The sequence below is a fragment of the Buteo buteo genome, chromosome 33 (assembly GCF_964188355.1).
Source record: "Buteo buteo chromosome 33, bButBut1.hap1.1, whole genome shotgun sequence".
Taxonomy (NCBI): domain Eukaryota; kingdom Metazoa; phylum Chordata; class Aves; order Accipitriformes; family Accipitridae; genus Buteo; species Buteo buteo.
The window spans coordinates 1,037,952-1,099,291 of NC_134203.1; the positions used below are offsets into that span (position 1 = coordinate 1,037,952).

At 48.3% G+C, this 61,340-nt stretch overlaps 1 protein-coding gene across 1 annotated transcript; it reads right to left on the reverse strand.

Annotated features, from left to right (window-relative positions):
• Nucleotides 1–4,701: 4,701 nt before the first annotated feature.
• Nucleotides 4,702–27,984, reverse strand: LOC142026380 (E3 ubiquitin-protein ligase RBBP6-like). The gene is made up of 16 exons (XM_075019337.1): nt 27,819–27,984; nt 23,618–23,717; nt 21,610–21,648; nt 20,940–20,976; nt 16,088–16,132; nt 13,589–13,677; nt 13,373–13,469; nt 12,389–12,528; nt 10,833–11,002; nt 9,935–10,038; nt 9,294–9,485; nt 9,135–9,213; nt 8,970–9,027; nt 7,437–7,802; nt 7,003–7,104; nt 4,702–5,716 (listed from the first exon to the last, which is right to left on the reverse strand). Exons 1-16 carry the CDS (start codon nt 27,982–27,984, stop codon nt 4,702–4,704), a joined length of 2,799 nt encoding a protein of 932 aa, XP_074875438.1.
• Between the last annotated feature and the right edge of the window lie 33,356 nt (nt 27,985–61,340).

A 61,340-nucleotide genomic window follows, 5' to 3' on the forward strand; every position in this document is an offset into this window, starting at 1 on the left:
TCCAGCGTTGGGCCAGTCAGCCGAGGGCTCCAGTCCCGGTGGGCTTGCGCACGACGTGGGGCTTCAGTTTGTGTGCTCATCCTTGGCCCTCCTTCGGGCGGGCACTCGAACTCATTAGGTGTCCTGATCAGTCTGTGAGCTTTTGGGCTTGGGGGTCCTTTGGGGAATAACCTCCCCCTCCCTGCAGACGCGGTCTTTGGCCATGCAGGGTGAGCTGTGCTGCTCAGTGTACCGGAGCAGCACATCCGAACAGGGAGCTGTGCACCCTCCGGCACCCCCCTCCTGTTGCTGATGGGTGCTGATCCGCTGCTTTTGCCCTGGGGTTCCTTCTTGTGGGGAGTCTCAGTTGAGCAGAACTTGCCCCCCCGCAGTGTTTGAGACATTAACTCTTTCAGTCTCTCAGAGGCCCCCCTGGGCCCCTTTGAGGTTTTCCCCTTCTACACCTGCAGCACCATCGGTCGCCTCCTCTTCGGGGAGCTGGTAGGGGACCCAGGAGTCTGGGAGGGGACCCAAGCATGCATCACTTGTATATTCCAATCCTTTTATTATTATTATTATTATCGTCATTTTAGTATTGTTGTTACTGTCATTATTAGTCTCTTCCTTTCTGTCCTATTAAACTGTTCCTGTCTCAACCCATGAGTTTGACTTTTTTTCCCCCAATTCTCTTCTAGAGATGGGTGTTCTCTATGGGGTTGGGGAGGCTGTACGGGGTTTGGAGGGGCGGTCGTGGGGGTATTATGGGGCTGGGATGATATACATAGGTGGTGGTGGGGGGTGTTTTAGGGTCTATATGGCACCGGAGGGGGTAGTATATGGTCTATATGGGGCTGGGATGATCTATATAGGTGTTTTAGGGTCTATATGGTGCCGGAGGGGGTAGTATATGGTCTATATGGGGCTGGGATGATCTATATGGGTGTTTTAGGGTGTATATGGCGCCAGAGGGGGTAGTATATGGTCTATATGGGGCTGAGGAGTCCACAGGACTGCGGGAAGGGGCTGCCTGGGGCTGCCTGCTGCCTCTGTGCTGAGACATCTGGGGCTGCCTGCACCCCTGGACACCCTGGTCCACTACCCGGACACCTGGGGCTGCCTGCACGTCCAGATGAATGGGTCCTCCTGCTGCCTGCATCCCCGGACGCCTGGGTCCTCCCCTGGACGCCTGGGTTCATAGATGTTGACCTGGATTACGTTACTGTGGAGGAAAAAACGGTATCCATGAAACATCCATTTAAGAGAATGTTGAAAGTAGCTGCATGCTTTTGGGAATGACCGCATATAAAAACAAAACCATGAGTGGTTGATCTGAATGCTAGGTGCTTGAAGGTCCACATCCTTTACAGCCTCTCCCTTAGACCCTGCTTGGATCTGGACTCGTGTGAAATAAAAACATTGGAACAAATACTACTTTGAAAAAACAGCTGGCTTCAATAATTTGAAAGATCTAGTTCTGCATAAGGTTGATATTACAATTTGAATGTTACAAGGACACAGTCAACTGGAAAAAAAATGCAGGTCGTGCTTCCTGTAGTTAAATCACTTAATATGAAGAAGTTAGTAGAGGGGGAAACGTGCAGTGTGGACTGCCTCCAGCACATGATGGTCAAATTTGTAGTGACAAGAATCTTTTGTCTTGCTGAGGGATTATTAAAAGCTTGCTTGCTTTTAATGCTTCTGTGTGGGAAGCTGCATTTCAGCAAGCAAAAGCAACTTCCCTGACTCTTCAGTTGTGTGTCCCTTTAATGCTGCAAAATGTAAATAAGGATACTTGCATGCATCTTTCTCAATTAAATGTACAGTGGATGTCTTCTTCAAATAGGCTGGAGCTTAAAAATCACCTTAAAAATACTGGATCGTGTAATGTTGTCTCCTTATGCCTTCGGTCCACTTGGAAGACAACTGGATTGGTTACGCCAGTCTTTCTGTAAGCTACAAACAGAGCCTAAGGTTTTGAGTGCCCAAGAACGCTCTTGTCAAGTAGGTTAACACGCACACAAACACCATGTAATAGCGGTGTAAGGGCTCCCCAGAACATCTTCAGGACAACGGTATTTTCTATAAGCAGCTCTTTTCATGCAACCTCAGCTAGTGTTGTGCTGGAGGGGCACAAGGAGTTGGGAAGGGACACAGTCAGGGCAGCTGACGCAAACTGGCCAACGGGGTATTCCATACCCTATGATGTCATGCCTAGTATGTAAACTGCAGGGAGTGGTTGTGGGGGGGAATCACCGCTCGGGGACCAACTGGGCATCGGTTGGTGGGTGGTGAGCAATTGCATTGTGCATCACTTGTATATTCCAATCCTTTTATTATTACTATTTTCATTTTAGTATTGTTATTACTATCATTATTAGTTTCTTCCTTTCTGTCCTGTTAAACTGTTCTTATCTCAACCCACAAGTTTGACTTTTTTTCCCCCAATTCTCTCCCCCATCCCACTGTGTGGGGGGGAAGTGAGCGAGCGGCTGCGCGGTGCTGAGTTGCCGGCTGGGGTGAAGGAACGAAAAAGATGTGGGAGGGGCTGAGGGTAGAGGGTCTCTATGGAGATGGGTGTTCTATATGGGGTTGGGGGGGCTGTATGGGGTTGGAGGTTCGGTTGTGGGGGTTTTATGGGGCTGAGATGATCTACATGGGGGGGGGGGTGTTTTAGGGTCTATATGGCCGCGGGGGGTTATATGGTCCATATGGGCCTGGGGAGTCTATAGAACTGTAGGGAGGGCCTATAGGGATGGAAAGAGTGGCCTATAAGGTCTATATGACCTGGGGGGAGAGGAACTATGGGGTTTATATGGGGCTGAGGGGAGTTACAGGGCATCTGGGTCGGGGGGGCATCTACCCCTGGACACCCTGGTCCACTACCTGGACACCTGGGGCTGCCTGCATGTCCAGATGACTGGGTCCTCCTGTGACAGGGGGATCTATAGGGTCCAGAGGGATCTATATGGCCCAGGGCAGGGAATAACAGAGGGATCCAGGCAGTCCAGGGGATCTAGATGGTCCAGGCTTGGGAAAGGCAGGGATCCATAGGGTCCTGGGGGAGGGGGTGTGTGTGTATATAGCTTCCAGAAGAAATCTTTAGGGCTTGGAGGGGGAGTGGGTTCCATGGGGTCTGGGGGAATCTACAGGGGCTGGGTTCGGTGAAAGGAGGGAACTATAAGGTTGGGGGGGCAGAATCTACAGGGTCCAGGGGGGAAAGGGAGTGTTCTATAGGATCCAAAGAGAGTCTATAGGGTCTGGGGGTGTGTGTCAGGGAAGAGTATGGAGGGTCTGGGGGCGGTCTGTAAGGCTGGGCATCAGGGCAGGGTCTATAGGGCCAGGGGGGTTCTATAGGGCCAGGGAAGAGTCCATAGCGTCCGGGGGGGGGTGGCGGAGATCCATAGGGTGGGGTTAACCTCCACTCTCTGTGGGGCCGCGGGGTCTGTCGGGGCGATGGAGGCGGGGCGGGGGGCTTGGGGCGGGGCCTGGCGAGGCCACGCCCACTGCACGCAGGGGGCAGGGGGGAACCCGCATGTCCGGGTGGGGGGTCACGAGGGGGAACCAAAAGTCGGGGACCCCCCTGCGTCACACACACACACCCCGGCTCCCCCCTCCTGACCTCACAGCCCCGCTAGGGCATCAGACCCCCCAACGTGACGTCACACCCGAACCATTTTCTAGATTTCCTGTCATTGTTCAAAGAAGCTTAAAGCAGAAGCCTGCCTTTCTAGTGGGCTTTCTTCTTCTGCCAAACTCATCTGCTGAACCCCACGTTTATTGGAAGGGTTAGCTCTGTATCATGGCACCACCATATGAAAATACTCCTAATAAAGCTTCTATTTAAGGAACACAAACACCTTGGTGATCAGCATTCTTATGAGAGGAAATACAGATTACAGGGCATCCTAAAGTCTATGTGTAAATGTCTGCTGGCAAATGACAACAGCTTTCCAAACAAACTGGAACAAGGTTGAAATGTGGCAGCTTCTTATTGAACGTTAGTCTAAAATTGTCAGGACCAGCTGTGAAGAGTGGCTCTATGTTTGGGGCCACATCCTACCTTTTACAATAGAAAAACAAGGCCGCTTGGCACAGGAAAAAAACATACCTCTTGGCAGCACCTCCCCACATTGCATCAGTTCAAAAGATTTAAAGTCCTACCTGTCTTTTCCAAATGAAACCCCTTGATATGGTTATTTTTCGTACATGTTAGCTACCAGCAAGCTTCTACTGGTACCTTTTTTCTGTCACTAGTCTCTTCTCTGCTCATGTTCAGCTATCACTGGAAATCTCATCACGTTGGATAGTTTACTGAAAATGTATTATAACCAAAAAGTGACATAACAGGGCTGTAATGGATTCTGCAAAGCATTTTGCTGCTGCTATTTTATAACAGGTACCACCTTCTTCTGCCAGGCAATTAAAACAAAATTCAGCTGTGAAAATTTTTGCAGTATACCCCACCCAAACTAATCAACAATGGTTAAAAATAACATGCCCCAGCAAAACCTTTCATGATACATGGCCACAACTCACAATTCTCTACAAAATGTTCACTTTTATAAAGCTCTGATGTAAAAATCAAATAATCAAGCAGCAATATTTTAAGTGCAGCACAGGGTCTTCCATGTCACTATTTGCAACGCTTGAATTCATTTACATTTTATCAAAGTCTAATACAGATGACTTAGGAATTAAGTCATTTTTTTAATATCCGTCATTCTATGTAGTGACAGATTTCATGTTTTGCTTATCTTTATCTTTGCTTTCCTTCGATTTTTCCTTCTTGTGTTTGTGCTTTTGGCTCTTCTCCAATTCCGTTTCGCTTCCAATGTGTTTCTTATGCTTCCTGTGTTTCTTATGCTTCTTGTGCTTCTTATGCTTCTTGTGCTGCTGCTTCTCCTTTTTCTTTTTCTTGCTGTCTTGACTCTCTCCCGAGCTGGCACTGCTGCTGTGGCTTCGAGGCTGACTCTCAGAAGGGCTTTGACTACAGCTAACACTGGGACGGCTTTGACTTCTGCTTGCTTCAGGCTGGTCAACTGCAGCAGGTGCTGCTGTATCCTCTTTCACCTTATCAGCAGACTTTTCTTTGGGGTCTTTTGGACTTTTTCCTGCAGCTCCCTCATCTTTTGCAGATACATTACTCTCACTGTCATTTTCATTGTGGTCTTTCTTTGCCTTTTCCTCCTCGGCTGGTCTGGTTTCTGGGTGATCTTTTGTCACTTTTGGGTGAACTTTCTGTGGGGTACCAAGAACCTTCTCACCCTTTTGAGAGGAAGATGTTTCAATGCCGCCTGTCTTGGGAAGCTCCTCCTTCACTTTTTTCGCAGGAGGTTCCATTCCAGGACATCTTTCACGAAATGAAGGAAATCCTTCGTTCTCATCTCCTTTTCTTCTCTTCTGGTGTTTTTGATGTTTATTTCCTTTGCCATCTCCCTGTGGATATTCCACTTCCTTCTCTTTTGATTTGGTAGGATCTTTGACGACATGGCGTGCTCTTCCAGAAGATTTTCCAGGGTAATTTCCAGCTCTATTACCAGCTGACCTTGACCTAGAACAATAGTTACGACTCTTCCCTTCGCCTCTTCTTGGATACAGCCGCGATCGCGAGTAGGAATGCAAATGGGAACGACAAAATGATCGAGAGTGGGAGCGAGAGGGGGAGGAAGCTGATCTTGACTTGGAGTAGGTATAGAAACTTCTAGAGTAAGATGAAGCACTAGAAGGAGGCTTGGACCTTAAAAAAACCACAACACACACACACGAAGTTAATTCAAAACAGTCACTCTCCCCAGTTTTTTCCTTCCAGATTTGCTTTGGGGTTTTTGACTCTCCATACACTTATGTTCTTTCAGCTGCTGACATAATGCTACTGCCAACTGAAGAACTTAATAACATGTACAAGTTTCGGCTCACAAGACAGAACAGCTGTTGCTTTGTTAATGGAAAAACATACAGGAAGGCTAAGTCTGTTTCCACTCACTTCTACCACGCGAACTACCATAGCTATCGGCTGATTTAAGGTGGTGTATAGTGGCCTCTACTGCTATGTGAACGCACCCATTTTTTCACTACTCTGCAACGACATGCAGCGCAAATCATTTTTGTTGCAGTAAGATGCAAAAAGAGCAAGTCTTAATGGCTACAGTGCAGTATCAAACATCAGGAAAACACGATTTGGCCTGAAGACAGTAAAGCTCAATTTTAAAATGCCAGCTTAGTCTCTTTAACTTCACTACTTCTTTGGCAATTTGTACAGGATGCAAAATACTTGCACTGCAGTCTTACAATCAACACTTCTAGCCCAATGTCCTAGCAAAATCTTGCACATACCTCTAGCTCTAACCAAGGATAGTGACAGCGCTTCAAGAAAGAGTCGTATCTAAATGCTTCTAAACTCAGCCTCGAGTAATATGACTCAATGCCATTACTCTAGGAAGGATACTGACAGCATTACTAAGAGACAGCTATGCAGACTCCTGCCCAAGTGATTTGGGGGGATAGAAAACATCAGCTGCCCTGCGTTTTTTCTTCACAAGTTTCTCTTGTTTTTCATTTAACAATGTCAACAAAATTCTAGTGAAAGCCACCAGTCTGCAGTCCAGCTTAAAATCTCTCCGTGTACCTACAGGAGAGAGACAAAAGAGGAAGACAATTTCTCTCACATATCTCCTCCGATGTGCTTTGAGGTAATGGTTACAATCAGAACAGGGAGATGCAGAAAATCCGGCTACTACACCTATTCAGTTCCTAGCCTCCTCACGGCTCTCAGGAGGTGAAGGATGTCATTGCAGAGAAGCTTCAGGGAAAGAGACCCCTGTTCCTTAACAACTGCTGCCCCATTATCACCATCAGTCAACTGTAATCTCTGCCATATTTGAGCCAGTAACCTACCTATGAAACTCCTATCCCTGCTAATCCCTTGAATCATCCAATCCATCCAATGAGAGAGGGGTGCAGTGGAACTCCCCCTGATTCTTCCAGACAACCTGCTGCTCCATTACAGACATGTAAACCAGTTACCTGGAAAACGAATGCCTACGCTCCTCTGGAATCTTTTTACATTCCATCAATTCCTTAGCAAAATCACTGGTAAACTCATCAAGTTTGGACTTTTTCTTTTCCCTGTTAAAATAAGTTTGACCTTTATTACAAAAAGGCACCAAGAGACAAAACATGGCCAATATGAGAAAATATAGACTGCATGCAAATGCAACAGGGGAACATCCCATTTCAGCAAAAACAGTTCAGCGTTCCTACAAGTTTTAGGGAAAGTTTTAGAATTACATTTGTCTTGGTTTAGTTTTGCATGTTTACCATCTGCAACACAAAAGTATACTGGAAAAAACACTGTCATTTTTGCTTACGTCAGGTGCACTTGAGTGTAACTGCAGCTCATTATGTGATCAAAATACAAAAATGAAGAACAACGCAGCTTCACTGAGCCAAATACTTACTCCTCTTTAAGACTCCGTTGTTCTCTGTAAAACTCCTCCCTAGAGAAAGGAGATGCTTGAGTCCTCGGGATGGTAGGTGAAGGAGACATGGGTACTGCTCTTGGAACCCAAGCTGATGACGTGTTTGCGGGAGCTGGGGGATATCCTGGAGGGGGGACAGCGCACCCAGCAGATGGAGGCTGGCCAGGTGGAAACTGAGGAGGAAACGGTGGTGGTGGTACCCCCAGTGGAAGAGGAAGTGCGTGGCGTGCTGGAGGATACAAGGGAGCTGGAGGCACAGGCACAAAGACTGGTGTTGATTCTGGTAGTGCTGGGGCCTGAGTCCTTTGGGTACACTCGCTGTGCAGGCGTCCTCGATTTGGACCTCTAAAGAAACCCAAAACCATGTGTCACTGTTTGTTACACTCTGTCGGATTTTAAAGAGGAAAGCGAAGGAAGCGGGAGCATGGTGGGGAGCACTTCTTGTTCTCAACTTAAGCATTTTTCTCCCTGCTTTCCGTTCATGTGAGATTACACTCATTTCTTGATCCTCATACTTGCCTTCCACATCCTCACCCCCAACACTCCCCTCGGTCTTCTCTCCTGACACTCAGCTTTGCAGCTGCAAGTGGAGGCTGCCCACGCTTAACAGAGACTCCCATCTCCCACGTGCCATGTGCCCACCGCTCCTCTGCTACTCCTGGAGACACTTAATATTTCGCACTTCTAACCTTCAAAGTCCTGCACAAATATTAACTCATCTTCTCTCAAACTTCTTTTAACCTCTTCCACATACGCTTCCTGTGCTGTCGCCTCATGATGATGTACTTGGCCTGTTCTTGTCCCTGCATTGTTATTTTCTTGCTTACTGAATCTGAGATTTTAAATCATCTGTGGGGTGGATCCCCATTTTTGTTTGGATTTATCTTTGAGATTTTATAAACACAGTGCACCCTTACAGTCGATCTAACATCAAGCATATAAAAAAATGAAGGACTGACTTGGCACAGCAATAAGAGATAAAACAGACTCTTCTCTTTCCAACGGAGAGAAAGCAGCTTGGCTATCTGAGACGACTAAATTGAAGAAACTCAGAATTGTCCTAAAATAACAGCCTTGACTTTTCCAATGATTTGCTCAATCAGAATCAACTAAGTTGTTCAAAAAAGAATGCTGGAGGCTGGTTTCTATTGGGAAATCAATTTCTTCAGCCTTATACAGCCAGTGAGCAAAAGGGTGGCTTTCCACCTGATCCTTTAATTAGATTTGATTTTTAGATGCACTTATGGTTTCCTCAGAAAGCGTGCATTTTTCAGAGTCCTCTTTTCAATTATGCACTGGACTTCTATTGTAAATAATCTTACTGCGAGCACATACCCCTTTGTTAAAGCCAATTCAAATTAGGCCATTTAAAAATTAATGACCACTTGTATTCTACACAACTATCTGTGCACACTTACTTCATCATAAATCAGCTGTTGTAGAATTTATGTGTTACAGCCTCATTTAACAGGTTACCAGTATGAATACATTGAATTTCTGCAGAACACTTACAGTTCCCAGCCTGGTCTGCCACCTGCTGAGCAAATTGTACTGGCTCTCGCTGGATGACCTTTTGGAGTGGAGAGAGGAAAAAGCAAAAAATCCCATTCAGTGTATCTGAAGATCATTTTTTAACAGAAATTCTTTTTAGAAAAATTAAAAGTTACAGTTCCTTACCAGTGGTGCGTGTTGATTGTCCTTGGGGGCCCAGACGACTTGGTAATGCTGGTTGTCTTAGTACAGGGGTCTGACAGCCCTTGTGAATAAATGCAGACAGTTGGAAAACAAGCTCTACTAAAATACAAGAATCGCTGCAAATGTTGAAACAAAGCTTACCTTCTCTTCCAACAAACTGCTGACTGACAGAGACGAATATGTAGAATGTTCAGCAGCAGTCACCAGAGCAGCAGGAGGTGTAAGAGTCACGAGTGGGGGTGGTGGCAGTGGCAGCTGCTGCTGCTGGTGGTGCCACATCTGCTGACGGTGCCTTCTTCTGTAACCGGCTCCATTTTTGAAGTTGCTCACAGCCTAGAGGCAGAAAAACATTTACGCAAAGGTAATATGAAACTTCAGCAGATATACGAACAAAAGCCTCCACAGAGTAAAATTACTTGTGTAATTAGCTGTAAATGCTATCAATCCCCAAAGAAATCAACATGCCGATACATGAACACATCACATTAAACACTGATACTAGTGATTGGTAACTCGGAGTGTCTGTATTCAAAGTACTGCCCTGTTAACACAGAATTTGAAAGCGAGGCAATCACCTTAAACAAAAGCATGACCTGAATTTGCCAGATTGTCTCCAAGGAGTTGTAAGCTTCTGTGATAACAGATAATGCACTTGAAAGGTAAATTTAGCCTTATTCAAGTCAACCTTGCTTAAGCAGATGTAAACTAATATTTCCTTCCCTTTCAGCTTTTTACAAAGAGCCTATTCTTACAAGCACTTTACGTAAAAGTCATCAGGTTACCCGGCGTAGGCACTTGTTGGCCACTAAAGCATCAGGCGAAACACCTGTCTGATGACACTCTGGACATCTATGCTCCTCAGATTCCAGTAAGGCTGTTCTAATACCTGTGTACAATTAGAATAATCAAAATAGCATTTAGCCAAACTAAGGAAGTTTTGGGGGTTCTAATCAACTATAAAAACACCTATATGATCAACAGGTGAATATGGTCTTGAAGTGAGAGCATGAAGCTATAAAGGTTCAATAGCGTAAAAAATTTCTAGTATGCAGCAAATAACTCTAGAGTTTTGGTATGTCACTGTTGTAACATTTGAAGATGTAGAGTAGGCTGTGTCTTGATGTTTCAGCTAGTCTTTTTCCCACTATATAGTACAGTGAGAAGTCCCCACCCTCCAGGTTAACGAATAAAACTTGTCTCAGAAAAACAAATAGTAGGTTCAAAAAACCATTACTAGGTTCGCGCTCTGAAGGTTTTAACCAACTCTCCCGTGGAGGAAAATGTGGATTAAATGCTGCTAACTATCCGTTTGTTGCAGACCACCGAAAGTCACCAGAGTTGGCTATATAGTTTTGTATGAGAGAAAGGGCTGTGGGCAAACTAAATGCACTCAATATCCAATACTGCAATCACCTGCACAATCAGCCACTCCTCTCATACTCGTCCTTCCGCATGTAAATTTAACTAAAAAGCTATGTATTTTACTATTTATTTATTTATTTAACTATTAAAGCTCTGTGGCTTTTTTCCCCCTTTATACGAGAAGAGCCCTTTCCTATTCAGGGTATACTTAAGTATAAAATAGAACTGGTAACAAAATAATTTCGCTATCTCCTCTTTCTGCTTTCAGAAGAGCAGATGTGCTGTTTTGAATTAACAAACATGGGAGTTCACACTTACATTCATCACAATAACTGTTTCCACAGCAGGGAATAATAGCCGCATCAGTCATTATCTCCTTACAAATGAGACATAAAATCTCCTCTGGAATAGGATCATCTGAGGAGGAAGAGGATGGCTCCTCCGGTAAAAAGGGAGGCTTTTCCTTCTCTCTTCTAGCATAAGCTTCCCTGGAGGAGGGGAAAGGGGAAGGAAAAAGAAACAAATTAAAGATGGGTAAAGGAGAACTTTTCCAAGCTTTGGATCTTATCAAAGGAAGACAGGAGATGGAATTCTTCTCACTCCACATTAGCCTCCTAAAACATAGGCATTTAGTTGAACCTACTTTTCTATAGCCACCACACTAGAATAGGGAGGGGGGAACAATTTTCCCACCGCAGACCTCTCCCATTCAGTGGATCAACAACGAAATTAGCTCAGATGAGCTTGTGGGTCGAGATAAGGACAGGAGAGATCACTCACCAATTACCGTCACGGGCAAAACAGACTCAGCTTGGGGAAAATTAACTCAATATATTACAAATCAACCAGAGTAGGGTAATGAGAAATAAACCCAAATCTCAGAACACCTTCCCTCCACCCCTCCCTTCTTCCCAGGCACAGCTTTACTCCCAAATGCTCTACCTACCCTCCCCCCCCAGCGGCGCAGGGGGACAGGGAATGGGGGTTACGGTCAGTTCATCACACCTTGTCTCTGCCGCTCCTTCCTCCTCAGGGGGAAGACTCCTCACTCTTCCCCTACTCCAGTGCAGGGTCCCTCCCACGGGAGACAGTTCTCCATGAACTTCTCCAGCGTGGGTCCTTCCCATGGGCTGCAGTTCTTCACGAACTGCTCCAGCATGGGTCCCTTCCATGGGCTGCAGTCCTTCAGGAGCACACTGCTCCAGCGTGGGTACCCCACGGGGTCACAAGTCCTGCCAGAAAACCTGCTCCGTGGGCTCCTCTCCACAGATCTGCATGTCCTGCCAGGAGCCTGCTCCAGAGCGGGGTTCCCACGGGGTCACAGCCTCCTTTGGGAACACACCTGCTCTGGCGTGGGGTCCTCCACGGGCTGCAGGTGGACATCTGCTTTACTGTGGACCTCCGCTCCACCGTGGACCTCCATGGACTGCAGGGGGACAGCCTGCCTCACCGTGGTCTTCCCCACAGGCTGCAGGGGAATCTCTGCTCCGGCGCCTGGAGCATCTCCTCCCCCTCCTGCTTCACTGACCTTGGTGTCTGCAGGGTTGTTTCTCTTACATGTTCTCACTCCTCTTTCCGGCTGCCGTTTTCCCTCTGTCCCAACTTTTTTTCCCTTCTTAAAAATGTTATCACAGAGGCGTCACCACTATTGCGGATTGGCTCGGCCTTGGCTGGCGGCGGGTCCGTCTTAGAGCTGGCTGGTATTGGCTCTCTTGAACACAGGGGAAGCTTCCAGCAGCTTCTTACAGCAGCCACCCCTGTAACCTTCCCCCCCACCCCCGCTACCAAAAACTTGCCACACAAAGCCAATACAGACATTTACGCACGGTTTCTCTCGTTCACTTTTTGGTCGGTCCAATTAATTCCATACTTACACATTAACACGTGGTATTGCGTATTTTCCAGTTTTTGTCACCATGACACCCTTCCTTTTGGGATCTTTCACCTCCACCAAGAAACTCCTTGGAATTCCTGTGGTCTTTTTCATCCTGGGCACAGACCCAAAACTTTCGTCCTGTTGAGACAAGAAATGCAGACATACCGCATCTTAAGACCCACACTTAAAATGACATTTCAATGATGATTTTAAGCAGCAAGAGCCTTTAATCCTCTCCTTTTACCTAGCGTAAGGGTCGCTCGACTAAAATACTTCTTTTCCTAAATGAATACAGCCAGGATGTTCCAAAGGCTTGAGCAGTGTTTTGAATTCGGTCGACATTCTTTGGCTTACCCTCAGGTTCCTTAAGGGCGAAACAGCCCTTAGCTCACCATCCACTCAGAGAAGAGACACAAAGCCGCTCCTCCTCCTCCAAAGGGCAATGCAGAGGGAGAGCTTAATGCAGTGCTCTGAATCACTCACTGGGGAAACTTATGTTCACCACCTCTATATGAAGGCTAAATTCATACCTCATGCATGTACCTTCAGTGACTAACATTAAACGGCATGAAGACGCAACCAGAGGCTTGTCTGATTAAAACACACAAATGTTCAGTAGATGGGGTCAACAGAAACATCTTCTTTTTATACAAAATACTAAAAACTATGAACTGTCACTAAAAAGAGTTAAAACCAGAAAAATTTCCAATAACATTGAAATGTACAAAAACACGCATACAAGTTCACAGAGAAAGATCTATGGACACATTTCATGTCCATGACCTAGAAAAAAAGAAAATTTTACATTTCTAATTCCAGGTTTCCCTCAAATTCTGAAAGGCTTTGCAACATTGCCATATAAGCTCTGTATTTCACCCCAAGAGAAACAATTCTTCACGTGAGTATTCATGTACTTGTTACCTAACTGCCAGGGTAAAACAATTAAAAACTAGGTAACACCAGAAGTCCCCCACAATCTTACCCCATTTCTTGGGCAGTTCTTCATAGAGTGGCCAGGTTTTCTGCAACGATGGCAAGTATATGACGATGCAGGTGGACCCACGGGTTTCTTCATGTAACTGCAAGTTTTGGGGGAATAAAAGAACAAGGTATGCACATGTCTCGCTTGTTAAACCAAACACCTCTACAGTTTTTTCCATAATCTTCAAAGAACAGATCTGACATTATCAACACTTACTTGATTGGATCATATTCATGGCAGGACTGGATCATCATAGCTTTTATTTTATCCTCTTCGGAAGCACTGGCTTCAGCCAGATTGGCAGTCTGTTTAACAGGCAATTATTTGACACGCACATTAGAAACACGTTTAAGCCCACACAGCCAAAGACAACACCGCTCACCCAGTCCTGTAAAGAGCAGCACAACACTAGCTGAGGTTGCATGAAAAGAGCTGCTTATAGAAAATACCGTTGTCCTGAAGATGTTCTGGAGAGCCCTTACACCGTTATTACATGGTGTTTGTGTGCGTGTTAACCTACTTGACAAGAGCGTTCTTGGGCACTCAAAACCTTAGGCTCTGTTTGTACCTTACAGAAAGACTGGCGTAACCAATCCAATTGTCTTCCAAGTGGACCGAAGGCATAAGTAGACAACATTACACGATCCAGTATTTTTAAGGTGATTTTTAAGCTCCAGCCTATTTGAAGAAGACATCCACTGTACATTTAATTGAGAAAGATGCATGCAAGTATCCTTATTTACATTTTGCAGCATTAAAGGGACACACAACTTAAGAGTCAGGGAAGTTGTTTTTGCTTGCTGAAATGCAGCTTCCCACACAGAAGCATTAAAAGCAAGCAAGCTTTTAATAATCCCTCAGCAAGACAAAAGATTCTTGTCACTACAAATTTGACCATCATGTGCTGGAGGCAGTCCACACTGCATGCTTCTCCCTCTACTAACTTCTTCATATTAAGTGATTTAACTACAGGAAGCACAATCTGCATTTTTTTTTCCAGTTGACTGTGTCCTTTTAACATATAAATTGTAATATCAACCTTATGCAGAACTAGATCTTTCAAATTATTGAAGCCAGCTGTTTTTTCAAAGTAGTATTTGTTCCAATGTTTTTATTTCACACTAGTCCAGATCCAAGCAGGGTCTAAGGGAGAGGCTGTAAAGGATGTGGACCTTCAAGCACCTAGCATTCAGATCAACCACTCAGATCAACCACTCATGGTTCTGTTTTTATATGCATTCATTCACAAAAGCAACCAACTAGTTTCAACATTCTATTAAATGGATGTTTCATAGACACCATTTTTTTCTCCACAGTAACATAATCCAGAGCAACACCTATGAAATCATTTCCATTAACATTTACAGAAAGCTTTACAGATACTTGACTAATTTCTTTGAACCCAACAGTTTACAAAACACATCCAAAACCCACAACACATGACTAGGAATAGACCAAAATTCAAACATGGCATTTCATACGTAGTAATAATAAACCAGAAAACTCTTAATGCATCACCTCCATGCCAAGTCAGTCTGCACTAAAGACGTTAGAGTAAGTAACAGGTTTGAGCTGCTTTCCATTATGTTCCTGTATTTTTCTGAAATACTGAAATTTTCTCAAAAGCTTAAATGTGTACACCACAAGGACACTTCTTCATATTTTAAGAGTAAAATTTGGCATAAGTTTACAGTACCAAGGACATGTTTAGGGACAGCACTAATGGAGACCAAGTTCTTTTGGTGGCTACCTTCCAAACATTTTTTTTCCCCCCCCAGATGCACACAATTTAATTTCTTCAGTGAGAAAGGAAAGAAGTGACCAGTGTGAAGAGATTCCTCTTTCTTGGAAATGAACTCCAGCCTTCCTTTTCAGAAGAAAGAACTAGCTCCTCTGCATTAGGCCCTGCCCTCTCTAAGCTTTGTAACTTTAAAGACTAGTTCTTTCATTGGCTAGCACTACGCCTTTTCACAAAGTGCAGACAGTAGTGCTTTCCCAGAGGAAGGTACACATTGTTGAGCAAAAAATGCAAGCAGGTCCATAGCAAAACATGGCATTACAACAGTTCCAGAAGGTCACATCTGCTAATATGCCACACATACACATCGGTATATTCCTAGAAACAATCAGGTACACTTTCACACTTCACACAGTCTGCATTCCAACAAATTAGATTATGTTGTCTACTGTCTATATACTAGCATTTATGAAACTGTGCAGCATTAAAAGAATGGATCTGTAACTTTAATGGCTAGAAATTCAAAAACAGCCATGCAATTGTCCATGTTACAGAAACGATTCTCTTTTGGCTGTTGCACACTCCCCCCTCCAAATGCCCGTAACTTACAGCCCATTCAATTCTTCTGGAAAAACTGTTAGTTTCCAATGCAAAATCAATGAAACATATGAGAAATGGTAAACAGCTTCTGAAATGCTGCTTCTGTGTGTCTGGAAGATGAGTAATAGTGCAACATTACGTTGAGGCTGATAAGGTACTCCCCTTCTATCTTCCCAAAGTGGGAACTGCTCTTTACAGGCTAGTACCAAAATAGACACCCATTTTAAAGTTAAAATTAATACTTTAAATTAATAAAAATTAAATTAAATTTTGTTTCCATTACAACAGTTATCCAGCTATAGATCACAGTATAAGATTTTAAAAAACAAAGCAAACACTTCTTTTTTTTAAAGAATTTGAAAAAAATATATCTATACCTTAGCAAGGTGGGCCAGAGAAAGAGATGCAGGAGAGTCATCTGTCTGTTCACAAAAAATTAAACACATATTCAAGTTCTACAGTCAAAACATAGCAATAGTTAAGGTCTACTGTAGTCTGAAAGTCTGCACTATATCCTCTGAGTGTCGCTGACAGGGGCACTGCCAACCCCGTGTAATTTGTGTTTGCTCAAAACAAAGTCCAAACCTATGGCACCTTAAGAGTGCCTGTGTGGTTAATGAGAAGAAACGAAAATAACCAAACCCGCACGACATCAACTTACTGCTCCACAGTATCTCAGAGAGGGACCCTTGTCAAATGCTCACATCTGTCAATTTTCAGCTAAAAAGGATTTCAGTTTATTTGAGAAGGAAGCATCACTACAGGAAACTTATGTGCAGTGTAGCTTGTCAATTAATCCGTTAACATCTCATCACTTCTAAATGCACACAGTTATGCTTTTATGAAGACAGTAGCTGCCTGGCAAAATCAAGCACAGGTGTATCAGCCCTCAACCATGAACTCTGCCCCTCCTGTCGTCACTAAGTTTAAAAATGCCAAACTCACCATACCCCACAACACCCAAATAAAAACACCAAGCCAGAACATCAGCCATGAAAGTAAACCACCACTTTGTCTAGAAAAAAACAGGCTGCTCAAATTAGTGAAATAAAGGTGTTTACCATGACAGAGCGGCCTACAAAAACAGACAATACTGATGTCTTGTATTTTATTAGACCACAGGCCATACTATCCAGATTAGTTCGGGAGGTGTGAGAATTTAATATTATGCTTCTTACTAGCAGAGCAAAACCAATTTTTAATGATGATGAAAACATGGAGTCAGAGCACAGTCCTGTAATTTTTTTCTCCACTGCAACCACACTCCTCCCTCCCACCTACCTCCTGGAACACCCTGCAGGAGTGAAGCCCTCAGGCCACTAGTTTGCAATAGGCTGCAGCGTTTATGGAGAACTAATACTGAAATGCTGCTTTTCCACAAGTAAACAGGGTAACACTTAGCTTGTTCCTTTTCCAGAATATGGAATTATATTATGCCACAAGCAGCAGTTAAGCTTACACTAGCAAAACATGATCAGAAAGACACCTGAATCACTGCTTATTAGGACTTTGGTTGTTCAAAAATGTAGAATAAAGTGTCACAGCGTAAACTGAAGAGCTCTCCTCAAGACGTCCCTAAATGGATCGGAGCAGAGATTAAAATCCTTCCTTGGAAAAAAGCCCTTGTCCTTTATTACCTAACGTAGTGGAAGAATTCAAGGGAGCAGTTTTAGCAGACTCTGGGGACAAAATATTTACATGCAGAAGATGTTTCCTCACTCCAGTTAATCATGTCTTCTCTAGATGTTTAGGAAAGCGCAGACAACATTACTCCAACACTAAGTAAAAAAATCATGAAAACGTGCCTTTGGAAAGGAGCACCCAGACCTGGAACAAGAGACCTTCTTTCCACTGCAAATCTTACCAGAAGATTCAACTTTCCTTCCCTTCACAACATTTGGTACCCACTTCTGTCAAAACGGAAGTCTGATCAAGTATTTTGAAGCTTCATGCTCCACATGCCACTCTTCTTCACATGTGGAAAAACAGGCCTATGTTCTCTCATGGCAGGCACAACCATTATCACTTTGCGGGTTTTCAGAAGCAAACAAGGAATTAGGAAAGCTCTCTATTGGAGTCTGGCATTAAACAGTCTAGGACTGACCAGTAACTGAAACATAACAGTTAATATTAGTTCTTGTATTTTTTTAGGAAGCAGTTATTATATGGCCTGCAGGCAACAGTCTGATTTCTTAAAGGAGATGAAAGCACTCCCTTCTATGAACAGTTACCAAAAGCAGCAAATAGAAAATTAATGTACTATTTAGTACGTTTGCCCAACGGCCATCTTCCAATGATCCTACATTCTTGTGTCTTTGGTTTTTTTCCTTTAAATTTCTACTGAAGTATTTCCTGCCAGTCCCTCCCATCGGTCAAGTAGAAACAACACCTCCACGACACTTGTATACAACCCTAAGGTAATACTGCAGAAGAACTGGGGAAAAAAAACCCAAACCGAAAAAAAACCCAAAGTAACCAAATAAAGAAAACCCTCAAAAACCCCACAATCAACAGTCAATGTATTAACTCCCATTTCAAACAGAAGACTAAACAGAAATTCACATAAAGCAAGTGGGAAAGGGGACAGAAAATAGGAGGAAAAGGCTAATCTCACTGCTGGAGTGCTGCATTTAAATTACAGTGGTTTCCTAAAACCCAATAGCTTGGTTAAACTGAAAATTCAGCCAGGAAGGATCACAGCTGTGCTTGGCGGTGCTAAAACAATGCGCGTGACTCTGCATTTCTGCAGCCTCTGAGGACTAATACCAACTAGAGATCCTTGCAGTTACTGAAATAGGAATACGAAAACAAATAGGATTCACTTTCTTGATTTGGCAGTAGTAACGGTAGGACAGCAGCACAGATTTGGAAGTGTAGAATGACAGCTAACATAAGAGCAAGACAATTAAGAAATATTCAAAGTATAAGGTTTTGTGCATCCTTTAAAAAAAAAAAATCTGAACTGATTTTAACATTGCTGCTTTACTGTTCAACAATAATTGGCAAGCCTTCCCAGTGATTTATTCAGACCACACTAAGATCCAGGTTTGGCTTTGAAATACATGCAGAAAGACGTTTATTTAAAATAACAAAACAAAACAAAACCCCACACACTTTAGACCAAGACCTGAGTTAGCTTTAAGAATAAAGCTAACTGTGCCTCCAACACTAGAAGCACCTGAGGCTGCAGTGCTTTTACTCTGTGTGTGAGACAGAGAGAGAGAGAGAGAGAGAGGACTTGTAAAGAGAGATGCAAGGCTTCCACCCTCCCTATGGCTACCCACAACCCACATCAGGTACAGTCAGAGCAAACAAGAAGGGAACAGTTTTGCTTTGTCTTCCTTTTAATTAGTTCTAACTAACACAAGTCTTCCCTCCCACTCCAGGATTTTTCCTTTCTTAAAACAAAATATTTTTTTGAGACATCTATCTAAGCTTATGGTAACATGCTACTTAGAAACGTAATACAGAGACACCAGGGAACACACGAGGCTGAAAGAATGGTAACCTTATTGATGAAGATGTGATTTGTGTTTATACACAAGCTAGTAAACAAAGAGAAAAAGAACTCTTTCCAAGACATAAAACCCCATCTCAGTTAGATCAAATACTATAAAGGTGGTTTACATAAATGCCTTCCATTAACTGCTAGGGTCACTGGGCTCACAATGAGAGCCTTTCATGTCCAAAAAGGAAGTTGAACCAATCAGTGATAGAATTATGGATGTCAGGTTTAGGCTTAGTGTTTTTACACCAACATACAAGAAGTTTTCCACTTTAAGTTCATTGTATACCATTCCACGAGAATCAGAGGCTGTATTCTTGACAGAACACAACCCCAGAGCTCATCAATTTCTAGATTAAGTTACCCAAACAGCTGATCAAGGGATCAGATCCAATGATCCAGGGTTAGTGCAAAGCCTCACACCATTCTAGTGAAGAAAAAGCAGTTATACTTGAAGATGAAAAATAAAAACCAACAAATAGGAATTTTTACATTATAAGGGCTATTTTGAAAAGCACAGTTACACCTAGCCTTCGACCCAAGTCGCAAATCCAGATCTAGACCATTACCAGTCAGGTATTTCCTTGTGTGACTTCTCTCTAGTTTAGCAGCCGAATGACAGTGTTTTCTAACCCGAAGAAAAATGCTGCCCCTTTTCCAAATGGAAATTCAGAGTGGGGGTATACTAAAGAAAGGCTTAACCTTTGGGAAATCAAAGCAGCATCCAACCCCGAAGCCACCCAGGTCCAAAAAAGTACTGCAGGCAGAAGTTCAGACAAATGACAGGGATTTTACCCACAAATACACCAGGCTCTAACCTTGTGCCAAAATCTCTACACTGGGTCTTAGATATTTTCATTTGCAGACAAACTATTAAACTAAACTGCTTCATCAGATAGAGTGGAAAGATCAAATGCAGAACTTCCAAATACCACTTCGCGGAGCAACCATATTTAAATTCATGGCAATCTCTTAAAGACATACATGTACTCAGAGGGGCCCAAATAATATCACTTCAATTATACACTTTTAGGAACAAATACCCAAGCATTTAAGGACATGAAACGGAAACATTTAGCTGCACATGACTGTCCTCAAAATGTATGGGATATGTTGGTTTGGCTATTTGTTTGAACCCCCAGGTCACAACTAAGAAACAGTACCAAGTTTAACCACGGTGGTTTCTCAGTGAGTTTTGATAACATTTTCAAAATCCATTGGGCAAAAAGAGTATTTTAAAAAAAAAAGCTAAGTGATATAATGTGGAAATAGCAGAAAATTCACTCCAAACAATTTGGATTGCAAGAAACAAAAAGCACAAAACAACCTACAAACAAAACAATGTACAAACATACGCTTTACTAGCTATACACAGATGTAGAACATGGCACCATGTTCAGTTGTGCAAACCTCGCACCTACATGATCCAAAAGCGATCATACATTACCTGTACAACACAAAGTCATCCAGGAAATAGTCTAGCATATTCAATGTGAAATGCAATGCATCACTAGGCACCAAAACCAATATTTACATTAGAACTGTGCAAGTGATGGCATTACCCAGTTTTTCCTATGCTGAATCAAAGACATTGTCTTTACAACATACACCAGGTTTTACTGGAATATATAATTAGTTAATGTTTGGAAAATTAATACAAGGCTACATGGTTTAGAATTAAGAGCAGTGTGTAGAAAAAAGTGTGAGATTGTGTTTTTACATACTGCTTTTGATGTTCCACGCACTGGCTCAGTTTGACTCCTGGAAGAAGAAATAAAGGTGATTAGAATTTCAAGTAAAGCACTTGGACCCAGCATAAAGCAGTGACAACAGGTTATAAAACCTGAACATCAAAACATCATGTTCTGATAGTCTAGGGAATGGGGAAATTTATTCATATACCTAAACTGTTCTCTCTCGGCACATTCAGCGCAACTAAAAAACCCAACAAACAGACCCAAATCCCGTTTCTACTTTGTCACAAATTAAGATGTACAGTTATAGAACACAACAGTGCAAGAGGAAGCCCTCAGGTATTTTGTCTCTGCTGCGTCAGTATCAAAAAGATGAAGTCTGTATCACAGCTTGGTGTTCTTAAATAATCAACTCTCAAAATACAAAGGCAACTTTAACCAATCCGTATATATCTAGTATTACAAATGGGTACCAGATACAGTACTTTAATTTCCAAGAAAGAACACTGACGTTCTAGACACTTTGAAGTGCAAGTTTACTTCAGAGAAAACAGTCAGTCATCTGACAAAGAGATAACAAAAATGGCAGCAGCATAGGCTTTAGAACAGAGTTTCTTTGTGAAAGCCCAAGCACTGTATTCAGATAGCTCCTACATTTAGCATATGCAAGATTGACTAAAAATAGTAGTAGAAATGTCACCTGAAAGCAGTTTCTGGGGTTTGGTGTGATTTAGGAGCCCTGTGACGAAAAAGAAAAGGTCTTACTTGCCAGAACTTGCTTTAAGATAATCTTGAAAAGGCTACAATCTTTTTGGCAATAGTCATTACATTTGAAAACTTGCTGAGATTCCACACACTTATTGATCTGTATCTGCATGCCACTCATCAGGAATCAGACGTGCAGCCCTTGATCTAGTTAACAAACAATTCATACGTCATCCAAAGCGTCGCATGAGCAGAGACAATTCAATGGCTGCTGTGGAATTTACGTACAACTAGAAAGGCTCATGCTTCCTGCCACTGCTAGAATACCACCAGGCTCGCAAGTACAGCCACGTACCTCCTGAAGATGAGGAAGTACAGGGAAATACTTTAGATTACCACGCAATGCTTTCTTCATCCATTTACCTTGAAGAACATACAACAAGGTGAGTAACGCATTTTTGAAGGCCTCTCCACCGTTATAGCATACATTCCTCGTTCCCAAACATTAACCACTCTACCAGTTGTTTCTGCAATGTTTCCAGCTGAAGGAATAGAAAGCTCATCTGCCTGGTTCATTTTCAACACTACAACAGCAGCGCCATTCTTTCCGTATCCCCACATACAGGTCTTTGCTTGATCTTTGATGCTAGCAGCATCTCTCCTCTCATTTCAGGGCAGGATTATGATACCAGGAGAGAGCGCCAGCCAACCAGAAACGGAGGATGTGTTGACAAGGCGGCACTAAGCACACATATTTAAGTTAAACATGGCCAAAACAAGGCCATGGTTACAAGCACAACACTGTGCCGTCCTGAATTCCTAGGTAGTGCCTGAAAGCACTGCAGCAACTGCTGAAGTAATATGCCCAAAGTTTACAGGCAGACTCACAGCAATTCAGGGTTTTTTGCTCGCAAATGCTTCACAGGTACCAGGATGCTGCTGTGCTGTTTTTTCGAGACACACAGTAACTCACCAGTCTACTTTATTGCCTGAGAACCAACATGAGAAAGACATGGCAAAACCACAAGCTAATAATACCTACTAATTGTGGGGGAGAGGCGTCTCTTTAAGAAGGCTGGAAAACATGAATGTTCAAACAATGCTAATGTAGCTGAATACCTACATGACAGCAATAATCCTGTAGTCAGCATTGCATTTGCATAGCTGTAAGTTTAACCAACACATCCGATTCTCTGTCCTCCAGAAATCTGAGGAATATAGATTGAAAACCTGGAGCACTGATAGCAACTTAGGGTAAAAACAGACTTAGAGAACTAGTAACGCCTGGTAACGTGCTGAACTGCTTACTGAGTTTCAAGTTTGGAAGGGGTTAACTATTCCTTTGTTGTACTCGCTCAAAAGGTGATACACTTTAGGAGAGTGTTCTTTTTCTCTGGCCTGAAATGGACATTGTCTTTAGGAAACTAACAGGAATCACTTATGAATGGAACTTCTGGTTTGCATGGTTTGCCAGCTGGCAACCCTTGGTCTTTCCTCTGTGTCTAGTATGCAAAACACCCAGATTTACCAGGGGGTAAGAATACCTGCCATATCCCACCCTGCACCCCCCAAATGCAAGAAATAGTCAAACACTGACAATCAGACTCTTCTGAGGTGGGAAGAAATTAGAAGTTTACACAACAATGCCTATCTGTCTTTACTATAAAAGCAATCAAATCAAACACATAAAATAAGGAATCTCTCCACGTAGAGGAAATGGGATCTACAACTTGGCTCTCAGAAGAATCAACCCCAAGAACAAACCCAATGGAATCATCTTAAAAGCTACCATTGTTGCAGTTTCAACCCCATCTCCCAGCAGGCCAAAACACGAACGTCTGCTTTGGGACAGATATATTAAAATCTAGCCCATGACAACAAAAATTAACAGCAGCTTTAACAAGAAAGATACAATCTGAATGCCTCTTGTAAACTAATATCAATTTAAAAAGTTAATGCACTGAAACCCCTAACCAAGAATACAATGCTTTACGGATACTTACGTAACACGGGGTTTGCTGGTGACTTTAACTCCTCCAGCAGGGATTCTTCTAACAATTACCGATGAGTTCCTAGGAATCAGGGCATTACCATCTGTGTATTCTGAAAACAACATCAATACAGAAAAAGAATCTGCCACTTTACGAGAACCTATATCAATACATAATTACACAACATTTCAGAGAATCCCTTTACGGATGGAAAAGCAAAGTTTGATATGGAACGTTGCACTTTTATCGTCCCAACACACTGAAAGTACATTTCAAGAAACCTTCAGGTTTGATAATCAAACACAAGCAGCACAATCTTTTTCATGGTTTTACAATGGTTGGAATGCCAACAGCAAAATGGTCTCAAAGGTCACTGAAGCGGAGTCTGCTAATGCGTGAGGTTCTTTCCTGATCTAGCTTAAGTTGCTTTTGCTTCTGTTAGGCTACAAAACCAACAGAGCTTTGGAGAAAAACCAACCACAGCAAAGTCTCACCTGCATAAACCAGATTCTGAAGTCTGACTAGCTTGCCCTGCAACAAAAGAGGCCCTCAGCTAAAGCATGACAACTCTGCGCCATTGCTTTCCTAGCTGTTAACTATATCAATTCCCCTGTGCTGCTAGTGGTCAAGACTGACAGAACACAGAAGAGCGCCTGCCATCTCTGTCTATTCCTTGGAGCTTAATCCATCAACAACACCGCTTCTCAGCTGCTCGGCGCTTTACGTGTAAATGGAAACAAAACTGGCAATGCTAGTATTTGGATCAGAGAAATCTGGGGGGGGGTTGAGCTTGCTTTCACAAGTAGGGCACAATTGGCTCCAACTAAAGTGCTATCTCCCCTCTGAAGCTTATCATCTAGTTTGAATTAACCCAAGGGATGTGAATTGGATGTCAATAGTTGTGGATGCCCCGTCCCTGGGCTTTTGAGCAACCTGGTCTAGTGGAAGGTGTCCCTGCCCATGGCAGGGGGGTTGGAACTGGATGATCTTTCAGGTCCCTTCCAACCCAAACCATTCCATGATTCCAGGATTCTATGAATTCTTGCGATTCATTTTGCAGAGCTGAGACACTCAAACAAAATTCCTTACGACGACAGCCATGAAAAGCCTTTTGAAAAGAGAGTGGGCCTGAAGCTACCCATGCTTTGCCTGGGCTTACACCATGTTAGTCTTTGAAGAGGAGGAAAGCCTTCTGACCTTCTACATAACGCCCAAACAATCAAAAAACCAAACTACCTGAGACACTTGGACTGAGTAAGCTTAAAATGCAAAGATCTCTCCATGAGAATGGTTTTTATATTGTCCTTACACAAGCTGGATATGACTAAATATTTTAAATCACTATCAGCAGCCATTCCCTGTAATCTGCCTACAGTTTTAAATATTAAAAGCTCTTACCTTTGCAGACCGAATCAGAACAATGGTCTGAAAACCAAAGATGCTGTATATCTAGTCAAGCTCTGTCAGGGTGGTTTTGCTCAGTGATCACACACAAAACAGGAATATTTCACAATTTATGCTTCATTTTTCAGTATATTATTCCTACAGGCAGGAACCTCTCTTACCCCAAAACTCACCTACCAGAAGACATTATTTCCACAATGAAATGAACATTTTACTTCTATTTCCAAATGACAGAATGCTTCTTCAGAAAACTGAGAAATCATTTAGCTGAAACTAATTCCTGATCTTCCCCCCTAGGGAACCGAACAGCAAGCTTCCTCTGGACTTCCGAGGAGGTTCAAATTGTAGGAGAAAGGACTACTAATGACGAAAACAGAAGCTTTTACAGAAGACATATATCCTGAAAGCAACCCCTAGAGCTCTTCTCAAAGAAGAAACTCTAACCCTTCCACAGCCACCTGTCAAGAAAGGCCTGCACTGGGACTTTTTGATGGAGAAGGAGCTGAAGCAGTACTGGGGCCCAGGCAGGCAACTGGGACATCATGGCAGCTGCAGATCTAGAAGCCCAAACCAGCTGTTTCGACCTGCTGAATGGAGTCATACAGAGCGTTCTTTCTGGTCCCGATCACAAACCGCTGGACTGACATTTCAGAGATAGAGGACAAGCAACAGCGGCTCCACAAAAAGGCAGGAGTTTGCTACGCCTGTGCTCAACTGAGGATTGTTCTAGTTCTGCAGCAGCTTTACAAGTGGCAGCACCTCGCCTAGGAAGAGACTGTATATATGAGGACAGCAACCAATGCATTTATTCACAAATGATGCAAGCCTGCAGAGGTCACTTCGAACATGCCCAACAGCTGTGTGATCCAAAAAGAGGAAGAAGTCCTCTTCTAGTACTTGGTGACAATTCACTGACCATTAGAAGAGAAGCATTGACACCTGCCTTCTGAATAGACTTATCCTTGAATGTGTGTGTGTATATATATACATCTGGTGACATATGCTTGTTTTCAATTCGCTTGTTAAGTGCACCATGAAGAGAGGTCCAGCCATCTAGTAACAGACTGATATAAAACTGAATTCACCTTAAAAGTCCATCAGCGCACATTTAAATGGATCAGCTGAAGAGTGACAATAGTGCGGTGAAGGAAAGGCTTTCTCTGTATAGGACACTTATCCCGGCACCTATTTGTATTTGGTACTGAAGTATCCCACCAGCTTGGTCACCGTCTCAGAGAATTTGTGGAAGAGTGTTTACATACAGCAGAGTCCATTGCTGAGTTAGTTCTGTGAAGGGGCCTGATACCAATTGGCTTTAAGACATTTATTTTTCCTTCGCCGCAATTAACTGAACTAATTTTGGTGATGAAATTTTATGAGAGGTGAAGCCAAACAATGTCGACTAAAAAGTCAACTTTTTTCTTTTTTTAAATAGGGAAGGACCAAATCTGGCGCGCTATTCCCGAAGTCCCTCTCAATTTGAATTTAACAGAAGCCAGCTTAGTCTAACAGCTCTCAGAATGAACTGGTGTCTCCCAGCAGGAACCTGTTCCCCATGGGCAGCAGCATCCCCTAGCAGAGACTCGGCAACTACCAGGACCTGCAAAGCAGCGTCACACTGCCTCACCTCGTGACTCCACATCTGCAAAGTGAGCAGTGACGTCATGCCCAACAAGGCTACTTTTCACACTTGTCCAAGCAGTGCTCCAACAGAAATGTTCAGCAAAGCTGGAGGTAACAACATTGTTGATTCCTATTCCCTGATAGCACAACACTTGTTTTTTGTTTTACTGGCAGGGATGGCCAGTAAGGGGCTACTGGGCTTTTGTCAATCTGACCTGTGATTAAAAATAAGGATCCCGTTAACTCAGAAAGCTTGCAAAAGCAAAGGAAGATTTGGATGTTATCTCCAAGTCAAGAGCAGAAGAGACCTAACAGTCTAAAAGACAAGAAACTTGGTATGCTTGAAAGACCCAAGGCAAAGAAGTATTTCATGGAGGCAGACAAGTTAAACAAGAGCTACTTTGACTGCTGCCTCATACGGACTCGGAAATCTTAAATCAGCTATTGCATTAGTATCCACGACCTTCCTCCTGCAAAAAAGTACAAGCAGCTCAGGTTATGCTCCGCTTCGCGCTGAATGCACAATTTAAAAATCCCATTTTTAAATTCACCTATACTTCTGAAAATCTGCTAGCTTTACTAATTTCTGTCATATGTATGCTATCAACAGGTTACTGAAAAAAGCTCCTACTTTATTTTACGGCCTGCTTTAACCCACCGTTTGGAGTCTGACAGCAGTGCAAAAGCACCTCTCTGAGCACTATGCAGAGAAGTATTTTCACCCAGATAAAGTACAGAAGCTCTTCAGAACAGAAGTCATCAGAAGGCAAGCCGATATGTGAAATGACAAAGAAAAGCCTTGACTAGCCTTAGATGCCTTGCCAACCAGCTGATATGCTGCTGGGGAAAGGATTTGCAGAGTAAGAGCTGACAAGGACTACTAACATGCCAGACTCTCTCTACCACAAAAGAGGGTAACTCCCGAGAACACGTTTTCCCCCTAGCGCTTAAAATTATGCTTTCTCACGAGGTGAGTTTTTAGCTCTCTTCTCATCAACGCCCCTTGCACACTTTGCGACAAACAAATCATCTGTGTAGCTGCACTGAAAGCACTGCCTTGAAACATCCTGATGAACAGACTGGACTATTACTGGATTTCCAGCTTCCACCCAAGCTGTCGCGGGGTCGTTTGTGACACCGCCAGCCGGGCAGTCCCCGAGGCCCCGTGCCTGTTGCCCCCACGCACCTTCGTTGGTCTGGGCGTTGGTGATCAGCAGGTCGCAGCTGGCCACCGTCAGCTTCTCACGGGCCATGATCTGGAGCTTGAGGTCAGGCAGAGAGATGTAGAGGCCGTCGAAGGTGACCATATCATAGTTCAGCTTGGAGAAGAACTTGTAGTGGACACACGACATGGTCGGGGCCAGGCGATGCCTGCTCCACGACAGCGTCTACCGTGGCAGATGGAGGCGATGCTCGCCCGGCTCCTCCTCGCAGCCCAGGCGGGCAGGCGGACGATGGGGAGAGGCCCTGTGAGAGACCGAAAGAGTTAATGTCTCAAACATGGCGGTGGGGCAGGTTCTACGTAATGACGAACTCTGCTTAACAACGAACCCTGCACAGCAAGGAACCACAGGTGAAAAGAAGCCAATCGGCACAGATCAGCACAGACATCAGCAACAGGATGGGGAGGCCATGCCTGGGGGTGTGCAGCTCTGTGTTCTGATATGCTGATCTGATATGCTGAGCAGGGCAGCTCACCATGCATGGCCAAAGATCAAACAATGGTCAGGTCTGCAGGGAAGGAGGAGTTACTCCCCAAATGACCTCCAAGCCCAGCGATCCATTTCCCGAAGGTTCTGAAAGCACAAACCGCGCATGACACTTAACTAGCCTAATGAGTTTGAGTGCTCTCTCAGTCATCGCAGCTGCTGCTGCCACAGCCCCAGCACAGGACATCAGGCCTTGAATTACGAGGTCTAGTTCTGCTGAGTCACATTCTACAGCTTGCAGACGTTTCTGGGCCAACTGGCTATTCCTTTCTGCCCATGTAAATATAATACCAAAGGCTTGTTGTAGTCTGGCAGGGCTCATGAGGGAGCTTCCATGACTGCTTGCTTTAGCTCTTTCAATGCCTTCTGGGTTTCCAGAGTCAGGAAACCCTTTTGATTTCAGTGCTGTCCTCTATATCCAAGGGATAGTTATTTTTGCTATTTCCGTCTGTTTGTTCTTCCTGTTACTAGTGATTTGGAAGCCTAGGTTTTAATAGGGTAGCCTTGCTTATAAGCCTGTGGTGGAATATGGATTATACCTATTCATTCCATAATTTGGCCATAGCCACAGCCCACAGTACGGCAGCGGAGGCAAACGAGCCCGACTGTTGGGTATGCACTAAAAGCCCATCCTCTACCAGAAATCAGCTCTCCTGGGTATCTGTCCCACTGAATTCTCAGTGGTACGAGGACAGGCATCTACGTTATGAATTTTCACCAAAGAAAGTGAGCATACGGCCCTTCCGCCAGGAAGGGTTTGTCGCTAGCCTCAAAGGAGGTCCCTGGGTATGCCTGGAGAGCAAACCTATTGACAAGCTTACTGACTCTGCAGCAGCTGGGAACTGGAAATGCCAACAGAGCCTTGAAATGGATACAATGGACGGAGATGGACAATTCACATCTTCGGACCATACAGATGAAAAGGGGAGTCTTATGCCTGCAACATTCCACAGATCAGTTTCTGGGTCTAAAGGCAATTGGTCTTCCTCCACAGATTCTTCCAAGACCTTACTATATACCACATCCACTGAACATGGAAGGGAGTTTCTCCAGAAGCCTGTACATCAAACCTATTCTAATAAGCCACCACACTGTAGAGTTTTTTCCTGGATGGAGTTTCTCAGGCCCTGCAGACTCTTGAGACAATGTGGATATTTGCAGATAGATTAACCTGGTATTCTGCAGGAAGCTGTAATCAAACCAAGGATAATGATACAATTTTGGTTGCCACCACAGGCCTGTAGGATCCTGATTGCTCTGAGTCATCTACTCTGGGTCCAAACCTTACCGGTTTACCTGAACATCCAAATCCAGCACATGCAAACCCTTCTACAGGAAATCACTTACAGGATTCAGACTTATTTGGAGATTATACTACCCATTGACACAACTACCAGGGCGATACTAGAGAGGTGGAGAAAGGGCAGTTGAGGATTGACCCTCAACCTGAGCTGAAAAGTGTATTCCAAGTGCATTAATACCATCCACACAGGTTAGAACCTGTCTCTCTTCTGCCTCTGTAGCTCCTAGCTACTGCTCTCTATGGGAAGAAGTGTTACAGCCCACTGATAGAATGTGGCACAAAGTTCCACCTGCCTGCAACAGCTTTTATCCCAGGGTTAGGCGTTGCAGAACTAGAAAGAGCTGCTGCAAATGTGTCAAGACACTTAGAAAAAGCCATTAATGAAAGCGCAGAGAGTATTACAGCCCTACAAAAAGAAATCAAATTATTATCACAAATGTAAAGGGAACTAGGCCTTAAGCCTCACTGCTTCTAAGACTATTCATATCAGACATATAACTAATGATTAGAGCTTGGTTTAGATGTGATTAATAGAATGCAGGTGCTTATAAAACAATATGCATAAGCTGCTCACTTGTCCCTCGTGTAGCCCTCACCATAGCTGGCTTAAAACCCAGTCAAGCTGAATCAACAGAAAAAGAATCATACATCTTAGATCTCAGACATAAGAATAGATAAGTGATTAACTTTAGAGTAAGACGAATTAAGAGAACAACCTGAGTGATTCTCAGAAATTCAGAGGTGATCTTTGGTGTGTAAGAAGATAAGTGACTGTGGTGACTGGAGACCTTCTGCCTATGACCACTAACTTCAGAAGAACCGAGACGGGACAATAAGAATCGGTTGAGACAGGAAAACGTATTGGACTTCTGAAACCACTGGAGAATAGAGAAGTGAGAGTTTGTGCAAGAACACCAAGAACTTCTTCTGACAAAACATCAATTGCATATTGTTTTGTAAAATCGTATATATAGAAGGCGGTTTTGAGTTATCTTTCACCATTCACTGCGGTGGTGGCCCAACTCTGAGTTGTTAATAAAGCAAACCTAGAGAAACCCACGTTTGAAAATCCTTTAGCACAAATGGTAATACAGAATCAATCACCCCTAGACCACCTTGGAGAAGTACAGGACAGACTATGTGCATTATTGTGACGGATGCACTTGAACCCTCCTTAACCAAACCAGCAGCAATTTGGTACAGGCTCCAAAGGAGGTAAAGCCTGAGCCGCAGCCGGGCCAAGAACTCCTCTAGGAAACCCACAAAGGAGCAGAGCGGCACAGCGAGAGTTGTGGGTACAAGGACTCTTATGCATACCTCTCCCATTGTATGCAATTTGACTACGAGCCAACCACTTTACCCCATAACTATGACAGCCTAAGCGAGCCTTCTCTGAGCTCTCCCTGCTAGGCAGCATGGCTGCACGGCAGTAATCTCCAGCAACGAGATCTTTTAACAGCAACAGGTCGTTGGATGAGCCCAATTTGAGTTCTCCCTGGGCGGCAACTGACCTGCTCCACCAGGCAACTCTCCCCTTGAGCAGGGACGACTCTCAATGTTAAGAGGTATTAGTCGTTGACCTTAAATAAGTAAGTTTCAAGTAGAACAACTCACTTCTGAATTATAATGTTCTGGGATTTAGTACGCTGTTTACTTAGCATGAGTAACTGGATTTGCTGAAGCCTTAGGCCACAAGCTGTAAACTTGCACTGAGATTTACTGAACGGGTACCTACTTAGTAAAAACAGGAGCCTCCCGAGCCAGCCTAAATCAGATGATAAGGAGCCTTCAAGGCTACAACCCTCAACAGCCCCTGCAGCTCGGCAAGACAAGGGCCTGCCCGGAGAAAGTGAAGGAATCCAGTAAGGTGTCAGAAGATCTCCGACCACAACCACGACTGGACCAAAGGGCGTGTGAAAGGTGCATGAAGATCACATGAAGAGGGGGGTGAATAGTCTGTAAGGGTATAATTGCCCAGGGATTTCTTTGTTTGGATTTCTGTCTGGGGGCACCGAGCTCGAGCTGATCCTGCTGCTGTACCACTCTATTAAATTATGTACTTTTATAAGACTCCATGCCTGAGGGCCTGTTTCAGGAAACCAAGGGCTCAAACTGCAGAGCGAACTAACACCAGGTGCCCGAATGGATCGCTAAGTGATGAACAGCATGCTAAACTTGGAAATCTTAACTAAGTGATACAAGGACTGACTGTGCACACACAGTCTTTTAGCCATAAACTGATGACCAAGTCTGGGACTAAGTCTGGATCCAGCTGCGCCTCGACTCCCCACTGAGATGGAGTCTTGAAAGCAAGGGGGTCCACTCTGAACCTTGTGACTCCACAGGAGGGTCTCCCTTTGTGATACCTTTCCACACCTCCCATCTCTGTGTAAATCATTCCAAATCGATTCTAACACGATCTTCCTTTGTATGTTTCGCCCATGTAGTAAGTAACAGAGTGAACCTTGCCATCGAACTCTGTTAAGTCGCACTTTTACAAATTTTTTAAGTGATCTAAAACACTCATCTTGTGCTTTGCCTGGGAGAACCAGGGTAAAAGCAGTAGCCTCAAGCCTAACCTGGGACTTGGGCCCTGCATTGCTGCCGTCCCAGTACTTAAGAAAGGCAATTCACAATTGCACTTGTGACCAGTACCCCCATGCTCCTGACACCTGGTAGGACAGTTAGCAAAACGAATTGCATTTTATGAGGCAAACAGCCATGCTCTGTGACCAAGCTGGTCGCTTATCAGTCCCCTTTCCCCTCTGCATCAGGCCCCGGAGGTCCCGCACACCAGGCAGACTTCTTCCCCCGCTCCCTATCAGCCTCAAGGTTCCTGGGTGCCAGGCTGACTTTTTCGCTCCTTATGGGCCTCTAAGGTCCCAGGAACCTGGCCAGCCAGGTTGTGATGACCCTGGCACACAACTGGGAAGCGCAGCAGCACGCAGAGCACCTTCTGTAAAATCAGACAGAACTTTTTCCCTCTTCTCATCCGAGGGCTAATTGGTAGAGGAAATGAACATGACACCTTCCCCTCCCGTGGGGCAGAGGCTTTCTGCCTTGATACACATCAAACTGGATGGGAATGGTGGGAACCTCACGGAGCCACGTGGGTCTTCCACCTGCCCTAGATACCCCAAACTAACAGCACTTAAGTAACAACACTTTCATAATGGGCAGGTACCCACTGGATGCCCAGTGGAACGAGCTAATTTTCCTGCTCTCTCTAACCCACAAACCCTTTAAAACCCCCACTGTCAGCCTGTCATTTCTGTCACGCTGGCACCAGGAAAGGGCCTATGGAAACCCATTTCTAAATGGGGAATCGAATCCCTTGATCCATCACTGAGTCCCAGACACCCAACCAACCAGGCTGTGATGGCCCCATCGCAGAGAATTAACAGAAGGACAAACAGGAGGAGGAGGAGAAAAAGAAAGAAGACAAACAGGACGAACTGGTGGATGGCAGAAGGAGGAGGAGGAAGGGAATGAAGAGGACGAGGAACATAGAAAGAGAATGAGAACAAGGAGGAAGAAGAGAGAGAAAAGAGGGACGAGGAAGAAGAGGAGGAGGAGCAAGAGGAGGAGAAAGAAGAGGTGGAGGTGGAACACAAGGAACAGGTGGCACAGGACTAGAAACAGGAGGAAAAACAGGGAGAGAAGAAGGATGAGCAGGAGGAGGAACAGAACACAGGAACAAGATACAGAACAGGAGGAGGAGAACAAACATGAGAAAGAAGAGAAAAGAAGAGGAGGAAGAGGAGGTAGAGGGGCAAGAAGAGGAGAAAGAGGAAGAAAATGGAGAAGGAGAATGAAGAGGAATGGGAACAGGAGGAGGAGGAAGACACAGAGAAGGAAGAGGACATGCGGGATGAAGAGGAACAGAACAAAGAGGAGGCAGTGGAGGAGGTGGGGGAGAAAGAGGAGAAGAAGGAGGATGAGAAACAAGAAGAGGATGAGCAAGAAGTTGAACAAGAGAAGGATGACTAACAGGAGAAGAGGATTAGGGTGAAGTTGTGGAGGAGGAGTGGGAGGAAGGGGGAGGAAGACGACAACTAGAGCAACATCAAACAGGAGGACAGACAGAAGGAGGAGAAGAAGGGTAAAAGAATGACAATGAAGAAGAGTAGGAACAGGCGGTGGAGGAAGACAACCAGGCGGAGTAAGACGGGGAGAAGAGGAGGAAGCAGCGCGAGCCAAATGTTCCGAGGCACACGTACAGCAATGGACAATGAGAAATTACAAATAAATATACTTGGAAACAAGTCCCCATGGTCGCCTTTTTTTCCTTTTTCCCTTCCAGGTGACACTGGTCAAGACCCAGGCACCTGCAGCCAGTCGCTGTACACAGCTCCCCTAATGCTGGATATCTGATACACGTTTAATAAAACAACGCACCCCCAGAGATTTTGTCTGTTCACCTTGAGCTGCGGAGAAGGTGTCTATGTGGGTGAGGACAATCTGCTTTCTCCCTTTAATTTTTACGCCTCAGGAGAAACACTGCAAGATTCAGACTAGAGGACAGCAGGGAATTCAAAGGGTAAGCGACCAAGAAGGCTCCAACCACACATTTTCACCTGATTGCCTTAAAAAAACCCTGAGTTTGGATCCTGATTGCCCACTTTAGCCTGGAATAGTCCCATTCCTCATCTGAAAGCTACTGCATGCTGGCTGAGGACAGACACAATCCACACAGAGAGCAATGAGAGCTCATCCCTGCACTTCCCTCAGTCACATTTCCTTGGAAAACTTCTTTGCCGGGTTGTTTGAAAACCTGTAACTGCAAGAACCAGGAAGAAAACTTCCCTGACGGGTTGACTGGAACTTCCCAGCTGTGGTAAAACCACCCTCCCTCCGTACTTCCATTTCACAAGAGCCAGCAGCACAGCTTGCGTGGGGGGAAGGCACCAGGAAGACCTTGGGGCCGAGAGACGAGCACAAGCATCTGCCAAGGGAGCTGCGTCCAACCAGGAGCGCTCCCCATTGCTTCTCTGACAACAAAGCCCCGGTGAGTGCTCCCACCAGGAGGCAGAAACAACTTCCACTTCTGCAAACCTCTGTTGATGAAAGACTGCCAACAGAGATGGGGCTGTCCAGGAGCACGAGAACCACATGAAGGCCAGAAGACAACAAAGGCACCTGGTCTGACCGCCCCCCTCCAAAGCGTGGCAGCCTCCTGTCAGAGAGGAGGTAACTCTACCTTCCCCTGCCCTGCTGGCATGAAACATCGGTCTCCAGATGTGAGGGCTCGGGCTGCCGACACTTGGCGTACCAGCAGGAACGCTTTGGCCTATGTGCCAAGTGTTCCCAGAGCTTTCTGCTGGCCTTTGCACAGCTCACAGCCCAGGAAAGGTGCGTCTGGGGCCACCACCTGCTTGTCAGTTTGCCATCCCGACCAAGCCAAGCTGTGATACAAGAGCTTCGGTCCTCCCTGTCTCCCAAGGAAAGCTAGAAATGGCTTGATCACCGTCGAGCTCCTGTGGGATATAAAGAAAACTTGTCAGGCAGCAGTCGCATCCTGTTGTGTAGGCTTTGAACTAGCCTGGTGAAAAAGCTGACCAGCAGATTATGCTACGTAAGAAAAAGCTCCTATGTGAAGATGGCTTTGAAGACACGTGCAAGAGAACCTGACCCACAGAGACCTTGCCTATGCAGGTGGGTCTATTGTTAGAAGAGACCAGACAGAAACGAGCTGAAAGTGGCAAAGTTGCAACAAAGTAGTGCAAACACAGCTAATAAATAGGCATTAAGCGTGCTTGCACGCGGGAGTTGTGTGGACAAACACTCAAAAGTGAATGGTAACAGGTGATCTCACGGCCAAAGCCAAGAGGTTTTTTTAGACTGTAAAAATGAATATGTGAGTAGCCTTACGATTGCATATAAAGAGTCAAGAATTCTTATGGGGGGTCCTTCTCAGGCTCCCAGCCGAGAGGCACCTTTATGGCTGACAATTAAAAGGGGGGTTATCTAGTGTGTACATCTGCTACCTTCTTTCCTGTACCCACGCGTGAACTCAAAGGGAAGAAAAGTGCAAGCAAATCCATTTTGGTAAAAGTTCAGGTCAACATTTAAACAACCAAAACTCTGAACAGTTATGCTGACCCTTCCTTACATCTTTATTGTACCTTCCTTTGACCTCTAACTAAGCACATTCCCTTCTACCCACAGTCTTTCCTCCCAGACGCACAGCTCTCCTACATAAGAAACGTAAGCTACAAAAGAAAAAAAACTGCTTTGGTGAACACCAAAACACCCATCATTTTCTCAAACTCTCCACTGCCCCATCTGACAGTCAAGGGACAGGATCTCCTAAAGGCTCTTGCATAGGCACTGCCCTGAAACCCCCCCACTGCTTCTCTACCAGTGCACAAAGAGATTAGCAGGGGTTTCATTTTTGAGTCGATGTAGACGGTCTCTGAAATTAGACAAGTAAACTTTAATGAGGATAAGCCCTTTGCCTTTGCATCTGGCAACCAACAGGGATGCAGACCCGGCAGCACAGATCAGTGCCAGGCACAAACCACCACCCTACACACAGGGAAAGCATGACAAGTCAGATGCAATATCCACTAATGCCAAAACATGGCTCTTGACATCAGCTCGCTGTATGATCACGTTAGTTCTTTTAGTCAGACACAGAAATCAGGAGTGATTTCTTTGTCTTTTGCTGAAGTAGGCTTTCAAGTAGATATTGCCAAAGAATGCAAAACCAACCGAAAAAAAAAGGTTAAAGCAGGTACTTGCATCCTCACTAGCTGCATATCATTGAAGTGTTTCTCACATTCTCTTCTCTACTCTAAAGGGTCCCCACTTCAGATGCACTTGAGTTACATTACCGTTAAACACACACCACTAGCAGACATTTCTCTAGACTGAAGGCTGACGGCAATGTACAAGGACAGCTGTCCTGGGTTTGGCTGGGATAGAGTTCATTTTCTTTCTAGTAGCCGGTATAGGGTTATGTTTGGGTTCAGCTGGTAACACACTGATTTTTTCAGTTGTTGCTAAGTAGTATTTATACTAAGGCAAGGTTTTTTCAGCTTCTCATGCCCAGCCAGCAAGAAGGCTGGAGGGGCACAAGAAGTTGGGAGGGGACACAGCCAGGACAGCTGAGCCAAACTGGCCAAAGGGGTATTCCATACTGTGTGACGTCATGTGCAGTATATAAACTGCGGGGAGTTGGGCAGGGGGGGCAAGCTGCTGCTTGGGATCTAACTGGGCATCGGTCAGCGAGTGGTGAGCAATTGCACTCTGCATCACTTGTTTTGTAGATTCCAAGCCTTTCATTATTATTAATGTCATTTTATTATTGTTACTATTACCATCAATTAGTTTCTTCTTTTCTGTTCTATTAAACTGTTCTTAGATCTCAACTCACGAGTTTTACTTTTTTTCCCCCAATTCTCTCCCCCATCCTCCTGGGTGGGGGGGAAGTGAGCAAGCGGCTGCGTGGTGTTTAGTTACTGCCTGGGGTTAAACAACGACAACAGTCCCTTCTGGACATCTCACTCCTGGGTAGAAATCCTAGAGACTTCCTTTAAGGAAGGAAATCCAGAGAGCTACAATAAGCTTTTTAAACCAAGCACCGCAAATCACAAGCTGTCGTGGTTTAACCCCAGCTGAGATTGACATAAGAACAGTTTAATAGAACTGAAAAGAAGAAATAATTAATGATAACAATAATAAAATTGCAATAATGATAATAATAAAGATTGGAATATACAAGTGATGCACAATGCAATTGCTCACCACACACCAGCTGACACCCAGTTAGTCCCCAAGCAGCAACTCCTCCCAGCCCCACACCCCCCAGCTTATATACTGGGCATGACATCACATGGTAGGGAATACCCTTTTGGCCACTTTGGCTCAGCTGCCCTGGCTGTGTCCTCTCCCAACTTCTTGTGCCCCTCCAGCCTTCTTGCTGGCTGGGCATGAGAAGCTGAAAAAACCTTGCCTTAGTATAAACACTACTTAGCAACAACTGAAAACATCAGTGTGTAATCAACATTCTTCTCATACTGAACCCAAAACATAGCGCTATACCAGCTACTAGGAAGACAACTCTATCCCAGCCGAAACCAGGACACAAGCAAACAAACAGACACAAAATGACAGGTAAAACTCTGAGGCACAAATGAGGAACAAAAGGTCTCCCGTTCAGTCCACTACCCTTCACAAAACAGACAAGTGGCTTAAAGAAACGCCTGCAAAGAAACTGCAGATGGAAGATAACTCTGGTAAGTCCAGTACAAGCGACCAACGTGGAAACAGCAGTGATGACCCTTCTCCTGCTCCTCCTACGAGCTCTCCACCTGCCACGTGAAGAGGCAAACCCAAGGATGATCGAATCAGAGCTGACAAGAAATTGCCCCCCCAAATCCAAAATGATCAAGAAATCTATGTGAAATGCAGATTCACGTCCACTATCATGGATGATGAACCTCACCCTAAGCACACATTGTGCCTTGAGGTAGGAGCCAAGGACTGCATGAAGTCACCACCACGAGCAGATGTTCAAACCCGAAGCATCCAGAACACACAGACAAACCTCCACCATTTTTTCAGCAATGCTTCAAGTCACGTGACACTCAGTCCAGCACTTTACAAAATGTCACTAAACTTAACGATAGCAGCCTCCCCGCAGGTTTTTTACTCATGAGCAAAAACCAAAGAGCCACGTACCCTTGGGAAACCCTTGTCCTTCCGTGTGGCTGGTGTCTTCCCATAGCTCTTCCTCAAGGCAGGAGAAATGGCCATGAATTTGGAAGTCCACATACATTCAGAAGTACACTTAGTCCTCTGGTAGTCATTACCTATGGGCCAGAAGTCCTCTCACCTCTCCCCAGAATTGCCCGTCAGTCATCTGGCAGTCATTTTCCATGAACCGCAAGTCCTCCCTCCCTCCCTCCCTCCCAACCCACCAGAAATGAGTCAGACTGCACCAGAACTGCCACTGCCCAACCTGCTGTAGACATAGTAGACCAGAAATGTTGGTTTCAAGACAGGAAACACAGCACAATCCACCAGAACAGCAACAAATCAACCAGAATTAGCACACGCAAACCAAAGGTCCCTATCCAAACCCTGAAAAGGCAATCAAGCTAAAAAAGGACTCTGCACAAAAAAAGACCATGCAGAACACAAGATAAGGCAAAAATAGCCTAACCCCAGGAACCCAGGGCCAACAAACCCAGATCCTCTCCATAACAATAACACCCTTTAATCCTAACTCTCTTCAGCTCTGGCATACCATAACCCTGCCACCCCATAACCCTAGTGAACTGCAACCCTAGCATCCCAAAACACTAGCACATGGTAGCCCTAAGAGAGCAAAAAGTTGAACACAAACTCCCTGGAAATCTCTGCCAGGCCCTTCAGGTGGCCCCAGATTTCAGACATCACAACTCTGAAGTGGGACACAGCCACCGGGATGTTGCCAGCATCCATCTTGACATCATCTGTCACACCCGGAAAAAGTGCCTGGCTTAAACACTCTCGGGGAGAAAGGCTGAGGCACTCGGAGACTTTGAACCGGCCAGCCATGACCACGGGGTTTCAGCTCACCATTTCTGTCTCAGAGCCACCAGGCAGATGACCCCGTCCTCCCTGAGACACCGCGCGGGGCACCCGTACCCAGGCCGGATAGAGCCTTTGCTCTAGGAGGAGGTGCTTCCTGGGAGGAGGATCTCTCATGGGGGCACTGGCAAGCCCTCCTCAGGCCTGGATGCCTGAGAAACATCCCTGTGCTGCTCTGTATCTCACCAAAACCAGGGGTGGAGGAAGGCTGCTTTGGTGGCTTCCAAGAGAACCAGCTCACCTGGGCTGCTCTGCGGCCACCGGGCACCTTTGCTGTCAGGCAGGTCCCAGCGTTGCTGTCACGGGCAATTGGCTGTCACCTCCGTGCAGGACGCTCTCCAGCAGACAGTACGTCTCCTCTTGCTCTCCCTGCGGACAAGATCAAAAGGTAGCAATGAGGGTGTGCTTTGCCCCATCCCCAGGGTGCCACAAGAGAGACCTGCCACCCCCAAATCAGCTGAGTGACGTGGACACCGCGTACGAGCTGCAGACATGGGTCAGGACTGGCTGGGGGGAGTGGGCAAGCCATTCTGTCACGCATCCCGCGCTGGCAGAAAGCAGAGCTGGAGAGAACGGGGGAAGCCCAGGGCAGCCGGCAGCAGGGCTTCACTGGGAAAAACCAGGCAGGGCTGACCCTGACACCCTGCACGCAGACCCGGCCCTGGGAGTTGACAACCTGTCCCTCTGCCTACCGCTGCCACAGGATTCAGAAAGCAGTGCCGCCGGCCCTGGCGTGGTCCTGAGCCACCGCTTGACAGACGAGTCTTTAGCCAGCAGGCCTAAAAAGAGGAAAAACTGCCCAGAATTAAGCTGTGCTCAAGTTTTTGCAGGCAGCATGGTTTTTTGAGGTACCTGGTGGTGCCACTCCTGGGGAGCACTCAAGAAACAAGGGCGGCTGCCTGTACCTGCAGGCAGGTGGTGGAGCGTGTGCAGCGTGAGCGAGCGGTGGTTTGTGTGGCTGTTGAGTGGGTTTGGGCCTTAAATGTGTCCAAGGTGGTACGCCTGGTTCCTTCTGCCTTGCAGGTGGTCTTTAGAGCGGAAACAGGTTTTTTTTAAAGCAAAACCAACAAGCAAACAAACAAAAAACCAGCTGGGTAAGCTTTTTGACCCCAGCTGGCCTTTTCTTCCCCCGTCCTGAACACTCTGCAAGGTGGTGACTGTCACCAACATCAGGGCGCAGGATTGGGCCCAAGGCAGGGCTTTTGCAGGCAGCACTTTTCTCGAGGCTCCTGGGGAGTGCTCAAGAAATGGGGGCAGCTGCCCAGAACTGCTAGTTTTGGTCTCTGTCCAGCCCCCTGCCCCCATTTGTTATTCCTCCCTCTCTGCCTTTAGTCCATCGCTATTGTCTCCCTCCTCTTTCTTCCTCTGACTCCCTGCCTGTATTTTCCAATTCCTCTCTGTCTGTCCTAGAGCCCCGTGCTGTTTTTTTCCTTCTCCACACCTCTCTGTCCCGCTCCCTGCCCACGGAAGGAAGGAGAATCACAGCACGGCCACGTAGAGCGTGTGTGCGCACGTGCAGGGCTGTGTACCTCGGAAGCCTCGCGCTGTAAGAGCTGCAAGGCACCAGCGTGTTCTCTTAGGTGGAGGACAGTCGAGCGAGTGGAGCTACAGAAGGAAGAGGAAGGGAGGAAAGGACAGACAGATGAGGGAAAGAAGTGCCTGAACTCTAAACTTTGCCTGGCAGGGCAGAGAGCAGGACCTCCGGCGAGTCCTGGGCCCTTGGGGTCACGTCAGCCCTCTTCTGTGTCCCAGTCCCTCCCTGCCCCGTCCCCTTTCCCTCCGCCTAAGTTTTTTTGCTCCCCGGTTGTCACGTCCCACCTGTGGGGAGGGGGGAAGAGACCGAGATCTGCAAAACCCCTCAGTGTGGATTAAGGTGAGATGACACTCAAGGTCCACACAGAGACACCAGCTTTGACGGGAGAAGTCTCTAGAAGGACTCTTCTGTAACCATGGGCCCCCTCACAGGTCTAGCTTCTCCCGAAGAAGCTATGTGGCTCTCTGGGAAACCAAGGTTAAGGCCTTGCCTTAACAACTTGAAGAGAAAGGGGGGTGGGGGGTGGGGGGTGGAGAGAGCTCACCAGCCCCGGCTCCAGCGTCGGAATTCGGTGTCGGGAGGGAGACAGGGTTTTTCTCACTCCTGCCTGCCCCTGTTTGTCGGCCCCAGGTCCCGGCCTTCTGGAAGCTTCTCCCGCCCCTGTTCCAGGAGTGGCCGAGACCCCCGTCAGTCAGGAGAAGGGACGCCGGGCCCCTCCCCGCGACGTCCATGTTGGGTCTCTCGGGGCGCTGTCCAGGCTCTCAGGACAGTCCCTCGGGGCTCGACCCTCACACCTGGACCTCTCCTCCTCTCTGGGACGGGGCTCTGCTCCCTGACCCCCCTTTCCCTCTCCTCCAAGGCTCTCTCTTCCTCTGCCACCCCACCTCTCCCTGGACTTGCCTCGTCTTTTCCCTCTTTCCTGCTCCCCGTCCCTCGGTCTTGCCGTCTCTCTCTGTCCTGCAGGCCGTCGCAGCTTTGCCCTTCTCCACCGCTTTGTCCTGATCGGCACCCCTCTCTTTTTTCCCATCATCTCTCTGGCCTGTTCCCTGTCCCCCCGGCCCAGGACCCCCGAAAGCCTCTCGGGCCCCTGCCATCCCCAGCATCCCCCCCCAGTGGGACCCCCATGTCCCCAGCACCGTCACAGCCCCCAGTGTCCTCATTCCCCGCCATGACGCAGGTCCCCTCCCCTCCCGCCATGACACGGTGTCCTTGTCCCCCCCAAATGTCCTTGGGTCCCCTCCTGCCCCCCGACGGTGTCCCCCAGGACGTGGTGTCCCCTGTGCCCCTCCCGCCATGGTGGCACTGTCCCCATGTCCCCACAGCCACAGCGTCCCCACGCCGGCATTGTCCGCAGGGCAAGGTGTCCCCCGTGTCCCCATCTCCAGGGTGGGCCTGTCCCCCTGTCCCTGTCCCCGGGGTGCTGTCCCCAGGTTGGCAGTGTCCCCATGTCCCCGTCCCCACGGTGCTGTCCCCAGGGTGGTGTCCCCCATGTCCCCATCCCCAGGGTGGTGTCCCCAGGTTGGCAGTGTCCCCATGTCCCCATCCCCAGGGTGGTGTCCCCAGGTTGGCAGTGTCCCCATGTCCCCATCCCCAGGGTGCTGTCCCCAGGGTGGTGTCCCCCATCTCCCCATCTCCAGGGTGGTGTCCCCAGGGTGGTGTCCCCCATCTCCCCATCTCCAGGGTGCTGTCCCCAGGGTGGTGTCCCCCATGTCCCCATCCCCAGGGTGGTGTCCCCCATCTCCCCGTCCCCAGAGTGGTGTCCCCCATCTCCCCGTCCCCAGGGTGGTGTCCCCCATGTCCCCATGCCCCAGGGTGTCCCTTGCCCTGGGGTAGGGTGTCCCCGGGGTGTCCTCGTGCCCATGCTGTCCCCATGGTGTCCCCCCCAGTGTCCCCAGGTGTGGGAGATCAGCTTGCTCTTCTCTCGGGGGGGTGGGCTCTTGGTGGCAGCGCATGGCACTGGTGGCCCTGCAGGACGTGGGTGCTGCGGGGGGGGTCCCATGGGTGCTGGGGGTCATCGGGGGGGGTCCCATGGGTGCTGGAGGATGCCCACCTCTGCTCCCTGCACGCCCGCCGCGTCACCCTCAACCCCGAGGACCTGCAGCTGGCCCGGTGCCGGCAGGGGCTGGAGGTGGGGGTGGTCTGAGGGACACCCCCACCCACTGCAGGCACCCCAATAAATGGGGGTTTGCTGCTGCTGCTGCTGGGGTGGGTCTGGCAGGGGGGCCATGGGTGCTGGGGGGGACCATACGTGCCAGGAAGGGGGCCTGGGGTGGTGCCATGGGTGCTGAGCGGGTCCCATGGGAGCTGGAGGGGGGTCCCCAGGGCGCAGGGGGGGCTCCCACGGGTGCTGAGAGGGCTCTAGGAGGGTCCCATGGGTGCAGGGTGGGGGTTGGGGCACCCTTCCCTTGGGGGTGCAGTTTGGGGGGGATGGGGATACTGAGGGGGTGATGGAGGGTGTGGCTAGGGGGCGTGGCTTCAAGGGTGTGGCTTTCTGGGTCCCCCCTCTAATATAGGCACTCCTCCGGGGTGCACCCCATGTTGCCCCCCCCCAGGAATGGCAGTCGCGCTGCTGCCGCTGGTAAAGGGTGGGGAGGGCAGGGGCCTGCGGGGCGCTGCACCTCCGCCGCCTCACCTGCCGGCATGGCCATCCTGTGCGTGTGCCTGGGGGGGCACCCCAAAACTGACACCCCCCACCCGAACCCCCAAACCTGCCCCTGGAACCGCTCCCACAAACCACAACTTACCCCTTGGGGAGCCCAGGACCCTGATGCCCCCCCAGGCACCCCTAAACCTGCCCTGGGACCCCGACCCCCCCATCCCCTTAGGGACCCCGAAATCACCCTTAGAGCCCCTCCCATCCCCCTCGGGTGCCCCAAAACCCTCTTAAGGAACCCCAATATCCCCTCAGGACCCCCCAGCATTCCCTTGGAGTCCCCCAATATCCCCAATATCCCCTTAGGGACCCCCAAAGCTCCCTTAGTGCCCCACCCTAGCACATCCCAATATCCTCTCTAGGCACCCCAATACCATCTTGGGACCCTCATACCCTCCTAGGGACCCCAAACCCCCTTAGGCTCCCTAAAACCCTCTTAGGACCCCCAATGCCACCCATGGGGACACCAAACCCCCCTTAAAAGCCCCTTATATAAAAGCCCCTGGGACACCTCAATACCCTCTTAACGTCCCCTATATTCCTCTGGGCCACCCCAAAACCCCTTCAGGGTCCCCAAACCCCTGCCTAGGGCCCCCCAGTACCCCCCTGGAGACACCAACACTCCCCCCAAAACTATGCTCTCACATGGGGGGGGTCCTGGAACCCTTAGGGATCCCCTCTATCCCCCTGGGACACCCCAATACTCCCTTGGAGACCCCCTGAACCTGCCTGGGACCATCCCCCCCCAAGCCTCACTTAGGGCCCCCCAATACCCCCTTGGACGCCCTGTATCCCCTTAGGACACCCCAAGCCCCCTTAAGGTACCCCAGTACTCCCTTGGCGTCTCCCAATACCCCCCTGTGCCCCCAAAACCCCCTTCTGACACCCCCCCCACCCCCCCGCAGGAGCTGTGTTCCCACGGCGGGTCCCTGTCACGACCTGGGCTGGACAGCCCAGGGAGTCCTGTTGAATTCGGCATTCCCTCAGGCTAAATTAAGGTGAAACTGAACTTGGGAGGTATAAGAGGAGGCGGTGGGCTTTCTCACAACAGGAGTTGGCGCGGAGCTACCTCGGGGCCCCGTGTCACCTGTGGTGACCATGTCCATCACTTCAGGGCAGAAGGAGATCCCTCCCGTTGGGTCAGGAGGTTCAGAGCAGACCCCCTTGCTTTCTAGGCTCCTTCTCCGAGAGGAGCCTGGGGGCGGCTGAATCCACTCCTAGTCCCAGACTTGGTCAGCGTAGGTCATGCCTAAAGGGATGAGGCGTAGGGATTGTGGGAAAGCAAAAGGAAAGAGAGAACAAGACAGAGAGAGAAAGATTTCACCGGTCCTGGGTCCAGCGTTGGGCCAGTCAGCCGAGGGCTCCAGTCCCGGTGGGCTTGCGCACGACGTGGGGCTTCAGTTTGTGTGCTCATCCTTGGCCCTCCTTCGGGCGGGCACTCGAACTCATTAGGTGTCCTGATCAGTCTGTGAGCTTTTGGGCTTGGGGGTCCTTTGGGGAATAACCTCCCCCTCCCTGCAGACGCGGTCTTTGGCCATGCAGGGTGAGCTGTGCTGCTCAGTGTACCGGAGCAGCACATCCGAACAGGGAGCTGTGCACCCTCCGGCACCCCCCTCCTGTTGCTGATGGGTGCTGATCCGCTGCTTTTGCCCTGGGGTTCCTTCTTGTGGGGAGTCTCAGTTGAGCAGAACTTGCCCCCCCGCAGTGTTTGAGACATTAACTCTTTCAGTCTCTCAGAGGCCCCCCTGGGCCCCTTTGAGGTTTTCCCCTTCTACACCTGCAGCACCATCGGTCGCCTCCTCTTCGGGGAGCTGGTAGGGGACCCAGGAGTCTGGGAGGGGACCCAAGCATGCATCACTTGTATATTCCAATCCTTTTATTATTATTATTATTATCGTCATTTTAGTATTGTTGTTACTGTCATTATTAGTCTCTTCCTTTCTGTCCTATTAAACTGTTCCTGTCTCAACCCATGAGTTTGACTTTTTTTCCCCCAATTCTCTTCTAGAGATGGGTGTTCTCTATGGGGTTGGGGAGGCTGTACGGGGTTTGGAGGGGCGGTCGTGGGGGTATTATGGGGCTGGGATGATATACATAGGTGGGGGGGGGGGTATTTTAGGGTCTATATGGCACCGGAGGGGGTAGTATATGGTCTATATGGGGCTGGGATGATCTATATAGGTGTTTTAGGGTCTATATGGTGCCGGAGGGGGTAGTATATGGTCTATATGGGGCTGGGATGATCTATATGGGTGTTTTAGGGTGTATATGGCGCCAGAGGGGGTAGTATATGGTCTATATGGGGCTGAGGAGTCCACAGGACTGCGGGAAGGGGCTGCCTGGGGCTGCCTGCTGCCTCTGTGCTGAGACATCTGGGGCTGCCTGCACCCCTGGACACCCTGGTCCACTACCCGGACACCTGGGGCTGCCTGCACGTCCAGATGAATGGGTCCTCCTGCTGCCTGCATCCCCGGACGCCTGGGTCCTCCCCTGGACGCCTGGGCTCATAGATGTTGATCTGGATTACGTTACTGTGGAGGAAAAAACGGTATCCATGAAACATCCATTTAAGAGAATGTTGAAAGTAGCTGCATGCTTTTGGGAATGACCGCATATAAAAACAAAACCATGAGTGGTTGATCTGAATGCTAGGTGCTTGAAGGTCCACATCCTTTACAGCCTCTCCCTTAGACCCTGCTTGGATCTGGACTCGTGTGAAATAAAAACATTGGAACAAATACTACTTTGAAAAAACAGCTGGCTTCAATAATTTGAAAGATCTAGTTCTGCATAAGGTTGATATTACAATTTGAATGTTACAAGGACACAGTCAACTGGAAAAAAAATGCAGGTCGTGCTTCCTGTAGTTAAATCACTTAATATGAAGAAGTTAGTAGAGGGGGAAACGTGCAGTGTGGACTGCCTCCAGCACATGATGGTCAAATTTGTAGTGACAAGAATCTTTTGTCTTGCTGAGGGATTATTAAAAGCTTGCTTGCTTTTAATGCTTCTGTGTGGGAAGCTGCATTTCAGCAAGCAAAAGCAACTTCCCTGACTCTTCAGTTGTGTGTCCCTTTAATGCTGCAAAATGTAAATAAGGATACTTGCATGCATCTTTCTCGATTAAATGTACAGTGGATGTCTTCTTCAAATAGGCTGGAGCTTAAAAATCACCTTAAAAATACTGGATCGTGTAATGTTGTCTACTTATGCCTGCGGTCCACTTGGAAGACAACTGGATTGGTTACGCCAGTCTTTCTGTAAGGTACAAACAGAGCCTAAGGTTTTGAGTGCCCAAGAACGCTCTTGTCAAGTAGGTTAACACACACACAAACACCATGTAATAGCGGTGTAAGGGCTCCCCAGAACATCTTCAGGACAATGGTATTTTCTATAAGCAGCTCTTTTCATGCAACCTCAGCTAGTGTTGTGCTGGAGGGGCACAAGGAGTTGGGAAGGGACACAGTCAGGGCAGCTGACGCAAACTGGCCAACGGGGTATTCCATACCCTATGATGTCATGCCTAGTATGTAAACTGCAGGGAGTGGTTGTGGGGGGGAATCACCGCTCGGGGACCAACTGGGCATCGGTTGGTGGGTGGTGAGCAATTGCATTGTGCATCACTTGTATATTCCAATCCTTTTATTATTACTATTTTCATTTTAGTATTGTTATTACTATCATTATTAGTTTCTTCCTTTCTGTCCTGTTAAACTGTTCTTATCTCAACCCACAAGTTTGACTTTTTTTCCCCCAATTCTCTCCCCCATCCCACTGTGTGGGGGGGAAGCGAGCAAGCGGCTGCGCGGTGCTGAGTTGCCGGCTGGGGTGAAGGAACGAAAAAGATGTGGGAGGGGCTGAGGGTAGAGGGTCTCTATGGAGATGGGTGTTCTATATGGGGTTGGGGGGGCTGTATGGGGTTGGAGGTTCGGTTGTGGGGGTTTTATGGGGCTGAGATGATCTACATGGGGGGGGGGGTGTTTTAGGGTCTATATGGCCGCGGGGGGTTATATGGTCCATATGGGCCTGGGGAGTCTATAGAACTGTAGGGAGGGCCTATAGGGATGGAAAGAGTGGCCTATAAGGTCTATATGACCTGGGGGGAGAGGAACTATGGGGTTTATATGGGGCTGAGGGGAGTTACAGGGCATCTGGGTCGGGGGGGCATCTACCCCTGGACACCCTGGTCCACTACCTGGACACCTGGGGCTGCCTGCATGTCCAGATGACTGGGTCCTCCTGTGACAGGGGGATCTATAGGGTCCAGAGGGATCTATATGGCCCAGGGCAGGGAATAACAGAGGGATCCAGGCAGTCCAGGGGATCTAGATGGTCCAGGCTTAGAGAGAGGCAGGGATCCATAGGGTCGTGTGTGTGTGTGTGTGTAGCTTCCAGGATGGGGGGGCAGAATCTACAGTGTTCAAGGGGGGAAAGGTAGTGATCTATAGGGTCTGGGGGGATCTGTAGAGCTGGAGGGAGGGAAGGGAGGGATCTATAGGGTCTGGGGGATCGGTACGGACAAGGGGAGGGAGAAATCTATAGGGTCGGGTTCTATTGGGTCAGGGGTCTATAGCATCCGGGGGGGCGGCAGGGATCCATAGGGCGGGGTTCTCCCCCCACTCCCTGTGGGGCCGCGGGGTCCGTCGGGGCGATGGCGGGGGGCTAGGGGCGGGGCATGGCGAGGCCACGCCCACTGCGGGGAGGGGGAAGGAACCCGGGTGTTCGGGGGGGTCACGGGGGGGGAAACCCAAAAGTTCGGGTCCCACCCTCCGTCACACACACCCCCCCCGGCTCCCCCTTCCTGACCTCACAGCCCCGCTAGGGCATCAGGCCCCCCAACGTGACGCCACACCCGAACCCCCCCACAAGCTGCGGCCGCCGCCGCCCGGATTCAAACCTCCCGCCGCGTCGGCCCTGTACTGACGTCATTTCTGCTCGCTCGCCCGCCCGCCCACCCACCGTCCGACCAATAGGCGCCCGCGCGGCCGCTCTGCGCCGCCGGAGGCCGCGTCTCGATGGTGCCCTGGAGGTGCAGAGCGGGGGCGGGAGGGGGGGAGAAGCCGCGGGGTGTTATTAGCATGAATTTGCATCGCTCCTCCCCCAGCCGCAGGGCACCCTGGGGGACCCAGGCGTCCGGACAAGCAGCTCCGCGTTTATTGACCGGGGATGGGGGGCGGGGGGCCAGGGCTGCTGCCATTTCCTCCCAGTATGAACCCAGTATGATCCCAGTTGCCCCCAGCATGGTACCTGTTGCCCCCAGCATGGTCTGAGTCACTCCCAGTTTGATTCCAGTGGCTCCCACTGTGATCCCCGTTTCCCCAGCATGCTCCTAGTCACTCCGAGTCAGTCCCAGTATTATTCTGGTAACTCCCCATATGATCCCAGTTGCCCCCAGAAGGCTCTGACTCACTCCCTGTCACTCCCAGTATGATTCCAGTCACTCCCAGTACGATCTTAGTTTCCCTCGTTTCCCTCAGAGTAGTCCCAGTTGCTCCCAGTATATCCCCGTTGCCCCCACTGTGCTCCTACACACTCCCAGTTGCCCCCAACATGATCCCAGCTCCTCCCGGTGTGATTCCAGTCACTCCCAATTGCTCCCACCATGATCCCAGTTGCTCCTAGTCACTCCCAATGTCACTCCCAACGTCATTCCAGTTGCCCCCAGTTGACCCCATCATGATCCCAGTCCCTCCCAGTGTGGGTCCACTCACTCCCAGTTGCTCCCAGCACGATCCCAGTTGCTCCTAGTCACTCCCAATGTCACTCCCAACGTCATTCCAGTTGCCCCCAGTTGCCCCCAGCATGATCTCAGTTCCTCCCAGTGTGGTTCCCGTTACTCCCAGTTGCTCCCAGCATGATCCCAGTTGCTCCCAGCATGTTCCCATTTGCTCCTAGTCACTCCCAACGTCATTCCAGTTGCCCCCAGTTGCCCCTATCATGATCCCAGTTCCTCCCAGTGTGGTTCCAGTCACTTCCAGTTGCCACCAGCATCATCCCAGTTGCTCCCAGCATGTTCCCAGTTGCTCCTAGTCACTCCCAATGTCACTCCCAACGTCATTCCAGTCGCTCCCATTTGCTCCCAGCATGATTCCAGTTCCTCCCAGTGTGGTTCCAGTTACTACCAGTTGCTTTCAGCACGATTCCAGTTGCTCCCATCCTACTCCCAGTTGCTCCTAGTCAATTCGAGTCACTCCCAGCTTCATTCCAGTTGCCCCCAGTTACCCCCAACATGATCCCAGTTCCTCCCAGTGTGGTTCCAGTCCTTCCCAGCTGCTTTCAGCATGATCCCAGTTGATGCCAGCCTGCTCCCAGTTGCTCCTAGTCACTTCGAGTCACTCCCAACTTCATTCCATTTGCCCCCAGTTGCCCACAACATGATCCTAGTTCCTCCCAGTGTGGTTCCAGTTACTCCCAGTTGCTCCCAGCATGATCCCAGTTCCTCCCAGTGTGGTTTCAGTCACACACAGTTACTCCCATTATGATCCCAGTTGATCCTAGTCACTCCCAACATCATCCCACTTGATCCCAGAATGATCACAGTTCCTCCCAGCGTGTTCCCAGTTACTCCTATTCACACCCAATGTCATTCCCAACGTCATTCCAGTTGCCCACAGTTGCCCCCAACAAGATCCCAGTTGCTCCCAGTCTGGTTCCAGACACACCCTGTTGCTCCCAGCATGATCCCAGTTGCTCCCAGCATGTTGCCAGTTGCTCCTAGTCACTGCCAATGTCATTCCAGTTGCCCCCAGTTGCCCCCAACATGATCCCAGTTCCTACCTGTCTGGTTCGAGTTACTCCCAGTTGCTCCCAGCACGATCCCTGTTGATCTTAGTCACGCCTAACACTATCCCAGTTGCCCCCAACATGATCCCAGATGCTCCCAGTGTGGTTCCAGTCACTCCCACTTGCTCCCAGCATGATCCCACTTGCTCCCAGCATGTTCCCAGTTGCTCCTAGTCACTCCCAATGTCACTCCCAACGTCATTCCAGTCACTCCCAGTTGCTCCCAGCATGATCCTAGTTCCTCCCAGCATGCTCCTGGTTGTTCCTAGTCACTACCAATGTCATTCCAGTTGCCCCCAGTTGCCTCCAGCATGATCCTTTTTCCTTCCAGTGTGGTTCCAGTCCCTCCCAGGTGCTCCCAGCACGATTCCAGTGGATCCCAGTCTGCTCCCAGTTACTCCTAGTCACTTCGAGTCACCCCCAACTTCATTACAGTTGCCTCCAGATGCCCCCAACATGATCCCAGTTCCTACCAGTGTGGTTCCAGTCACTTCCAGTTGCTCCCAGCATGATCCCAGTTAAACTTAATTACTCCCAAGATCATCCCAGTTGCTCCCCACATCTTCCTAGGTCCTCCCAGTGTGGTTGCAGTCACTCCCAGTTGCTCCCTGCATGATCCCAGTTGATCTTAGTTACTCTGAACATCATCCCAGTTGCAACCAACTTTATCCCATTTCCTGCCAGCATGCTCCTGGTTGCTCCTACTCACTCCCAATGTCATTCCAGTTACTCCCAGTTGATCCTAGCATGATCCCAGTTCCTCCCAGTGTGGTTCCAGTCCCTCCCAGTTGCTCCCAGAACGATTCCAGTCAATCCCAGCCTGCACCCAGTTGTTCCTAGTCACTTCGAGTCACTCCCAACTTCATTCCATTTGCCCCCTGTTGCTCCCAGCATGATCCCAGTTCCTCCAAGCACGTTCCCAGTTGCTCCTAGTCACTCCCAGTGTCACTCCCAACGTCATTGCAGTTGCCCCCAGTTGCCCCCAACATGATCCCAGTTCCTCCCATTGTGGTTCCTCTCACTCCCAGTTGCTCCCAGCATGATCCCAGTTCCTCCAAGCACGTTCCCAGTTGCTCCTAGTCACTCCCAGTGTCACTCCCAACGTCATTCCAGTTGCCCCCAGTTGCCCCCAGCATGATCCCAGTTCCTCCCAGTGTGGTTCCAGTCCCTCCCAGATGCTCCCAGCACAATTCCAGTCGATCCCAGCCTGCTCCCAGTTGTTCCTAGTCACTTCGAGTCACTCCCAACTTCATTCCATTTGCCCCCAGTTGCTCCCAGCATGATCCCAGTTCCTCCAAGCATGTTCCCAGTTACTCCTAGTCACTAGCAATTTCACTTCCAACGTCATTACATTCGCTCCCAGTTGCTCCCAGCATGATCCCTGTTCTTCCCAGCATGCTCCTGGTTGCTCCTCTTCATTCCCAACGTCCTTCCAGTTGCCCCCAGTTGCCCCTAACATGATCCCAGTTCCTCCCAGCATGTTCCCAGTCGCTCCTAGTCACTTCGAGTCACTCCCAACTTCATTCCAATTGCCCCCAGTTGCCCCCAACATGATCCCAGTTCCTCCCAGTGTGGTTTCAGTCACACACAGTTACACCCAGCATGATCCCAGTTGATCCTAGTCACTCCCAACATCATCCCACTTGATCCCAGCATGATCCCAGTTGCTCCCAGCATGTTTCCAGTTTCTCCTATTCACACCCAATGTCATTCCCAACGTAATACCAATTGCCCCCAGTTGCCCCCAACATGATCCCAGTTCCTCCCAGTGTGGTTCCAGTCACTCCCAGTTGCTCCCAGCATGATTCCAGTCGATCCCAGCCTGCTCCCAGTTGTTCCTAGTCACTTCGAGTCACTCCCAACTTCATTCCATTTGCCCCCAGTTGCTCCCAGCATGATCCCAGTTCCTCCAAGCACGTTCCTCGTTGCTCCTAGTCACTCCCAATGTCACTCCCGACGTCATTCCATTCGCTCCCAGTTGCTCTCACCATGAACCCAGTTGCTCCCAGCATGCCCCTGGTTGTTCCTAGTCACTCCCAACTTCATTCCAATTGCCCCCAACATGATCCCAGTTCCTCCCAGTGTGCTTCCAGTTACTCCCAGTTGCTCCCAGCATGATCCCTGTTGATCTTAGTCACTCCTAACACTATCCCAGTTGCCCACAACAAGCTCCCAGTTCCTCCTTGTGTGGTTCCAGTTACTCCCAGTTGCTCCCAGCAGGATCCATGTTCCTCCCAGCATGCGCCTGTTTGCTCCTATTCACTCCCAACGTCATTCCAGTTGCCCCCAGTTGCCCCCAACATGATCCCAGTTCCTCCCAGTGTGGTTCCAGTCACTCCCACTTGCTCCCAGCATGATCCCAGTTGCTCCCAGCATGTTCCCAGTTGCTCCTAGTCACTCCCAATGTCACTCCCAACGTCATTCCAGTCGCTCCCAGTTGCTCCCAGCATGATCCCAGTTCCTCCCAGCATGCTCCTGGTTCTTCCTAGTCACTACCAATGTCATTCCAGTTGCCTCCAGTTGCCCCCAGCATGATCCCAGTTCTTCCCAGTGTTGTTCCAGTCACTCCCAGTAGTTCCCTGCATGATCCCAGTTCCTCCCAGCATGTTCCCAGTTGCTGCTAGTTACTCTCAATGTCACTCCCAACGTCATTCCAGTTGCCCCTATCATGGTCGCAGTTCCTCCCAGTGTGGTTCCAGTCACTCCCACTTGCTCCCAGCATGATCCCAGTTGCTCCCAGCATGTTCCCAGTTCCTCCTGGTCACTCCCAACATCATTCCAGTTGCCTCCAGTTGCCCCCAACATCGTACCAGTTCCTCCCAGCATGATCCTGGTTGCTCCTAATCACTGCTAATATATTTCCAGTTGCCCCCAGTTGCCCCCAGCATGATCCCAATTCCTCCCAGCATGTTCTAAGTTGCTGCTAGTCACTCCTAGTGTCACTCCCAACATCATTCCAGTTGCCCCCAACATAATCCCAGTTCCTCCCAGTGTGGTTCCAGTCACTCCCAGTTACTCCCAGCATGATCCCAGTTGATCCCAGTCTGCTCCCAGTTGCTCCTAGTCACTTCGAGTCACCCCCAACTTCATTCCAGCGCGACTCCCTGGTCTCTGCAGCCCGGGTCGTGACACCCCCCGACCCCTGGGACCCACCGTGACCCCCAACCCCTGCCGCCCCCTGACCCCTCCACCCCTTTGGCACCCCTAGACCACCGTGACCCCCCCTCAGCCCCCCACTCCATCACCCTCTGACCCCCATCACCCCCATGACCCCCGTGACCCCTGGCAGTTGGGGGGCTGTCGGGGGATGCAACGAGCCTATGGAATTCCTGACAGTTCGAGAACAGTGCGACCTTGAGCAGCTTGTAGTGTATCCTTGAGAGTCTGGAAAGATCCGAGAAGACCAGTACAAAAACAAGATAGTGATAAGAAGAACCGTCCTAACGAACTCACCAATCATGAATTGTTAGTTACTAACCAAACCAATCATATACTAACACATACTCAAAAGAAGGGTATAAAAAGGTGTGTTAGAACAATAAAGTAGCCATTTTGCATGATCTATTACTTGTCGTGTCCGTCTCTACCGCGACAAATGGTGACCCCGATGCGTCTGAGTGAACAGATCATTTAAAGGCAATAAATCCAGCACTAGCAAGAGGTATACCGGCGGCGACGAGCGCTGCGAAAGAGTATACGGGCAGCGAGACAAGCTGCGGAGACGGAGCCCGGTGAAGCTGAGAGCAGTGGAATCTGCCTGGTCCGGACCTGAGCCTAGACACCTAATAAGGTGAGCCACCGGGGACAAAACTGTTAGAATGGGGCAGCAATTAACAAAAGAAAAGGAGACGATTTTGTCTACCTGGAAAGCCCTATTAAAAAGAAAAGGGGTTAAAACCCCAGAACAAAGCTTGAAAAGGATTTTAATATGGTGTAAGATGCAAGGCTTTCAAGCCACAACAGTTACTGCATTCAGTGTGGGTGTGTGGCAAGCAGTGGGATGGAAAATGTTTGGTGAAATCTCTAAAGGACAGAAAGAGCTGTGTATGTTGGCGATCGTATGGTGTCTATTACGCGAGACCCTGAAGGAATGGACAGCAGAATGTGATGCGAAAGATCAGCAAAAGAAAGCTGAGGACTCTGACAATGTTAGCAATGAAAAAGTTTCTGCTCAAGTAACAGCTGCAGCCAATGCTGCAATCTCAGCAGTTGTGGGCAGAAAACCCCTCATGGGCAAAATCAGATCATACCCTTATTCACCTCCTCCTCCTCCTACGCCATTAATTACTTTACCGGGCGATGAGGGGCCCTCCTCACCTACTGGTGCTGTGGCAGAAGGGGTGACTCCATCAGCCCCCCCCGACGAGAATGATGTGGCGATTAACACCGAGCCGGACAGTGTGGGCCGTACTGAAATTGAGGGCCGAAAGGACGGTGAGAGTCAAACTGAGTGTGAGGGCCGAACGGAAAGTGAGAGCCGAAATGAAACTGAGGCAGAAAAATCTCTAACTGACACTATGCGATCTCTGCAGCTCACAGATAAAACCATACCGAAGGAACCCCTGCTGGGGGCTCTCCCTCCATCCACAATAACTGTGGTCCTGAGATCCCCTGATCAGTTCTGGGAGGGAGTTAGAAAATATGCTGCCGACTCTGGCAACTGGGATCTAGTAGAACGCCTCAGCCCGTGCTCTCTAACACCGGCGTTTCTAAAGCCTCTAGGTAAAGCAGCAGAGGCTCCTGTTACATTTCCTGTTTTCAAAGCTGCTCCAGGCACAAACCGGCACGATGACCACAATCCAACCGGCTGGAGAGTAGTGCAGGATTTGCAGAATAGAGTACAAAACTACGGAATCAATTCTCCTGAGGTGATGCAACTTATTCGTGTAATCAGCACAGATCTGCTGTGTCCATATGACATTACGCATCTAGCACTCGTGCTGTTTCAGCCCGTACAATTGCACATATTTCAATCTACTTGGAGGCAGATGGCACGCACAGCAGCACAGCAAAATTTACGACTGCTACAGGGTGACCTGAGATTAGGCCTTGGAGAGGATGCTTTGCTTGGTGAAGGGCAGTATGGTAGCCCTCAGCTGCAGGCTACATGGCCTCCGATGGCTCTCGAACAAGCACAAAATATAGGTCTTATGGCAATGAAGCGAACCATGGACATGGCAGCTCCGAAGCAAAAATATGCCACTATCTGCCAAGGCCCCACAGAACCCTTTTTACAATTTGTAGAAAAAATATCTGCCGCCCTGGAAAAACAGGTAGAAGATGAGGTCTTAAGGCAAATTCTATGCAAACGGTTGGCAAGAGATAATGCTGATAAGGACTGTCAAAAGATCATACAGGCTTTACCAGGAGATCCTTCTGTCCCTGACATGGTAGCTGCATGTTCTAAAGCTGGGACACTGGAACACACGGTGACCACCATAGCCAATGCTATGAGAAATTCTGGAAAGTGCTGTGGGTGTGGCAGTGAAGGGCATATCAATGTAACTTCTCCACACAAAACATCACCAGGTCACATTTGTGCGATGGTTTCGACCCCCTACCCACCAGTGACAATCCCTAAAGGTACTCGTATTGCTCAATTTGTTCCTTTTTCGAGTTCTATTTCAAGAGCAGGACAGCACCTGCGATGCGATGGAGGCTTCGGCTCTACGGGACCCCCTCAGTTCTGCTGGTCTCAGACTGTCTTGTCATCCCGACCACATGTGACGTGCACGCTGTTGAATCACGGAAGATCGCCCACTACAGTAAGGCTTGCAGGGCTCCTGGACACCGGAGCCAATGTGACTATTATAGCTGACTATCTGTGGCTGTCCACCTGGCCCACAGAGGAGGCTGGTTTGGGAGTAGTGGGGCTGGGAGGCTCTGCGCGAGCAAAGACGGCAGACACACCAGTTCTGATTACCAATCCTGGGGGCAACAAGCAGTTATTAAACCATATGTGACGGCAGCTCCCCTCAATTTATGGGGGAGGGATTGCTTGTCGCAGTGGGGGGTGAGGATTACCACGGATTTTTAACGGGGGCCACTGTGCTGCAGGGTGTTAGACAACCCACGCTTGTTTTAACCTGGTTAACAAATAACCCTGTGTGGGTGGATCAGTGGCCCCTACCAATTGAAGAATTAAAGGCCCTGCAAGAATTGGTAGCAGAACAACTAGCTGCCAGACACATTGAACCATCTCACAGCCCATGGAATACTCCAGTGTTTGTGATAAAACAGAAATCAGGTAAATGGTGATTTTTGCATGACCTGCGGTAAGTCAATGCTGTCATGGCCATGATGGGGGCTCTGCAACCAGGCATGCCTTCACCTGCCATGATCCCTCAAGATTGGGAAATCATTGTCATGAACCTTAAGGATTGTTTTTTTACAATTCCATTAGCTTCTCAAGATGAAAAAAAAAATTTGCATTCTCTGTGCCTTCTATCAATCATGCGGAACAAGCAAAAAGATATCAATGGAGAGTTCTGCCGCAGGGCATGAAAAATTCACCAACCATTTGTCAATGGTTTGTTGCACAAGCTCTGTCACCTGTAAGGGAAAAATTGCCCACTAGTTATTGTTATCACTATATGGATGACATTCTGTTAGCATCAGACAACAAGGAGCAGTTGAATGACGTGAAAAATTTGGCCACGAATTCGCTATGACAATATGGGTTGGTTATTGCCCCTGGAAAAGTGCAAGAAATAGCACCCTGGAAATATTTGGGAATGGCAATTACAAACATGCAGGTTGTGCCCCAACCTGTGAAACTTAATCTTGCGGTTAAGACACTCAATGATGTACAGAAATTAATGGGATCCTTGAACTGGATCAGGCCCTATCTTGGACTGACCAGTTCGCAGTTACAACCTCTCTTGGACTTATTAAAACATTCCAATGATCCAACAGAACCCAGAATATTGACTACGGAAGCGTTAAATGTAATTCACATGGTGGAACAATGTATATACTAGAAATTTGTTTCTCGAATTGATCTGTCTCGATTGGTACAATTCTTTGTGCTAATTGCCAAAACTGTGCCATTTGGTGCTTTGGTGCAGTGGAATTCTGAGTGGGATGACCCATTACATATTTTAGAATGGATGTTTTTGTCATTCCGGCCATGAAAAAAACTGCTCCTGGCTTGTTTGGACTTATTGCTGATGTAATCATAAAAGCCAGAAAACGCTGTGTAGAACTAATAGGACGTGATCCAGCTACGATTGTTTTACCTGTTCAAAATTGCTACTTTGAATGGTGTCTGGCAAACAATTATGAGCTGCAAGCAGCTATGGTGGGTTTTCAAGGACAGATTTCGTATCATCTACCGTCACACCCGCTCCTGAAATTTGCTCGAGAAATACCATTTGGTCAGAAAAACTTAAGCCAGCCGGAACCTGTGAAAGGCCCTACTGTCTTCACAGATGGTTCTGGAATACCGGGTAAAGTAGCAGTAGTATGGTATGAAAACAACAACTGGAACGGCAAAGTAGTACATCAAAATGGTTCTCCACAAGTGGTAGAGCTGCGTGCAATGGCTGTTGCTTTTTCTATTTTTTCTACTCCTGTAAATATTGTAACTGACTCAGCGTATGTAGCTAATTTGGTTTCTCGACTAGACAAAGTGGCTTTGACCACGTCAGACAATCAATTATTATTTGATGTGCTTTTAGAACTCTGGAAAAGTATTCACCTACGAATAGAACCTTATTTAATCATGCATATCCGGAGTCATACCACTTCACCAGCTTTTTATACGGAAGGTAATGTTAAAATAAAAAAAAAAAAAACAAAAAAAAAAACCAAAAAATAAAACAAAAAGGGGGAATGGTTGGGGAACTACCATAGGCATGCTTAGATAAAGCAGTTTATGTTCTTAACTTTCTCCGTTATGGGGACAATTCTTCCCTACCTCCTCTTTCTCAACACTTCTCTCTTTTCAACACAGAATTTACAAAAGGTTATCAAAGTACATGTTAAAGATTTAGTTACTGGTCAGTGGAATGGACCATGTGAGCTATTAACCTGGGGGCGAGGTTATGCTTGTGTTTCCACAGATGCAGGCCCACAATGGACTCCCACTCGATTTGTGCGACCGTCATCATCTGGAACATCCCAGAGGGTGCGGCAATATAAATACCATCTCAACCAAAAAACTAAGTGTAGGTCACCTTGGCCAATATAACAGGTCAAGATTCTCTGTGCATTGCAACCGCATCACAAAGCCCATGAACCAATAGACAGGATGGCTATGACTCGTGCAGCGCGCCTGGCCAGCGAGTGCATGCGTCATAGGTTGCAACTGAGGTGGATTTTGGCACCCGCTGGCCACGTGTGTTGAAATCCGTTCCTCTGCAAATGTATAAATACCGGGATTTTCCGAAGAGCATCGGGCTGGTGTACAGCAAGGCCATCGTTGCCTCCGTGGGGACGCCCACGCAAAGCTGGCACCTACCGATTGCTGGGCTGAGTTCGTGGAGCAAGACAGCACAAGAATGTACAGATGGTTCATCTACCTCACAGTCCTCAGATGGACGTAGTCATGGATACCGCCGCAAACCAAAGAAAACATCTGGATGACCCTGGCTGATGTGACCGGACAAGATTGCTTATACCTTAGTACAGTAACACCAAGCAATCCTTTTTTTGCAGGTTTAATAAGGGGTTACACTGACATCAACAGAGTTTAAGAACTTATTGATGGAGACCCCTGTGCAGCAGGTCATGGACTCAATGGATGGGAATGCCTGGTTTCCACGAATCGGGCATTCACCCTCATTGCCACCCCAGGAATCACAAATTCTGGGGTCCCTGAATACAGACTGGTGTAGTATTATCTGATTTACTGCTAGACTTTGATAGTGTCAGACATGCTACACTACAAAATAGAGCTACAATTGATTTCTTGCTTTTAGCACAAGGACATGGTTGTGATGAGTTTGAAGGGATGTGTTGTATGAATTTATCCGATCACTCAGAATCCATTTTCAGTAGTATTCAACAATTAAAGAAGGGAGTCAGGAAGCTGACAGAAAGCGATGAATTAGATTGGCTGACGAAGATGTTCGAGGGTTGGGGATTGTCTGGATGGTTGATATCTCTGCTCAAGACTGTGGGGGTAGTGATCTTGGTTGTGATAACTATGCTCCTGATGTTACCCTGTCTTTTCAGCCTTCTGCAAAGGGCCCTGCAGAGGGCAGCCAGGACAATATCTTTAGCACAAATACAAAAAGGGGGAATTGTCGGGGGATGCAACGAGCCTATGGAATTCCTGACAGTTCGAGAACAGTGCGACCTTGAGCAGCTTGTAGTGTATCCTTGAGAGTCTGGAAAGATCCGAGAAGACCAGTACAAAAACAAGATAGTGATAAGAAGAACCGTCCTAACGAACTCACCAATCATGAATTGTTAGTTACTAACCAAACCAATCATATACTAACACATACTCAAAAGAAGGGTATAAAAAGGTGTGTTAGAACAATAAAGTAGCCATTTTGCATGATCTATTACTTGTCGTGTCCGTCTCTACCGCGACAGGGGGCTGGGGGGGGCAATTGGAAGGGGGATGCTTGGGGGGTGGGGGGGTGCAGGGGGCAGCCGCCCAGTGCCTCCTACCCCCCCAGGCTGGCCTGGGGGCGGCTGCTGGAGCAGGTGGGGCAGCGCATCCACCACCAGCCGCGGTGAGTGCAGGGACTGGGGGGCACTGGGAGGGACTGGGAGGGAACAGGGGTCACTGGGGAGCACTAGGACGGACTGGGAGGCACTGGGATGGGACTGGGGGCACTGGGATGGAGTGGAGGGGAGGCTGGGAGAAGACTGGTCCATACTGGTCCATACTGGGCGCACTGGTGCCGCTGGGCAGGAAGGGAGGTGATGCTGGCGGTGGTGACCTTCCTGACCAACACGGTGGTGAAGGAGCTGCTGCAGGAGCTGCGCCGCGTCCACCGCACCCTGGTCAGCACCCCAAAACCGGGGGGGACCCCAAAACCCACCCAGGACTGCCAAAACACTATGGTGAGACCCCAAGAGCTCTCCAGGACCCCAAAAGCCCCCGGCAGAACCCCAAAATTCCCCGCAGGCCCCCAAAGCCCCTGTGGGGACCCCAAACTCCCCCAGTGGGACCCCCAAGCCCTTCCAGGACCCCAAAAACTTCTTGGTGGGACCCAAAATCCCCCCAGACCCCCAAAAGCTCTTGATGGGATCCTCAAAGCCCCCAAGAACCACCCCAAAACCCTTTGGTGGGACCCCCAAAAGCCGCAGGGCCCCCCGAATCCCCTGATGGGACACCCAAGCTCCCCCAAGGGCCCCCCGACCCCTCAGGACCCCCCCAAACCTCCCCAGGCCCAGCACATGGATGGGACCCCAGAGGAATCGGGGGTTGTCCCCCCCCCCCACAGGGAGACCCCCTCAACAGCACTAGCGAGGAGCTGGGTACTGCCATCAAGGGGGGGCACCCCAAAACGGGGGGGACCACAAAATAGGGGGTGACCCCCCCAAAAGGGGTTTGGGGGGGCTATTGATGGGCTGGGGGGGCAAGGTTTGGGGGGGCATAGGGAACTTGGGGGGTCTCCTATTTCAGGGGGGTGGTTTTGGGGAGGTCTCCTGGGGGTTGGGGGGGGGCATGAGGGTTTGGGGTGAAACCAGGAGGTTTTGGGGTCCTCTAGAGATTTCGGGGGGTCCTGAGGAGTTGGAGGGAGGGATTTGGGGGGGTTCCTATGGGGTTTGGGGCGTCCCTGGGTATTTTGGGGTGCCTGGGGCTTTGGGGTCAGACACTGGCGGGTGTTTTGGGGCGCATCACCCCCCCAGCACACGCTGGCCCTGCAGCCCCCCCCCGGGACTCGCCGTTCCCCCCCAGCAGCCCCGAGGGGGCCCCGCCCCACCGCCCGGCCACGCCCCCCGCCCCTTTCTGCTCTGGATCCGCCCACCTCCTGCCCCCTTCTGCGGTTGCCACGCCCCCTCAGCCTCCCACCCATTCACACCATGGCTCCGCCCCTGTCGACCGTGGCCCTGCCCCCTTCCGCGGTCACCCCGCCCCCTCAATCTTCCCGCCCTTTGTAACGGTCCTTTCCTTTCCTCAGGCTTCCCGCCCTTTTTAACGGCCGTTGCCCTTCCGTTTCCTCACAGACTGAGGGGTGAAGGGG

What these genes read in the sequence shown, in the direction of transcription:
- LOC142026380 (XM_075019337.1), bottom strand. Translation starts at nt 27,984, where the DNA reads ATGTCGTGTGTCCACTACAAGTTCTTCTCCAAGCTGAACTATGATATG. An exon ending in CATGAATATGATCCAATCAA is followed by an intron (nt 13,470 to 13,588) that starts GTAAGTGTTGAT and finishes CAAAACTTGCAG; the next exon opens with TTACATGAAGAAACCCGTGG. An exon ending in AGAACTGCCCAAGAAATGGG is followed by an intron (nt 12,529 to 13,372) that starts GTAAGATTGTGG and finishes TTGTCTCAACAG; the next exon opens with GACGAAAGTTTTGGGTCTGT.